The sequence below is a fragment of the Lithobates pipiens genome, unplaced genomic scaffold (genome assembly GCF_037356315.1).
Source record: "Lithobates pipiens isolate NorthernLeopardFrog02 unplaced genomic scaffold, aLitPip1_a1.2 Scaffold_19, whole genome shotgun sequence".
Lineage (NCBI taxonomy): Eukaryota > Metazoa > Chordata > Amphibia > Anura > Ranidae > Lithobates > Lithobates pipiens.
Window position 1 is genome coordinate 30,130,625 of NW_027507764.1, and position 72,089 is coordinate 30,202,713.

At 42.8% G+C, this 72,089-nt stretch overlaps 1 protein-coding gene across 1 annotated transcript; it reads right to left on the reverse strand.

Annotated features, from left to right (window-relative positions):
• Window positions 1–27,207: 27,207 nt before the first annotated feature.
• On the reverse strand, window positions 27,208–52,276 carry LOC143997980 (ribosomal protein S6 kinase alpha-6-like). The gene is made up of 7 exons (XM_077493780.1): window positions 52,102–52,276; window positions 51,351–51,553; window positions 50,403–50,966; window positions 37,840–37,904; window positions 28,925–29,100; window positions 28,174–28,376; window positions 27,208–27,789 (listed from the first exon to the last, which is right to left on the reverse strand). Exons 1-7 carry the CDS (start codon window positions 52,274–52,276, stop codon window positions 27,208–27,210), a joined length of 1,968 nt encoding a protein of 655 aa, XP_077349906.1.
• Window positions 52,277–72,089: the final 19,813 nt, after the last annotated feature.

Below are 72,089 nucleotides of genomic sequence, written 5' to 3' on the forward strand. Positions count from 1 at the left end.
AGGGATGTGAGAGCTCCTCATAAGGAGAACGGGGGTTGGGGGAGCCCCCCATAATGAGCAAAAGGATGGTGGGAGCCCCTCATGATGATGGGGGAGCCCCTCATAGTGAGGACAGGGATGGTGGGGGCCCCTCATAAGGAGCACGGTGATAGGGGGAGCCCCTCATAGTGAGGACAGGGGTGGCGGGAGCCCCTCACAATGGGCACAGCACAGGGATAGCAAGCTGCTGACTGAGGGACACTCAAAAGAAGGGAGGGACATAAGGGCAGCAAAGGGGGACCCCGAGAAGAGGATCCGGGATGCTCTGTGCAAAACCAACTGCACATAGGAGGCAAGTATAACATGTTTGTTTTTTAAAAAACAAAACAAAAAAAAACACAAGCCTTTACAATCTAAAGGTGATGGTCCTGGATCTTGCACCATCAGTGGTGCCTCTTATATTTTGTATACTAACAGGTTTCCTTTTTAAGCATCCTTCTGAGTGTATTGAGCTATTGAGTTTTATGTCCCTGTATGATGGATGAAATGGGCTTCTTATTTAAATACATTTTTCCATGTTGGTGTCTAGATATAGATAATTTACTGTGTGTGTGTGTGTGTATATATATATATATATATATATATATATATATATATATATATATAATTTTTTTTTTTATTTTTTTTTATATAGGTTGGTTAAAATGAAGAGATCTAAAGTGTTGCATTCCTCATAGAGCAAGGTCATTGGAACGCATGCACAGCAAAGGGACGGTCCACCGTGACCTCAAGATAGACAATGAATGTAATATCAAAGTGGCAGATTTTGGACTGGCAAGGCTCCAGGGGATGGAAGCGCCATCCATGTCCTGGTTCATACCCTACACGGCTCTGGAACAGTGTAACCTGAAACAAGGAAAACCATTACATCTATCCCCCAGCATTGATCTACAGTATGGGCCTTTTGGTGTCATGATTTACACATCTATGACTGGATCATTCCCTTGGAAAGGAGCAGAGGGTCATGACCCAATATAGAGGGACTTTGCATGGTGGCAAGTCCAAACAAAGTTCGGACCTTTGCACTGGAAAAGTGAAGGAAGTTTTCCTTGAAGCCAAGCAAGTTTATTTTATTTATTTTTTTTGGGACATGTTTGTTCACCCTCATTGCCTCCCAAGGTGCTTGGCCATGGACATTCTAAAATATCTTCATGTGCCATGGAAAGCAGAAAACCATACAAGGAGTACTGTAATGCATATGGCATACAGAGCAAATGATGTCCATTCCGGAGCTTCATCAAGTGCCGCCTTGTATATTCTATCTGATGAAACAACATCACTTACTATAGGAACTGAGGTAGACGTTAGCATAATCCTTTCAATCCGCTAATAGACAAGCGACAGACTTGCTGAATGCACTCTGGGGAGCTGTACAAGCCGTGTGTCCTAGTTGAAGGTAAGAATGTATAAATCTTGAATCTTGAATCCTAAACAGGAATAAAATAGTCCATCATAGAATGGGCAAAAAACCTATGACCAGTAGGATCTGAGCACAAGCTCAAACTGAACATTCGCTGTTTGGAGAAAATCTGAACTTTAAGGATGTTTGGCTGAAATTCCTGCCACCAAATGTCCCAAATCGCATTGCTTGAGGTATTGTTGGCTAAGGTCATACCTGACCAGTGGCATTAGGCTTGGTGTCTGGTGCGGTAAACATGGTGCAAAAAAAGAATCCGATCCAGGTGTCTACTTCCTAATGACCTCTCCCCTCTCCAGGCGTGGGTGCGGCTCAATATGCAAAAATTGAACAAAAAGTTACGGATGGAATGAATGAATAAGCACCTGCTATAGTGTGGTGTGAAATGCGTCAGTGGTTCTATCCTTGCTGCATGGATTTATTATAACTATAAAATAGTTTTCACTGGAGTGCAGCCATCCAGACTTTTTTGTGGTAAACATGGTGTCACACCCCCCCCCCCTGCACTAAGCAGGCTAGTGCGCCGGTGTGGCTCTCCCCCCTTAACCTGCTACAATGGTTGGAGCTGGGATGGAATCAGAGGGGGGGGTGAATGGAACCAGAATGGGATCGGCGAGGATGGATGGAGCCAGAATGGGATGGGGGGGGGTAGATGGAGCCAGAATAGAGAGCAGGAATGGGATCGGGAGGGATGGATGGAGCCGGAATGGGATTTGGGGGAGCAAATGGAGCCGGAATGGGATTGGGGGGGAATAGATGGAGCCAGAATAGAGCTGGAATGGGATCGGGGGTGGATGGAGTAGGAATGGGTTTGGGGTGTTGGATGGAGCCGGGATGTGTATGGGGGAATAGATGGAGCTGGAATTGGATCGGGGGGGGGAATAGATGGAGCAGGAATGGGATCGGGGGGCTGGATGGAGCCGGAATGGGATGGGGGGAGCAGATGGAGCCAGAATGGGATTGGGGGGGGGGGGAATAGATGGAGCCAGAATAGAGCTGGAATGGGATCGGGAGTGGATGGAGTCAGAATGGGTTTGGGGTGGTGGATGGAGCCGGGATGGGATTGGGGTGATTGATGGAGCCAGGAGATCAAATTGGGGGGGGGGGGGGGCAGAGGTGGATGGAGCTGGGAATTGGATCTTTGATCTGGGGGGGGGGGGGTGGCTGGAGAATATGTGCTAGGGGTGGCCAAGATTATAGAGTAGTTGCAGTGTGTACATTCCTAGTAGTGTAAGTGTCTGGAGGGCAAGCAACAATAGACTGGGTAGGTAAGCATTTCCGTAACTTGACCATAACTCACCATGTAGGGCCTCAGCCACTTGACCATCATTCCCTTAATACTTTTTAAACTTCTTTTTTTTTTTTTTTTAACTAGGTCACGATCTCCCATGATGTACTATTGGCAGAATGAGTGCAGATATATTGCAGTGTTTGCAGGAATGGGAGCAAATCAAGGAGACTGCTTTACAGCAAAGAATCAGATATTTTGTGGACATGCTTGCCAAATTCTAATTTCCTCTTGCCTGGTCTGAAGTTTATTGTTCCACTTGTTGGCTCCTGTTTGCCCTTACTAATTACCATGTTTTTATGACTTTTGGGACAGAACTTAGTGTTTCTCCTCTCCACTCCTCTAGGTGCACCTCCAGGTCCTGTTTTTTCTAGATTTTCCTCCTGCCGCTTACACACGATCGTAATTCCGACCAGAAAAAGACAGATGAGGGCTTTTCATCAGAAAATGCGACCGTGTGTAGGCTCCATCGGAATTTAGTTGTCCAAATTTCCGCCAGCCAAAAATTGATAGCATGTTCTCAATTTTCCCGACGGAAAAACTTTCTATTGGTAATTCCGATTGTGTGTATGCAATTCCAACACACCAAAAATCACGCATGCTTAGATTGAACTACGAGACAGAAGCTATTGTCTACTGGCTATTGAACTTCCTTTTTCTAGTCACGTCGTACGTGTTGTACGTTACCGCGTTATAAACGATTGGAATTTGATATGACCGTGTGTAGGCAAGACAGCTTGAGCCGAATTCCGTCAGGAAAACCATCAGCTTTTTCTGACGAGAATTCCGATCGTGTGTACGCGGCATCAGTCTAAATCACTGTGCAAATTACTAACAGTGAAAATTACAACATCAACCTGTGCCAAATTCAAGAAATAAAGAAAACATGACCTGGGTTTGCATCTTGAGGAGGAGAGCTGGGAAACGCTGCCCTAAAGAATTTGAGTTGTAATGTTTATCAGTTTAAAAAAAAAATCTAAAACCCCAAATTTGAAGGTGTCCACAGGGCCTTAACATTCTTATTTCCCAAATGATCCCATGCCTAAAATGTGTGTAGTTCCATATATCTATTTTTCTAAAGCCCCAAATCAGTGAGTTAATATGTGCTACCTCCCATCACTGGGTATCAATGGGAGTGTTTTGGGGGTACAACCCCTTCCTCATAACTAAAGTAGCGCTGAGGAAGGGGTTGCACCCCCAAAACTTGCCCGTTGATACCCAGTGATGGAGAATGACACATGTTGAGACACTGTGTTTTGGGGCTTTATAAAAATAGATGTTTAACTACACAATTTTAGGCATGGGTTCATAGGTGGCACTTATTTGGTAGGCCTCTACGTGTATGTGGCTTCAAATTTTGGCTTTTAGAGGGGTGAGATCACCCAATCTGAGGAAGGCAACATTCACAGTCTTGGGATATGTCTCGGTTGCCCTTCACTTTACACTGTACAACAGTTCACCTTATTTACACTCCATGTTTTTATCCCCATTTATTTTTCACTAACCCATAGTCACTTTATTTATCATTAACGGTCACATCAAAAATTATTTTGGGTTTTCCCCACCATTTGGTTACACTTTGGACATAAGGGGTCTGCGTCTCCTTTTGGGGGTTTCGGCTTGTGTGTTCCTTTTTGGCTATGGGGCATATGATCACCTCAGCTCCCGGGATGGACCACTCCTACAGCTCCGGTTCTGTTCCTGCTGCATGCAGTCGCATTTTACTGGCATGTAAGTACTCAGGGTGGATGACATTGTTGTGTCCTGTCCTGTTGTACTTACGTCAATATTAGAATTAATTTTGTACGCTATACCTTTTCTATAGATACTCTCTACACATCCACCCCTGATGAAGTGTTCCTACACAGAAACGCGTCAGGCTATGATGGTTGTAGATATGTGCCCCACTAGGAATATCTGGATATGTTACACTTTTAATCATTTTAATTATGAATTAGGCTGCCAGCATGAATGTGAATTGATTGTCATATGATTGCCATGTGCTTATGTATATGTTTGTGAACATGATACTAGTTTTATACCGATGTACAAATGATATTTATTTATGAATTTTTCACATGAAATGTATCTACTACTGATAATGCTATATAATGTATATGTACAGATATGATAATGGTTACTCATGGAATTTATTATTATGTATTGACAAATTCTTACTCCTACAATAAAATTTCTCTGTCTTGATCTACAAGAGTCAACCGCCTCATTTTAAAGTCCCAATTTCCCCTCTCTGTCTCCATTGAGCCCAGGATGGAGGAGCATTATATGCTCATCCCAATTCCCTCCATATATTGCAACTCGAACTTTGTAAGCTACTGAGTTTTGGATGTGTATCTAATGGTTTAGAACATGCCTGTTTAGCCACAAAAAGGAAAAATAATGCAAAACAACCATGTTATACACCAAGATGTTGGTTTGTCTTAAAACGCACATGTGACTGTGCTTTGAGTAAAATGTTTTTTTTTTTTTTTTTTTTTTTAACTAAACAATGTGTGGCTTATTTCATTGTACAATACCAGTGTATTTCTTAAGTTGTTAGTTTGTCACTGTAACTATGTGTTCAGATAACCCTCTCCACTTCCATGAGAGCTGTTTGCATAAATAATCAGTGATACTTTGTCCAGCCCCCTCCTTACTTACACTATTGGCAGCCCAGTGGACAGGTAAGAAGTGTCATAATCTAAAGCTGGATACACACTGTCCAAATTGCAGCACATTATGCCATTGTGATATAACCAATCAATATAATAGGAGACAAACTTAAGAAGTTTTAATTTGTAGATAATGAGGTAAGCCCTTGCACTACATGGTTTGGGGGAATATATACAGACATTTGAACACAAGAGGGCTAATTTGTATGGGTTTTGCACTCTGCTTGAACTTGAGGACACCAATAACATTTGTACATATTCTAGGGGTTGTTTATGGTAAGCCCCAAAATGTAGCTGACAAAAAACATTAAGTTACCAGGCTAGGTGTGTATGGGCCCAGGATAGCATGCTGGGGAGGTTATTGAAAGAAAATATGCATGTAGGCCAAAAGGACCAGGAAAAGCATACCGCATGTACGTGGACATTCACAGCATATTGCAATATTGATAATTATGTAATCGATAAATGAATCTAATACATTAGCAAACATAAATATATTAGAATTTGATCTGAAAGGTAAGAACTTACCCTAATATAGTCCTTCTGCAGGACTTGAATTATGGCTGAGCAGGTCTCTGGAATAATGACTCCCAGACCCTGGGGGAAGATCCCAGTAGTAAACTGGAGGTCCTGGAGACTTCTCCCCATTGCCAAGTACCGCAAGGTGGTTATGAGCCTTTGCTCTGGAGTGATGAAAAGCCTAATGCATGTGTCCTGTCCCTTAATATAGGGGGTCACCAATGCCAAGAGGTGGTGAAAGCAGGAGTCTGTCATCCAGAGAATTCCAAGTCATACGGATTATTCTCCTGGAGTTTCCACAGCAATGACTTAATTGGTCATGATTAAGCAACCAATTTTTGGTCCACGAACTCCTCCTTGTCATGGGAGGGATGCCTAACGCAGTCATCCAGCACAGAGTAAACAGATCAATTGGCTGCACTAAAGGAATCGGGCACAAAGGTAAGGGAAAATGTATATATTAAAGATAAAGACACACGTGCAAACCATGAACAAGCAAGAATGCAAATAATACACAGCAACCCTAAACGCGCACACGCACGAGAGACAAGGGGAACAGGAGGTCAGATGGAAGAAGCAAGGGGGAGCCGGGGCAGGAATCTGAGGACAAGTCTCAGGAAACAGAGTCCAGGGCAAGAAGCGGAACAGGTTTCAGGCAACGAATCAGATTAGGCTTGCAGGGAGGAATTCTGAAGCACTGAGCCTCAGTGAAGGGCGGGCTTATATACTCCCAGCAGCTCCACAACAGGTGCAGCTTGATCACTAGAATGTCCATCTGCTGGGAGACACCCACTGGTGGCCACCAGAACTGTACCCTTTGATGCCGAAAGAAACAGTGACACCAGCAGGTGATTCAAGCAATAACACTCCCCCAAGGAGTGGCCTCCGGACAATCCATTCTGCCCTTGACCTGCCAGTGGATGTAGATGTGAAAAAGTCTCCCCTGTGACTGCGGACTTCTTTGCTCTCTCTGGCCAGAGTCTCTTAACCTACTGGGAGGCGTGCCACCCGAGTCCGGCAATGGGACATGCACCCCACCACCAGGATCTAGAAGTTTAGAAATGAAAACCGGCAGGGCAGCGGGCTCCGGGTCATCGGGCTGGGCAGCGGGCTCCGGGTCATCGGGTTGGGTAGAAAGCACCGGGTCATCAGGCTGAGCATGAAGGGTTCGTGTCATCAGGCTGGGCAGCAAGCTCCGGGTCTTCAGGCTGGGCAGCAAGCTCCGGGTCATTGGGTTGGGTAGTAGACAGGAAAACATTAGGCTGGTCAGCGGGCAAAGGCACTTCAGGCTGGTCAGCGGGCAAAGGCACTTCAGGCTGGTCAGCGGGCAAAGGCACTTCAAGCTGGTCAGCGGGCAAAGGCACGTCAAGCTGGGCAGCGGGCAAAGGCACGTCAAGCTGGGCAGCGGGCAAAGGCACGTCAAGCTGGGCAGCGGGCAAAGGCACGTCAAGCTGGGCAGCGGGCAAAGGCACTTCAAGCTGGGCAGCAGGCTCCGGGTCATCGGGCTGGGCAGCGAGCACTGGGTCATCAGGCTGGGCAGCGAGCACTGGGTCATCAGGCTGGGCAGCAGGCTCTTGGGTCATCGGGCTGGGCAGCGGGCACCGGGTCATCGGGCTGGGCAGCGGGCACCGGGTCATCGGGCTGGGCAGCGGGCACCGGGTCATCGGCCTGAGCAGCGGGCTCCGGGTCATCAGCCTGAGCAGCGGGCTCCGGGTCTTTAGGCTGGGCAGCAAGCTCTGGGTCATCGAGTTGGGTAGTAGACAGGAAAACATTTGGCTGGTCAGCGGGAAAAGGCACTTCAGGCTGGTCAGCGGGAAAAGGCACTTCAAGCTGGGCAGCAGGCAAAGGCACTTCAAGCTGGGAAGCGGGCTCCGGGTCATTGGTTGGGGAGTGGGCTCTGGGTCATCGGGCTGGGCACCGGGTCATCGGGCTGGGCAGCAGGCTTCAGGTCATCAGGTTGGGCAGCGAGCTCCGGGTCGTCAGGCTGGGCAGCAAGCTCCGGGTCGTCAGGCTGGGCAGCAAGCTCCGGGTCTTCAGGCTGGGCAGCAAGCTCCGGGTCGTCAGGCTGGGCAGCAAGCTCCGGGTCGTCAGGCTGGGCAGCAAGCTCTGGGTCATCGGGTTGGGTAGAAGACAGGAAAACATCACGCTGGGCAGCGGGCAAAGGTGCTTCAAGCTGGGCAGCGGGCAAAGGTACTTCAAGCTGGGCAGCGGGCAAAGGCACGTCAAGCTGGGCAGCGGGCAAAGACACGTCAAGCTGGGCAGCGGGCAAAGGCACGTCAAGCTGGGCAGCGGGCAAAGGCACGTCAAGCTGGGCAGCGGGCAAAGGCACGTCAAGCTGGGCAGCGGGCAAAGGCACGTCAAGCTGGGCAGCGGGCAAAGGCACTTCAAGCTGGGCAGCAGGCTCAGGGTCATTGGTTGGGGAGTGGGCTCCGGGTCATCGGGCTGGGCAGCAGGCTCTTGGGTCATCAGGCTGGGCAGCAGGCACCGGGTCATCGGGCTGGGCAGCAGGCACCGGGTCATCGGGCTGGGCAGCGGGCATCGGGTCTTCAGGCTGGGCAGCGGGCACCGGGTCATCGGCCTGAGCAGCGGGCTCCGGGTCATCGGCCTGAGCAGCGGGCTCCGGGTCTTCGAGTTGGGTAGTAGACAGGAAAACATCAGGCTGGTCAGCAGGCAAAGGCACTTCAGGCTGGTCAGCGGGAAAAGGCACTTCAAGCTGGGCAGCAGGCAAAGGCACTTCAAGCTGGGCAGTGGGCAAAGGCACTTCAAGCTGGGCAGCGGGCAAAGGCACTTCAAGCTGGGAAGCGGGCTCTGGGTCATTGGTTGGGGAGTGGGCTCTGGGTCATCAGGCTGGGCAGCGGGCACCGGGTCATCGGGCTGGGCAGCGGGCACCGGGTCATCGGGCTGGGCAGCGAGCACTGGGTCATCGGGCTGGGCAGCGAGCACCGGGTCATCGGGCTGGGCAGCGAGCACCGGATCATCGAGCTGGGCAGCGAGCACCGGGTCGTCGGGCTGGGAAGCGAGCACCGGGTCGTCGGGCTGGGCAGCAAGCACCAGGTCATCAGGCTGAGCATGAAGGGTTTGTGTCATCAGGCTGGGCAGCAGGCTTCAGGTCAACAGGTTGGGCAGCGAGCTCCGGGTCTTAAGGCTGGGCAGCAAGCTCCGGGTCGTCAGGCTGGGCAGCAAGCTCCGGGTCGTCAGGCTGGGCAGCAAGCTCCGGGTCGTCAGGCTGGGCAGCAAGCTCCGGGTCGTCAGGCTGGGCAGCAAGCTCCGGGTCGTCAAGCTGGGCAGCAAGCTCCGGGTCTTCAAGCTGGGCAGCAAGCTCCGGGTCTTCAGGCTGGGCAGCAAGCTCCGGGTCTTCAGGCTGGGCAGCAAGCTCTGGGTCTTCAAGCTGGGCAGCAAGCTCCGGGTCTTCAGGCTGGGCAGCAAGCTCTGGGTCATCGGGTTGGGTAGAAGACAGGAAAACATCACGCTGGTCAGCAGGCAAAGGCGCTTCAAGCTGGGCAGCGGGCAAAGGCACTTCAAGCTGGGCAGAGGGCTCTGGGTCATTGGCTGGGGAGCAGGCTCTGGGTCATCAGGCTGGGCAGCGGGCTCTGGGTCATCAGGCTGGGCAGCAGGCACCGGGTCATTCAGGCTGGGCAGCAGGCACCGGGTCATTCAGGCTGGGCAGCAGGCACCGGGTCATTCAGGCTGGGCAGCAGGCTCCGGGTCATTCAGGCTGAGCAGCAGGCACCGGGTCAATCAGGCTGAGCAGCAGGCTCTGGGTCATCAGGCTGTGCAGCAAGCACCGCGCCATCAGGCTGGGCAGCAAGCACTGGGTCATCAGGTTGGGCAGAAAGCACCAGGTCATCAGGCTGAGCATGAAGGGTTCGCATCATCAGGCTGGGCAGCAGGCTCCGGGTCATCAGGCTGGGCAGCGAGCTCCGGGTCATCAGGCTGGGTAGCAGGCTCTGGGTCATCGGGTTGGGTAGTAGAGAGGAAAACTTCAAGCTGGGCAGCGGGCAAAGGCACTTCAAGCTGGGCAGAGGGCTCCGGGTCATCAGACTGGGGAGCGGGCTCCGGGTCATCAGGCTGGGGAGCTGGCTCCGGGTCATCAGGCTGGGGAGCGGGCTCCGGGTCATCAGGCTGGGGAGCGGGCTCCGGGTCATCAGGCTGGGGAGCGGGCTCCGGGTCATCAGGCTGGGGAGCGGGCTCCGGGTCATCAGGCTGGGGAGCGGGCTCCGGGTCATCAGGCTGGGGAGCGGGTCATCAGGCTGGGCAGCGGGCTCTGGATCATCAGGCTGGGCAGCGGGCTCTGGATCATCAAGCTGGGCAGCGGGCTCTGGATCATCAGGCTGGGCAGCAGACTCCGGGTCATCAGGCTGGGCAGCAAGCGCCGGGTCATCAGCCTGGGCAGCAAGCACCAGGTCATCAGGCTGAGCATGAAGGGTTCGTGTCATCAGGCTGGGCAGCAGGCTTCGGGTCATTCAGGCTGGGCAGCAGGCTCTGGGTCATCAGGCTGGGCAGCAGGCTCTGGGTCATCATGCTGGGCAGCAGGCTCTGGGTCATCAGGCTGTGCAGCAGGCTCTGGGTCATCATGCTGGGCAGCAGGCTCCGGGTCATCAGGCTGTGCAGCAAGCACCGCGTCATTAGGCTGGGCAGCAAGCACTGAGTCATCAGGTTGGGCAGAAAGCACCGGGTCATCAGGCTGAGCATGAAGGGTTCGTATCATCAGGCTGGGCAGCAGGCTCCGGGTCATCGGGCTGGGCAGCGAGCTCCGGGTCATCGGGCTGGGCAGCGAGCTCCGGGTCATCGGGCTGGGCAGCGAGCTCCGGGTCATCGGGCTGGGCAGCGAGCTCCGGGTCATCAGGCTGGGTAGCAGGCTCTGGGTCATCGGGTTGGGTAGTAGACAGGAAAATTCAAGCTGGGCAACAGGCAAAGACACTTCAAGCTGGGCAGCGGGCAAAGGTACTTCAAGCTGGGCATAGTGCTCCGGGTCATTGGTTGGGGAGTGGGCTCCGGGTCATCAGGCTGGGCTGCGGGCTCCGGGTCATCAGGCTGGGCAGCGGGCTCCGGGTCATCAGGCTGGGCAGCGGGCTCCGGGTCATCAGGCTGGGCAGCGGGCTCCGGGTCATCAGGCTGGGCAGCGGGCTCCGGGTCATCAGGCTGGGCATCGGGCTCCGGGTCATCAGGCTGGGCAGCGGGCTCTGGGTCATCAGGCTGGGCAGCGGGCTCTGGGTCATCAGGTTGGGCAGCAGGCTCCGGGTCATTCGGGCTGAGCAGCAGGCTCTGGGTCATCAGGCTGAGCAGCAGGCTCTGGGTCATCAGGCTGGGCAGCAGGCTCTGGGTCATCAGGCTGTGCAGAAAGCACCGGGTCATCAGGCTGGGCAGCAAGCACTGGGTCATCGGGCTGAGCATGAAGGGTTCGCATCATCAGCCTGGGCAGCAGGCTTTAGGTCATCAGGCTGGGCAGCGGACTCTGGGTCATCAGGTTGGGTAGTAGACAGGAAAACATCAGGCTGGTCAGCAGGCAAAGGCATTTCAAGCTGGTCAGTGGGCAAAGGCACATCAAGCTGGGTAGCGGGCAAATGCACTTTAAGCTGGGCAGCGGGTAAAGGGACTTCCAGCTGGGCAGCGGGCAAAGGCACTTCAAGCAGGGCAGCGGGCAGAGGCAGGCCAAGCTGGGCAGTGGACAGAGGCACGTCAAGCTTGGCAGCGGGCAGAGACACATCAGGCTGGGCAGCAGGCAGAGGCACATCAGGCTGGGCAGCAGAGAGGGACACATCAGGCTGGGCACCAGACAGGAACACATCAACCTGGAAAGCAGACTGGGTCATCAGGCTGAGCATGAAGGGTTCGCATCATCAGCCTGGGCAGCAGGCTTCAGGTCATCAGGCTGGGCAGCAAGCTCCGAGTCATCAGGCTGGGCAGCGGGCTCTGGGTCATCAGCCTGGGCAGCGGGCTCTGGGTCATCAGCCTGGGCAGCGGGCTCTGGGTCATCAGCCTGGGCAGCAGGCTCCAGGTCATCAGGCTGGGCAGCGAGCTCCGGGTCATCAGGCTGGGCAGCAGGCTCTGGGTCATCGGGTTGGGTAGTAGACAGGAAAACATCAGGCTGGTCAGAAGGCAAAGGCATTTCAAGCTGGTCAGTGGGCAAAGGCACATCAAGCTGGGTAGTGGGCAAGGGCACTTCAAGCTGGGCAGCGGGTAAAGGTACTTCCAGCTGGGCAGCGGGCAAAGGCACTTCAAGCTGGGCAGCGGGCAGAGGCAGGCCAAGCTGGGCAGTGGACAGAGGCACGTCAAGCTTGGCAGCGGGCAGCGGCACATCAGGCTGGGCAGCAGGCAGAGGCACATCAGGCTGGGCAGCAGAGAGGAACACATCAGGCTGGGCACCAGACAGGAACACATCAACCTGGGAAGCAGACAGGAACACAGCAGGCTGGGCAGCAGACAGGAACACAGCAGGGTGGGCAGAAGACAGAGGCTCATCAGGCTGGGCAGCAGACACTGGCACAATAGGCTGAACAGCAGGCATTGGAACATCAGGCAGGAGTGGATTAACTGGTGTGGAGGCAGGAGTGGGTGATGACAGAATGGTATGGATTGGGAAAAACTTCTGCTTCTTTTTGGTTTTATCAACTGAAGATTTGTATGTGGGTACAGGGCTGTAGGTAATGGATGCAGCTGGTAAAAGCGAAGAGTGGAAGGATGGTAAAACCAGAGGGAGAAGATTTTGAAGGGAGATTTAGTGGAATTGATGGAGGCAGCCGAGAAGAAGCAGAGGGGTTAAAGGCTGGGTAGGTACAGCAGGAGGAAACAGGGTACTGGTACTTCATTGGTAGCAGGGTGTATTGGTCAGAAACTGTGGTTGTTGTGGATAATAAAGAGGAAGACATCCCAGCAGGCTGGTATCTGGACAAAGAAATGGGTGGTTGGGAGCTGACAGAGGCTGAGTACAACAAGCTTGACCAGGCCTGTAATAATGGTTGCACAAAATCAGGTTTGCACACTGTTTGTCTGACCTGGAGCGTGCCCATCGGTCCCGGGAACTCTATGTTCACTGGCGGCCCGCGATTGCGGTGTGGAGAGGTAGAGCGGGTAGATGCCGATGTATACAAGGCATTTCCCTGTTTTGCCTAGGGACATGACAGAGATCTACTGCTCCCTGTCATCAGTGTCATGTCAGTGGTAGCCCATCCCCCACCACAGTTAGAATCACTCCCTAGGACACACTTAACCCCTTCATCTCCCCCTAGTGGTTAACCCCTTTCCCTGTCGAGGTCATTTACACAGTAATCAGTGCATTTTTATAGCACTGATCGCTGTATACATGACAATGGTCCCAAAATACTGTAAAAAGTGTCCGATGTGTCCGCCATAATGTCGCAGTCATGAAAAAAATCACAGATCACCGCCATTACTAGTAAAAAAATAATAATAATAAAAATGCCATAAAACTATCCCCTATTTTGTAAATGCTATAACTTTTGTGCAAACCAATCAATATACGCTTATTGCAAATTTTTTATTTTATTTTTTCTATTTTTATTTTTTTTTTACCAAAAATATGTAGAGGAATACATAGGGGCCTATTTTTGGGGTATATTTATTATAGCAAAAAGTAAAAAATATTTTTATATATACGTTTTTATATATATAAGTATTTATATAAGTGACCGCACGAAAAATAATAACCCGGTCTTTGAATATACTGTTTGATATAAATAAATTTATAGCTCTAAATATGTGACTATAATTGACTTTGAGTGCCTCTTACATATGATATTTTATTTTTCTTTACCTCTTTTTTTTTTTTTCATCTGGATAATACATGTAGATGTATTTTCATGTCTAATAATTTATCCTGTATGTATTCGGAATACCTGAATACTATTGTTCTGTTCTCGTTTCAAAGTTTCAATAAACTTTATTGTGAAAAAAAAATTGTCGCTCTTTTTTTGTTTGTAGTGCAAAAAATAAAAAACGCAGAGGTGATGAAATACCACCAAAAGAAAGCTCTATTTGTGGGGGGAAAAAAGGACATCAATTTTTTTTGGGGTACCGCGCAATTGTCAGTTAATCAGCTGTGCACCTGCAGGGCTCTGAGGAAAGCTGCTGGGTCTGCATCCCTTTAGACATAATTTCCTATTGGAAGTATCTGACAAAAAACAATGAAATTTTTGCTGCAGGGGATGCTGGAAATCTGACTCCTATCTTAGTGCAGATTTCTGGGAAAATCAGTGAGCCAATCACACGAGCAGGAAATGATTCTGGGGGGCGCTCTGTACACATCCTGTGTTCAGAACACCTCCAGGTGGCCATATTGCATTTACGGAAAATGACAGAGCTGCAGATTAAAGAAGGAAAGGTCATTTTTTAATAACATTCAATTACAATATGACTTGTGTGGCAATTGTATATGCTAGGTTATTTTTTTCTTTATTTGCTGATTTTTTTTTTTTTTCCCACTTGCCTACCGCATATTTACTGCGGCGGGTCGGCACTATTGCACAAAATCACATACCTATATGTCATTTCGTGCAATAGCCACTGGGGGGGGGTGTGATCGCATTGTCGATAGGACACTGGGGTACCAGTCAGCGGGTCAGCCGGCCACCTGCAATCATTCCCGCGAGAGGCAGAACAGCGATCTGCCTATGTAAACAAGGTAGATCGTGGTTCTGGCGGGGGAAAAGATAGAGATCCTGTGTTCCTGCTAAGCAGGAACACCGATCTCTGTCTTCACCCAGCCAGAGCAACACTCCCACAGTTGGCAAACACCTGCTAGGCACACCTTTAACCCTTTGATCGCCCCTGTTAACCCCTTTCCTGCCAGTGTCGGTACAGTAACAGTGCATATTTTTTAGCATTGATCACTGTATTAGACACGTGCACTGCCAAACAATTTGTTAATTTTTGTTTCATTTGTTTTTTTTTTTTTTTTTTTTTTCGGTTTATTCGTTCTGATCGCAATTAGAAAATTCGAAAGAAAATTCGAAATGACTGACTAATAATAACTAACTATTAAATTGTAGCTACTGGAATTTCCTTTCAAATTTGTCTGTTAGTGAAAGTAACAAATATGAATTAATCTGAAGGTACAAAATATCCGAAATAACAAATGCCACATCTAAACAAATGGAATGGAACAAATCATTATTATTTTTTATTCTGATTTTATTAATAAATAATAAAGTTTTAATTATTATTATTATTTTGTTACGTTCCATTCATTTAGATACGGCATTCGTCATTTTGGATAATTCGTAACTTCGGATAAATGGTGTTCCATTCACAAACAGCAAAATTTGAAAGGAAATTACATCTATAATTTAATAGTTGGTATAAGTTAAGTTTTATTATTAGTTTTAGTTATTTCAGATTTACGAATTAACGAATATTCAGAACAATTCGTTAAACGGGTTTTCCTTAATTCGGATATTTCCGAATGAACTAATTTGTCGAAATTCCATAAACTAATATGGAACAAAACAAATTGCACATGCCTACTGTAATTATGTTACTGGTTTCCAAAAAATGTGTCGGGTATTCGATTTGTCTGCCGCAATCCTGCTATCAGGAGCCCCCAGCATAGTCCCTGCTTACACCAGGCGCCCCCAGCAGAGTCCCTGCTTACGCCAGGCGCTCCCAGCGGAGTCCCTGCTTACGCCAGGCGCCCCAAGCGGAGTCCCTGCTTACGCCAGGCGCCCCCAGCGGAGTCCCTCCTTGCATCACAGGTGTATTTACATATTTCTATGATTGATATTGAATTTCTTTATCAAGTTGTTTTTTCCGTTTGGCTTATATGAATCCATCTGTTACTAATTAATTCATTGTAATTACATGTGTCATCTATTTTGTTTTTTAACCACTTGGTTCCCACACTACGTCTATTGACGTCATGGGCTTTCAGTGGTTATATCTAAATGATGCCTGAGGCCACAGACATCATTCAGATATTGCCGTTTTCAGCCGGCGATTCCCTGCACCATAAGAATGATTATAGAGGCTGTTCCACCGCTTGATTGTTCTTACGGGCGGCGGGAGGGGACGCCCCCCCTCCCGCCACCCTCCGGTGCTTCTACCGACTCACCGTTTCCATCGGTGAGTCGGTCACAGGATCCGCCGGCCCCAGCAAGTAATCGTAGAGATTTCCGGTGGACTAGATTGTCCCCGGAGTCTCTATGATCGTTCGGAGGCCGGGCGCGATGTTATGACGTCATGCCCGGCCTCGGTATTCAAATTAACGTCGCTGATCTGGGTAGGAAGCCAGGATCTTTTTTTTTTTTTTTTTTTTTTTTTATTCTTCCCAGCCTAGAGGTGAGATATGGGGTCTTATTGACCCCACATATCTCACTGTAAATCTGTCCGATCATGCCATATTCCTATTACAAGGGATGTTTACATTCCTTGTAATAGGAATAAAAGTCATCAATGTTTGTGTAAAACTAAAAGAATAAAAATAAAATTAACAATAAAAAAATTTAAAGCGCCCCTGTCCCCGTGAGCTCGCACACAGAAGCGAACGCATACGTAAGTCCCGCCCACATATGAAAACGGTGTTCAAAGCACACATGTGAGGTATCGCCGTGAACGTTAGAGCGAGAGCAATCATTCTAGCCCCAGACCTCCTCTGTAACCCAAAATATGTAACCAGTAAAAAATTTTAAGCGTCGCCTATGGGAATTTTAAATACCAAAGTTTGGCGCCATTCCATGAGCACGTGCAATTTTGAAGCGCGACATGTTGGTTATCTATTTACTCGGCGTATCCTCCTCTTTCACATTATGCAAAAAAATTGGGCTAACTTTACTGTTTTTTTTTTTTTTTAAGCATGAAAAAAAACGTGTTCGAAAAATTGCTGTGCAAATACCGTGCGAGATAAAAAGTTGCAACGAGCGCCATTGTATTCTCTAGGGTCTTTGCTAAAAAAACATATATAATGTTTGGGGGTTCTATGTAATTTTCTAGCAAAAAATTAGGAATTTTACATGTAGGAGAGAAATGTCAGAATTGGCCTGGATGCGAAGTGGTTAAAACAATCTTGTGCTCGTCTATATATGTGTTAGGGTCCAGGTGTGGGAGCCCGACTTGTAGGAGGAGACCTCTCTTACAGCGCTGGTTCAGGAGCCGCTGGAATGGGAACAGCGGTCTCGAGAGCACAGTGGGTAGGAGGGCCTGCTGGATAGGACCGCTGGAGCTGGTAGTAGAGCGGAGATCCCTCTGGAAGGCTGAGGAATGCAGGCAGTAGCTTCAGAAGCCGAGGACTGGACTGGCAGCAGGCTGGAGAAGAGTCAGACGGTCCGGGTCAATAGGTCAGCAGACTGGTGGTAACAGGAGGCAAAAGAGGTGTCGGTAAACTGGCAGAGGTTGGCAACGGAATCGCAGGCAGAAGAGGTATCGAGGTCAGGCAGGCCGGGTTGGGATTGGAGAAGGCAGAGAAGTCAGGCAGGCCGGGTCGGTAACGGTAGCAGGTAATCAGGTTCAGAATCAGGTATTCAAGTAATCGGGTTCAGGATCAGGTATTCAGATACACGGAAGCTGAGACGAAACAGCGCCGCACCGGCGCACTTGAGGAACCTTTAAACGTTCAATGGCGGGAAGTAGCGCACGCACGCCACTCACGACCACGTGAACGAGCACGCACACGAACACCACTCACGAACGTGCACACTAACGCGCAAACGAACGCGCATGCGAACGCGTACGCGAACGCGCAGAAAACACGCGCCGACGCCTGTGTGCACGCAGCTGTACCTGTCCATTGCTGGTAAGTTCCTGACATTGCCCCCTCCCAAGGGGCAGCCTCCGGATGCCCAACAGGTTCTTCTTTTCTGGATGGGCAGACAAGTATGCATGAATTAACCGCCTGGCATGGATATTGCTGTTAGGTTCCCAGGAATTGTTCTCCGGCCCAAACCCTTTCTATTTGATCAGAAATTGAATACGTCCCTGTCTTCTTCTGCAATCGAGGATGGCCTCCACCTCGTACTCCTCGTTTCCATCCACTAAGATGGGCTCAGGAGGTCTAGTTCCTCTATCAGGAAAGGGGTCAGGGGTGGCAGGTCTCAGCAGTGACACGTGAAACACGGTGAATTCTAAGCGACTCAGGCAGGGTTAGCTCATAGGAAACTTCATTAATTTTTCTCTTAACCGGAAATGGTCCCATAAATTTAGGTGCAAGTTTCCTGGAGGGACAAGCCATTTTAATGTTATTGGTAGAAAGCCATACCTGGTCGCCAGGTTGTAGGATCAGCTCCCCTCTTCTTCTCCGGTCAAAGGCTCTTTTACTGTCTGCCTGGGCCTTGGCCACTGCTTCCTGCAACACCCGGTTATTGTGGCTGAGGAAGTCCACTGTCTTCTGGACCGCTGGAACTGAGGTTTCTGGAAGAAAATCAGGAAAAAAGGTTAAATGAAAGCCATAATTGGCGAAAAAAGGGGACTGACCGGTGGCCGAATGACAAGCATTATTGTAGGCAAATTCTGCCAAAGGCAGCAGGGACACCCAATCATTCTGTACGAATGATGTGAAACACCTAATGTACTGTTCAAGAGTCTGGTTGGTCCTTTCTGTCTGCCCATTAGTTTGGGGATGATAGGCCGAGGACAGTGCCAGCTCAATTTTCAGGATCTCACACAGGGCCCTCCAGAAGCGTGAGGTGAACTGCACTCCTCTGTCGGAGACTATATTAGCTGGGATCCCGTGTAGCCTTACAATCTCCTTAATGAACACGTGGGCAGTCTCCACAGCAGATGGGGTCCCTTTTAAGGGTAAGAAGTGGGCCATTTTGGATAGCCGGTCTACGACCACAAAAATAGTTGAACACCCCTCAGAACATGGAAGCTCGACAATAAAGTCCATACTAATCATTCTCCAGGGTCTGTCGGGTACAGGTAGGGGTTTCAGCAGTCCCCAAGCCCGGTTCCTGGGTGTCTTGTTCTGGATACAGACGGGGCAAGAGCTGATGTACTTTTCGCAAAAGTCCTTCAAATTGGGCCACCAGAACGTGCGTTGTACAAGATCAAGGGTCTTACGGACCCCAAAGTGGCCTGCCAGTGGGTGGTCATGAAGAAGGGACAACACCTTAACTCGGACATTCTTGGGGACAAAGATTTGACTTCCCCTCCAGAACAAGCCATCTCTGGACATTAAGGTGATCCCGGGGGGTTTTGAGGAGTCAGAGGATGCTTCTTTGATCAGAGAGAGAAGGTCAGGCTGTAAAAGTAAAAAATTTCCGGCAGGCAGGATGGTGTCAGGAACAGATGAGTCCTTGGGATTGTCATACATCCGTGACAGCGCATCTGGTTTCACGTTCTTCGATCCGGGCCGGTACGTGATGTGAAAGGAGAAACGTGAAAAGAACAGGGCCCAGCGGGCTTGTCGGGGTCTCAGTCGCTTGGCAGACCTTAGGTACTCTAGGTTCTTGTGGTCGGTATATATTAGTACCGGGTGAGCAGCGCCCTCCAATAGGTATCTCCACTCCTCCAAGGCGGCCTTAATGGCGAGCAATTCTCGGTCGCCTACGTCATAATTCTTCTCTGCGGAAGAGAGTTTCCTGGAGAAGAACCCCACGGGATGCATTAGGTCCTTGTTGCCTTGACGTTGGGAGATGACCGCTCCTACGGCCACTTCAGAGGCGTCTACTTCAAGGATGAAGGGTAGAGACGGGTCCGGATGGCTGAGAATTGGGGCGGACGTGAAAAGTCTCTTAAGTTTTTCGAAAGCACTCTGGGCCTCCTGAGTCCAGCAGAAGCGGGAGTTTTGCCTGGTCAGTTGCGTGATGGGCGCAATTATAGCTGAAAAGTCTCTTATGAACTTCCTATAAAAGTTCGCAAAACCGATGAAGCGTTGTACACCCTTCTTATCCAGAGGCGCTGGCCAATCTAGTACAGCAGACACTTTTTGGGGATCCATCCTGATGCCCGTTGGGGAGATCACTAGTCCCAGGAATCGGATGCTCTGTAACTCAAATTCGCATTTCTCAGCCTTTGCGTAGAGTCGATGCTGACGAAGGCGGTCTAGGACCTTGCGGACATGTTCCCGATGCTGATCAAGAGAGCTAGAAAATATTAAAATGTCGTCCAGGTAGACAATCACGAACACATCGAGAAAATCCTTGAACACGTCATTGATTAGGTGTTGAAACGTGGCCGGGGCGTTGCAGAGCCCAAAGGGCATTACTAAATATTCATAATGACCAAATCGGGTCCGGAAGGCTGTTTTCCATTCATGCCCGGCCTGGATGCGAACTAGGTTATACGCTCCCCTTAGGTCCAACTTGGTGAATATTTTAGCGGATCTCAGTCTCTGGAAGAGTTCGGGTATCAAGGGTAAGGGGTAGCGGTTCTTAACCGTAATCTTGTTTAAGTCTCTATAGTCCACGCATGGTCGGAGGGACTGATCTTTCTTAGTGACAAAAAAGATTCCAGCTCCTGCTGGGGAAGTTGAAGGACGGATGAACCCCTTCTCAAGGTTCTCGTCCAAGTAGGTCTTCAGTGCCCCCTGCTCCTTTTCTGATAGAGGGAATATGCGTCCGAAAGGAATCTCGGCCCCAGGGAGTAATTCGATCGGACAATCATAGGGACGATGAGGAGGTAGAGTGTCTGCTCCCTTTTTACTGAACACATCAATAAAGTCATGGTAGTGCTTGGGTACAGTCTGAAGTAGGTCTTGATCAGAGTCTACACAAAAAAGGGTGACAGAAGGCTTGGTGGAGTCTGTTAGGCAGTGCTTCAAACAATAGGAAGAAGGGAACGTGACTTCTCTAGTAACCCAATTGATGTAGGGGTTGTGGGCTTGGAGCCAGGGTATGCCCAGAATGATCGGGAACATTGGGGAGGAGATGACATCAAGCGTCAGGAATTCCTTGTGCTGAGAAGAGATGGTGACAGGCAGAGGAAGAGTCTCTTGAGTTACCTTCCCAGAATTGATGCTAGACCCATCAGCCAGAAAAACCGAGAGTTCATGAGCCTTGCCTCGTAACGAGATGCCCTGTTGGCCCGCAAAGGTGGAGTCTATGAAGCAGCTGCATGCCCCGGAGTCAATGATAGCGTTGACTGTCACCGTCCTTCCTTGGAGCTGTAGTGAGAGAGGAACAGCAAGGTGGGTTGAATTGGCAGACAATGCAGAGAGACTGGTAGAGGCAGAGGGTAGACACTTACTTAGCTTGACAGGGCAGTTAGAGACATAGTGACCCGGACCACCGCAGTAGAGGCAGAGATTCTGCTGCCGGCGACGTGCACGCTCTTCTGGGAGTAGAGCGGGGCGCATTAGTCCCAATTGCATGGGCTCGGAGGTGTCAGGAGCCGTACAGGGCGGAATAGGGCTGGACGGAGGTACATAACGGGAAGCAGGCATTGGGGCTTTCGCTGTCATCCAGACTGGACGGGCTTTCTGGGCGGAGCGCTCTGATCTTCGCTCCCGGAGACGACGATCAATCTGGATTGCCAAGGCGATCAGGGCCTCCAGAGTTTCTGGTATGCCGACTCGAGCCAGTTCGTCCTTAAGCCCCTCGGATAACCCCATGCGGAATTGATGCCTCAAAGCCGCATCATTCCATTCCGTGTCTGCGCTCCAGCGTCGAAAGTCCGTGACGTAATCCTCGGCCGGTCTGCGGCCCTGCTGGAGCGCAAACAGAGCAGACTCAGCCGTGGCAGTCCTTTGGGGGTCCTCGTAAAGCTGGGCCATGGCCTCAAAGAAGGATTGCAGAGAGAAGGCTGAGACTGAATCTGCTTCAAGTAAACGGTGGGCCCAGGTCTGCGGTTCTCCTTGTAGGAGGGAGATTACGAATCCTACTTTCGTAGCTTCCAGGGAGAAAGTCCGTGGTTGCAGGGCAAAATAGAGTTGACAGGCGTTCCGAAAAGCCCGAAATTTGGTTCGGTCCCCAGAGAACCTTTCAGGGATGGGTACCCTTGGTTCAGGTGGAAGCATGACAACGGATGGTGAGGCAACGGGCTGTACTGGTGGGGAGGAAGGAGCAGGAACCGTGTGACCAGTATCAGTAAGGTTCTGGACCTGTCCTTCAAGCCTGGCGTAGCCATCCTGCAGCGATTTTACCGCTTGGGTAAGGGCCGACAGATGCGTGCAGATCTCCTTCATAGGAGAGGTCTCTCCTGCGGGCTCAGTCATGGCTGTTTCGTACTGTTAGGGTCCAGGTGTGGGAGCCCGACTTGTAGGAGGAGACCTCTCTTACAGCGCTGGTTCAGGAGCCGCTGGAATGGGAACAGCGGTCTCGAGAGCACAGTGGGTAGGAGGGCCTGCTGGATAGGACCGCTGGAGCTGGTAGTAGAGCGGAGATCCCTCTGGAAGGCTGAGGAATGCAGGCAGTAGCTTCAGAAGCCGAGGACTGGACTGGCAGCAGGCTGGAGAAGAGTCAGACGGTCCGGGTCAATAGGTCAGCAGACTGGTGGTAACAGGAGGCAAAAGAGGTGTCGGTAAACTGGCAGAGGTTGGCAACGGAATCGCAGGCAGAAGAGGTATCGAGGTCAGGCAGGCCGGGTTGGGATTGGAGAAGGCAGAGAAGTCAGGCAGGCCGGGTCGGTAACGGTAGCAGGTAATCAGGTTCAGAATCAGGTATTCAAGTAATCGGGTTCAGGATCAGGTATTCAGATACACGGAAGCTGAGACGAAACAGCGCCGCACCGGCGCACTTGAGGAACCTTTAAACGTTCAATGGCGGGAAGTAGCGCACGCACGCCACTCACGACCACGTGAACGAGCATGCGCACGAACACCACTCACGAACGTGCACACTAACGCGCAAACGAACGCGCATGCGAACACGTACGCGAACGCGTACGCGAACGCGCAGAAAACACGCGCCGACGCCTGTGTGCACGCAGCTGTACCTGTCCATTGCTGGTAAGTTCCTGACAATATGTCTCATTTCCCGCAAAGACCAATAGAACTGAGGAAACAATGGGTATTGTGAAACGTGTCTTCTGATTGGTCGTTAAGTCACTTCCGGTCTACGGAGCTTGCGTTCCACGCTGAGGCGCACTTCCGGTTTCCGGCTTCTCGGAGCGCCGGACGCTGAACGCACTACAAACCACTACAACCACCGTATTCGCAAGGCGGCAAATTTAAAAACAATTGCAGAGGTTGTACTGCCATACCCCTTCTTCTCTTGGGCTCACAAGCGATGTATCATCTCCGCTTCTCCGTGGACCAGTGGCTCTGGATACCTCCCCCTTTTACGTTCTAGATATGCCTGATTACAACCAGCTTTTTGTGAGTAGCCATTTGACTGTGTGATTTTATTATATTAAACATTTTTTATACATACTGCACTTAGTTTTGGCGCACTTCTCCTTTCTTCACAGGTGTAAGGAGGGCCTGGTATGGACGGGGGGAACCCATGCCATTTTTTTTTCTTAATTCTGTCATAGGGCTCCCCTTAAAAACTTTAATACACTATATTATACATTGCACTATATACCCTGCACTGTATTATATATATATACTACACTGGGCCACTATATACTCTGAACTGTGTGAAGTGTGTGTGTATATGTGTGTGTGTGAATAGAATAGAAGAGGGTGTGGCCGCCTACACTTAGGTTCAGGGATACTGACAGCATGTATCGCTGGAAGGAGAGGATGGGCTGAGACCTGAGTGGCAGGAAACCCCATGTGAGAGAACTGACCAATGGTTGTTTCATATGGTCAAAAGGGAGGTCTCTCATAAAAAAAGGGGTGGTCACATGCTCTAAGGAGGTTCGGGGAGCTCGGAGTGTCAGAGTTAGGTGGCTCGAGGCCAGGGAGTTCAGAGATTCCAGAGCCGAATAGCCGGAGGTGATTCCAGGGAGGCCAGGGAGGCCGAAGTTCTGGCCCCTGGAGGCGAAGTCAGTATGTAGCGCAGGAGGAATACCGGACGTCCCAAGAGGGGAAGTGGCGGGCAGCGCTGGAGGAGGAAGTAGGAGCTAAGCGGAGGAAAAAAACTGGCAATCGACTTTCTGTGAGTAGAACATGGACTGTTGATTGGGAGAGAGCAACGGGAGTGCAAACCCGGTGGAGCTAATCAGGAACTTCATACTGTGTATCCAAGGGTCCACAGTATCAAGCACTTTCCAGGACTAAGGGGAGTTTGGCAATACAAGTCATGGAAATAGGCAGCATGGCCTGTGACTTTGAGTTCAACACCCACAGCGTTATTAAGAGTAATGCTTATCTCTCCTTATTGGGAATGTTGCTTTAGAGAGAGAAGTGGAACCAGGAAAGGATCGCTATAAGGACCTTAATTAATATAGCCATGACTACAGATTAATACCCCCTAACCTGAACAATTGGGGTCGGATGGGACATCTCATATACCCTACTGAATAGCCCACTTATACCCAGAATTAAGAATTATAAATCCGGAATCTTGACTGTGTGGTGTCATGTAATTGCATGGGGGGATCGGAAGCGGGTCAGTCTGGCAAAAGATAATGAACAAACTCAGCAGCCCCCATGGGGGTACCGCTACATCCGGTTCAAGAAGCCTTCTTTCAACAAGCAAAAAAACCCTTATCAAAGGCAAAAACATCAGAGGATCTGCAACCAACACAATTCACAGCACAATTCCAAATCCTGCTCAGAGACCCTTTTTTAGGTTCTTCCCTCACTCAACAACCTAAGGTATCCTATCGCAAAGCAAAAAATATAAAGAGTGAAATAGCACCTAGCAGAATTTGAAATGTTCCATCCACTCCGGTTTCACATATTCCCCTAATTCCATTAGTGGGAATGTATCAATGAAAGAAAAAATGATGTCTCACTTGTAAATGTGTTGGTCACGGTCATAAAAACTTCACCATCAAAAGGTAAAACATATAATATCAAAGAATTTCACAATTGTTCTAGGGAGTATGTAGTGTACTGCCTGACCTGCTCATGTGGTCAGGGCCATACGCACTTTACGCTTTGGGGAACATAGGCGCTTTATAGAGAAAGGCTGAGACAAACATAGTGAAGGAACTTCTAAAATCCACTATGGGCTTCAGAGTCTGGGGTATAGAGGCCATCTCTAGAGGTCTTCCTGCTGCAGAACGTTTTAAACGCTTATCTCAGAAGGAAACCTACTGGATATATTCTTTGGACACTCTCTCGCCGGGGGGACTTGATGAAGAAATCGAGACTCATTCTTTACTGTACTTAGCGTTCCACCATTTTAAATTGCCAACCCCCCCCCACCACCCCTTTGTTGCCTGTTTTTTTCTATTCCATTGTTCACTAACTTTCTTATACTTTAACAGTGCAGGTTTTATGCACTCAATGCATTTTCTATCATCAAATTAATAAACTTCATTTGTTTTTTTTTATTTATTATTAATAATGTTTTTTGTTTGTTTTGTTTTTTAATAGATTATTTCAATATTTTCTTCCCGATTTTTATCGCAGCATAAATTCACATTTATTAATTTTTTTTGTACTAAATAAGTGTTTTTTAAACTCCATTCCCCTTTTTTTCTCCAACTTTTTTGTAAAAATGCGGGTCCGCTGGCTGTTATGGCTCCACAGCCACGGACTTCCTGCCCACATTCTCAGCTAGATGTCCCCCAATTGTATTTAAGTTGCTCTCCTCCTGAGAGCAAACAGGCCAGTAGAAGGAGCTGTGAGCCCCTTGAGCGTGTAGCCTGTATGCTCTTCACTCTGTGTCTGGATGTCCGCCGAGCATTGCTAACGTCATTTCCGTTTCCACGTTCCAGGTTGGTTAACATGGAGCTTCCCACACCATGAACAACGCAGACTAGCCGCTAATAACCAGGACTAACATCTCTACAGCAAAAGGGCTGCCAGCGGAGCTTGCACCCCAGCACCAGCACACACCCTGGATAATTTAACCCTTGATGGGCACCACCACCTTATGAACCTGCGAACCCGTAAGTCAAAAACGAACAAGTAATTATGTGACAGAACTACTACAGTTGGCGCCTCCAACCCCACCTTCTTATTCCTCTTGCCTGTCCACAGAGGTTATGGACACCCTCTGAGGGTGGCTGCCTCCTCAGTTTTAAATAAATATCGATTAATTTAAATGAGCCATTTAAGCTAATATTGCACCATCCTATCAAGACATTACAATATTTGGAGCGCCAGAATCCTGTCCTTTCTTTCATATGGATACCTGGTCCGGATAATCAACTCACACTTCACTCACCTCACCCAGAATCCCCCATCCCCTCCACCCCCCCCATAACAGAAACTAAGGTTCAACATTAGGCTTTAGAGCTACCCCAGCTAAAATGTACAACACTCCACTTTAACATAATGTCAGGGGATTCCCCCTCACGGTACATTCATGTAGATACATTTAAAATGTGACAGAGAGTGACTTGAATATACTCCCTGGAGACCTGATAAGATAAAGAGACAAATTTTGGCTATAATTGCCCCCACCCACTCACTGTTTGTTCCCAATAGGGGTGTTTGGGCACCTCGGAGGCATGCCCGGTTTCTCTATCAGTCTGACACAGAGTCCCCCACATGTCTCACCCTACTTTCTTTTGCGTTAGACCCGAATGGTTCCTTAATCCTATGCACCACCAGGTTTCTGTGGAAATTACTAAAAGTTTTTATTATCTTGTTTATGAATGGAATCATTTCTGCATGACTATAAACTGGTCATTGTTTTTATGCTTGTACATTGAAAGCAATAAAAACGTTGAAACAAAACAAAATAACAAAAGAAAATAGTCATATGGCTGTTAAAACATAATTATGTAATATTCAATAAACTAGAGGGGAAGAAGCACAAGAGCACCACCCAATGCACAGGAGGAGTAACCACAGGATAGTAAAAGTTACTACACTGTGCAGCTGGGGGGGGGACTTGCTGATATCTGGCTCTGTAACCTAACATTATTCCATCAATGTATCGAAGGATTCCTCAGTCCACTGCAACAGAGTAATTAAGATCTTTATTTCAATAATGACAATAATATACTTACCATACACGCCTGCTATAGAACAATTGAAAAACCCACATTTTCTTACATTTGACAATGCATAGTAAAATAGAGAAGAAAAACAACAAAAAATGAAAAAATACATACATTTGTGCATATATATATCTAGCAGTTAAAGATTTACAGAAAAAAGTCTACAGTCTTCTAAAATGTCTTACCTTCACATAGGACATGAGGCTTGTACAAGTCCCAGAGTACATCCAACACATCCGTCTTGTAATTAATAGGTTACCCGAAAGCATGTTAAATGATCTCCACCTACTCCAATATTGAGGGAGATTATTTTTTGATCTAGAAGAAGACACAACACAGCACCTGATAGAGCTCCATAATGGACATCATGCACCCAGTTATGTCACACGTACTACCGTATTCCTGGATATATTCTCTGGAGGCATTTCTGCTTTCCAAGGCAGGTGGACATATTTTAAAACATCCAAAGCAGTACACCTCTCAGAGGCATTGAGGGCCAACATGTCCCAGAACATCTGCCTGGCTTCAATAGAGAATTGTCGCCACTTTCTTGGGGACAAGGTCAGATCCTTCTTCATTTGCCACCAAGCAAAGTTCTGATACATGATGTCATGACTCCCTGCTTCTTTCCAGGGGAAGGACCCTATCATAGCTGTGTATACCACTACACCAAAGGCCCAGATGTCAATGCTCGGGTGAAGCAGCAACTCTTCCCCTTGTTTTAAGGTGCATAGTTCCGGAGCGGAGTATGGTATAAACCAGGGCATAAAGGGTGCTTGAGTTCCCTGGAGCATGGTCAGTCCAAAATCTGCCAGTTTGACATTATTACATTCCATGTCCATGAGCAAAATGTTGTCCAGTTTAATGTCCCGATGGACCATTCCTCTTCTATGCATAAAGTCCAAAGCATTCGCGATCTGTGAAACACAACTCTTCACCATGTCTTCATTCAAACCAACCTGTAGAAAAAAAATACAAAATTAGTCACTAGACACCAACATGGCAAAATGTTACCCAACATATGAAACTCATCTTATCTCTTGCACAGGAAAGCAGAACATACATTAGCTGCCTACACAAGGAGTATACTTAAATAAAAACCTGCATGCAAAGTGGGAGATTCTATTAATGGTGTAAGATCCATCTTAACCCACCTTACCCCACTTAACTTTGTTCACAACTGAGCGAGTCACATACCTAAAATAACAATATTATACTCATTATATGTCCCACCAACCGACTTCACTGGGAGAGGATTCCTTAAACCTCAGAAATGCTTTAAAGGAGCAATGGATTGAATGATATTTAAAAAGTTATCATTTCTATTTTTGATACAAACTTACACTTGGCTTCACTATTGAGAGAAGACTTCCAGCTGGCGCCACCTCCTGGACAAAGACATAGTCACTGCTGGTATGGAAAACGATCTCGTGGGTTGCAATGACATTTGGATGGCTGCTGAGACTAAGAGACATCCCATATTCCATTAGGAAATTGTCCTTTGAAGTTGTCTCCTTGCTCATCAGTTTTACAGCCACCAACTCATCTGTTGGAAAGAGGGAGAAAAAAAAAAGATAATGAGTATCATAAACCCAACAATGATGAAGCTCGCTAAAAACCTACTGAATTGAGTTAAAAGTGTGTGTAAATCTAAAGCACTGACTTATTAGGATCCATAATTATCGCTTAAAAACTGGAAGTGAGGGGTTGCTTGTAAAACTTTAAAGAATGCTGCTCAAAGCATTGGAAATTTTCTGCAGCTGAACCATTCTGTTGATTCTTAGATATTGGATGTTACACTCATATCTCAGTTTAGAAGTCGAGACTCTCTAGGCATCTGCTCAAACTTTCTTGATGTTTTGCGCTAAATAGAGCTAAATCCCCAGAGGAGCCCCAGAACATCGACTATACTCTCTAAATACCATACTTGCACATTATAGTAGACTTGCTCACTGCACTTTGCCCTCCTCTAGTGATGCAAGGTCCCCTGATCACCACAGAAACTTTACCTGTTAGTTATTGTCTATTTAGATTTGTTCCACTAATTTAGAAGCACAAATGATTAAAATAAATGAATTAAGCTACAAAGGTTACCTGAACCCCGATGTTTGGCCAACAGAACCTTTCCATACGCTCCTCTCCCGAGCTCTTTAATGGGGTCAAAGTAGTCCGTCACCTCCATCATCCTCAGGTCTTCAGAGGTTTCAGCGATGAGCTCAAGGAGATTCTTTGCCGTGTTCTTGGTCACGTCCTCAATGTTAGAAGCCATTCTGGAATCACATCATCAGAAAATACTAATTAGTTTTATTTGACACGACTCTATAATAAACAGCATTAAACACAAGAGATACAACTATAATTCTAGCACTTTAAATGACCCTGTTTCGGCCACATCTGGAGTATGCTGTCCAGTTCTGGGCACCAGTCCTCAGGAAGGATGTTCTGGAACTGGAGAGAGTCCAGAGAAGGAAAACAAAGCTAATAGGGGGGCTGGAGGACCTTGGTTACAAGAAAGGACTTCAAAACAATAAACCTATTTTCCCTGGAGACGCGCTGCTTAAGAGAAAATACGATGGCAATATAAAAATATCTCAGTGGTGATTCTAGCATAGGGGAGCACTATTCATTCTCAGGTAGCTTAAGAAGACTGCATAACGGTTTCTTTATTGTCAGAGTGCTAAGGGATTGGAAATCCCTTCCACAATCTGTGGTGTCAGCGGAAAGTTTTGATAATTTATAAAAACTCTTCAATGCGCGTATTAAAGAAAGTAATATACAGGGATAAAGAAAATGGTAGTGACATATACACACACACAAAGCAACATAAGTTGAACCGGGTGGACTGGTGTCTTCATTCAACCGTACCAACTATGTAACATCCCTCTGGATTTGACCCAATATCTATTAATTGCACCCTCCCTTAGAGGGTAATGGTAGTACTGAAACTAAAGAGTTATTTTAAGTTTTAAGGAAGGTATATGCTTACAGTTCTTATCAAATACATTTTGGGCCTATAGAGATGGGCTTTTCTTCCAGCAAGTGGCTTTTGTATTCCTATACAAGTCTATGGTAACGCAAAACCCTCTTGAAGCAACCTTAAATTCAACTGGTCAACACATTCTAAGTTATTTTAAAAGGGTCTTAAATGGACATCAAACTCATTCTATTTACACAAGACCTTAATCTGATGTTGGAGATACATACAACTGTAGATAATAAATAAAATGATTTAATATACTTAAAAGAGAGAGAGGAGGGAGGCAGAAAGACAATGGGGGAAGGACCCAGAGCTCCATTTTTCAAATCCAACAAATGTCTACAACAAAGTAACAACCGGGGACTTTCTAGCATTTCACCCAGAGATATAAATTCAAAACTTATACACATATACAAATCAAATCTACAAAAATATTTCCAAATGCATTAGGCACATCATACAAAAGTTTCTGTATTGAGCATCATATGTGAATCTTTTAAACTTTTGTATGATGTGACTGATACATTTGGATTTTTTTTTTTTTTATAGTTATATTTTGAATTTTAAAAGCAATCCTACGAAGTCCCCAGTTTTACTTTGCTTTAGTAAAGTTACTAAAACCCCATAGCGAGTTGAATTTGGACAAAAAAAGAGCAGGTTAGAACATCTGAACTTTTTATTGCCATTTCCAATGTCAATATATATATACTGTAGGTGAACCTGACAAATCAATCTTCTTACAAAATATCAACGTGCAAACGCAATTTGAATTAATGGCTGCCATCAAAAATGGAAAAGGGAACTCTACTGGAAACAGTGGCATGTTTGACCCATCTGGACTGCACTGCACATATATAACATTCCCATCTACTCTCTCCACCAGATTTATCATATCAATAGATGTCGGGAAGGGGCTCGGTGATATTGTTTTGGCGTTCCTTAGATGTTAATCTTATTCTGATATTCAGTACTGTCTACCTTGTAGGACGCCAATACGATATCTGAAAGTATTCTATTTCCTGTTTTTTTTTCTAAAATTCCTTATTTCTCTTCTATCAAGAGTTATATATGTACGAACTACTGAGTAATGTATTTACTATACACATTTTTGCTCATGTATGTATTGAGTATAGCACTCTTTTATAATTCAAATAAAAATTTATAGTAAAACAAAAATGCTTTTTTTCTTTCAAACCCAACTGAAAATTGTAACAGACAACCTAAGAAGATCTGTTTCATTTTATTCCAAGACTACTTGAACAAAGAACACCTCAATGCCTACATGGGGGTGGTTATATGCTTAAAAAGGGTACTGAATATTCAATTAGTATACAGATCTCTAAAAAAAACACACACACATTTATTTCCACTTGTAAGGCATTAAAGGGCAAGTGAAATAAAGAAGAATAATTTAAATTCAGAGAACATTAAAAACCCCTTTTCTCTATAACTTTCTGGTAAGACATCTATACTGTTTGGGTTGAGATTAGGAAAAATAAAACTTGCATGTACAAAAAGAGACGGACATACATTTGGAGTGAAATTTGGAACTTTTGATGTTGAATTGTTTAACCACTTGAAGACCAGGCCTTCTCTGTAACTTTTTGTTTCAAATTTTAAATGAGTGCTTTTTTTTTAGAAAACTATGTAGAACCCCCAAACATCAGGGAACATTAAAAAAACCTTTTCTGTATAACTTTCTGGCAAGACATCTATACTGTTTGGGTTGAGATTAGGAAAATTAAAACTTGCATCTACTGTATAAAACAAGACGGACAGAAATTGTGAAATTTGTAACTCACAAAATAAACAACATTTGAAGTTAAATTGTTTATTAACATGCAACTACTTATCTACATTCTATCAGACAATTTAATGGTTTCATTTTATTTCAAGGGAACATAAAGGAAGAACATCTGAATGCATTTATTAGGTTTTTTAAATTCTAAAAATATATATTAGAGTATGAATGTGAAGGGATGGTATGAGAGTTAAGAATGAGGAAATATATGTAAAATTTAAGATGTCAAAGTAAAACAAAATGAAAAAGCATGTAAATTAATATGTAAGAAAAATTTGCAATAAAGAGTTTTGAAAAAAAATCTACAAATAAAATATTGCAAAACAATGTGTATATTTAATCCATATGTGGATCTCCAAGCAAAAGAAAATAATTTAATCCCACTCTTAGGGCAGTAACAGTCAAGTGAAATAAAGAAAAAGAAAAGATTTAAATTTAGGGAACATTAAAAACTTTGTCCGGGGTGAAATTAGGAAAACACTTGCAAGTACAAAAAGGACAGACAACTTTTGATGGTGAACATGCAGTTGCTAATATACAACCCAACAGACAATTTAAGATGGAACCGTTTAATGTTATTTCAAGGGAACATGAAGAAAGAACATCTGAATATAATGCACGAGGCTGGTTGGATTCTAAAAACGAAATATTGCAAAAATAATGTGGATATTCAATCAATATATATGGATCTCTAATCAAAAGAAAATAATCAAATCCCACTCGTAGGGCCACAACAGGCAAAGTGAAAATAAAGTAAAATAATTTAAATAATTTACATTTAGGGAACATTAAAAAAAAAGAGTTTTCTTTTTCTTTTTAACTTTCTGCTAAGATTTCTGTATTGTTAGGTTGTCATTGTATGGTGAAAGACGAAAAAAACGTTTGATTTTGAATTGCGTTTAACGTGCAACTGCTAATCTACTATCTAACAGACAACCCAAAATGGAGCTGTTTAGTTTTATTTCAAGAGTACATAAAGATAGAAAATCTGAATGTAATGTATGCGGTTGGTTGGGTTCTAAAATCAAAATACAAAAATAAATTTGTAGGGCACAACATGCAAAGTGAAAATAAAGTAAAATAATTTAAATAACTTACATTTAGGGAACATTAAAAACAAAAAAAGCTTTCTTTTTTTCTTTTTAACTTTCTGCTAAGATTTTTGTATTGTTAGGTTGTCATTGAAACGTATGGTGAAAGACGAAAAGACTTTTGATTTTGAATTGCGTTTAACATGCATCTGCTAATCGACCATCTAACGGACAACCTAAGAAGGAGCTGTTTAATTTTATTTCAAGGGTACATGAAGATAGAAAATCTGAATGTAATGTATGAGGTTGGTTGGGTTCTAAAATCAAAATATTGAAAAATAATGTGGATATTCAATGAATCTATGGATCTCTGAACAGAAGAAAATAATCAAATCCCATATGTAGGACCACAACAGGCAAAGTGAAAAAAAAGGGAAAAATAATTGAAATCGTTTTAATTCAGGGAACAATAGAAACAAAAGGTTTTAGTTTTTTTTTCTACTTAACTATTTGCTAAGACATCTGTATTGTTAGTATGTCATTGTAAAATATGGCGAAAGAGAAAATGAGGAAAAAATACTTGCTATGTCCAAAAAAAAAAAGAGACAGACAGAATTGGCAAAATTACAGGAATGGCAAAAATTAGAACAACCTATGAGGAAACTGTTTAATTTACTTTCAACGGTACATGAAGAATGAACATCTGAATGTAAAGCATGAGGTTGAAATATTTTTAAAATAAAATATTGTAAAATAATGTGGATATTCAGTCAATATACCCATCTCTAAAATAAAAGGCCCTTTAGAACATTAAAAAGTTTTATTACTATTCCATTTCCTGCTAAATACATCTCCTTAAATCAGAAAAAAATCCCAGCATTTTAAAGCATTCATCTATCAGGTCTATGGATCTTTGGGGTTCTGTATGACTTACCTTAAACAATGAAGGTATAGATGTCTCCAAGTTGGTCTTCACTGAGGAAGTCTATATGGTCTTCTCCAAGGCGATTCCGGTGGGAAGTGGTCAATGGAGAAAATAAATCACTTTTGCTACAAGCAAAATGAGATTCACTGAGTAAGGACTGGAGGTCTATATGTGTGTCTGGTATATATGTGAGAAGAAAACTGAATTTGCTAATTGTCGGGAGATTCTGATTGGCTAACACACAGGAGCTACTCATAAACATATGACTGGAGACTTTGGATTGAGCTCTAAAAGGGTGTGGCCAATAGGTCCATAAGAATGGGGTTTGTTTATACTGTGCCAGTGTGTTGAGGGCGGGAAAGTTACCTTGAAACTAATTTCAAATGATTTAATTAAGGAAACCAGTTTCTAGATGCTTTGATTTCTAAAGGTAATGTATAAAATGTCTTGGTATTCTAACCAATAGTATATTTTATATAATGGATCATTATTTGCAATATATACTATGCAATTGAGTGTTTTATTTAATAAAATAATAATAAAATAAATATACATACAGCATATATAGTATACAGTAATATATATACACACACACACACATGCATACATAATATATATATATATATATATATATATATATATATATATATATACACACACACACCATACCTTATAAACACAAGTAGACTGGCCCAGTTAAACCATGGTAAAAATTTTTTCTAAAGGTCATATAAAATATCTATGTAATTTGAATATACACCCATACCTGCATCCAGGTACAAATCATAATTATAAAATCTCAAAATTCGACATTAAACTCTATCCAACTATGAAGTGGGTAATATACCGTATATCAATTGACTTCCTAAACCATGTTGGGATATCTAGGTGTAAATGGGTCCTGGAACTTACTGGTTACTTTTCAAAGTCTTAAACAAAGATGTTCAAAACTCTCTAAGAGACTCTTGTGGTGTTCATGAATTGTATACAAGCAGTGGGTGGACATGGGGAAATTTGCTCATCCACACAGTTAGTATGAGAAGTCTCTACTGTTTTGTTTTTTTTGCCAATGATATTTAGAGAAATTAGTTCTTCAGTAAATATTTCATAAATAATTAGTGGAAAGGAGCACACATGTGGTTGTACCATCTGTGGGGCTTGATTGAGCTACTAAAAAATGGCCTCCAATAAAGGGAGATACATGGGAAGCAGTCAATGGCAGTTTTTTTTTAAGCTTTCTGTGCATGAATAATATGTTCTAGGGTATATAGCTTTTTATATGTGATCAGTGAATCAGATAGAGGTTTGCATTTTTTTGTTTTGTTATTAAAAGTTTAGATTGCCTTTTGAAGGTATTAATTTAACACATTTAATCTCACTTGTAGGGCATTAAAAGGCAAGTGAAATAAAGAAAAATAATTTAAATTCAGGAAATATTAAAATCTTTTTTCTCTATAACGTTCTGGTAAGACATCTGTACGGTTTGGGTTAAGATTGGGAAAAAAAAAACTTGCATGTACAAAAAAGACGGACAGAAATGGTGAAATTTGGAACTCAGAAAATTAAACAACATTTGATGTTAAATTGTTTATTAACATGCAACTGCTAATCTACATTCTATCAGACAACTTAATGGTTTAATTTTATTTCAAGGGAACATAAAGGAAGAACATCTGAATGCATTTATTGGGTTGGTTAAAAAAAAATATTGCAAAACAATGTGGATATTTAATCCATATATGGATCTCTAAGCAAAAGGAAATAATTTAATCCCACTCGTAGGGCAGTAACAGGCAAGTGAAATAAAGAAAAAAATGATTTCAATTCAGGGAACATTAAAAACGTTGTCCAGGGCGAAATTAGGAAAACACTTGCAAGTACAAAAAAAAAAAAAAGACAGACAACTTTTGATGGTGAACATGCAGTTGCTAATATACAATCCAGCAGACAAATTAAGATGGAACCGTTTAATGTTATTTCAAGGGTACATGCATATATAATATAATGCATGAGGCTGGTTGGATTCTTAAAAACAAAATAGTGCAAAAAATAATGTGGATCTTTAATCGATATATATGGATCTCTAATCAAAAGAAAATAATCTAATCCCACTTATAGGGCCACAACAGGCAAAGTGAAAAAAAAGGAAAAATAATTTAAATAATTTACAGGGAATATTAAAAACCAAAAAAACCAAACGTTTTAGTTTTTTTCTTTTTAACTTTCTGCTAAGATTTCTGTATTGTTAGGTTGTCATTGTATGGTGAAAGACGAAAAAAACTTTTGATTTTGAATTGCATTTAACATGCAACTGCTAATCTACTATCTAACAGACAACCTAAGATGGAGCTTTTTAATTTTATTTCAAGAGTACATGAAAATAGAAAATTAGAATGTAATGTATGAGGTTGGTTGAGTTCTAAAATCAAAATATTGCAAAATAATGTGGATATTCAATGAATCTATGGATCTCTGAACAAAAGAAGGAAATCTAAACCCATATGTAGGACCACAACAGGCAAGTGAAAAAAAGAAAAAATAATTTAAATCATTTTCATTCAGGGAACATTAAAAACAAAACGTTTTAGTTTTTTTTCTACTTGACTTTATGCTAAGAGATCTGTATTGTTAGGTTGTCTTTGTAAAATATGGTGAAAGAGAAAATGAGGAAAAATACTTGCTATGTCCAAAAAAGACAGACAGGAATAGCAAAATTACAGGAAGGGCAAAAATTAGAACAACCTACGAGGAAACTGTTTAATTTACTTTTGATGGTACATGAAGAATGAACATCTCAATGTAAAGCATGAAGTTGAAATATTTTTTTAAATAAAATGTTGTAAAATAATGTGGATATTCAGTCAATATATCCATCTCTAAAATAAAAGGCCCTTTAGAACATTTAAAACCTTTTACTATTCCATTTCCTGCTAAATACATCTCCTCAAATCAGATAAATCCCAGCATTTTAAAGCATAAAACTATCAGGTCTATGGATCTTTGGGGTTCTGTATGACTTACCTTAAACAATGAAGGTATAGATGTCTCCAAGTTGGTCTTCACTGAGGAAGTCTATATGGTCTTCTCCAAAGCGATTCTGGTGGGAAGTGGTCAATGGAGAAAAGAAATCACTTTTGCTACAAGCAAAATGAGATTCACTGAGTAAGGACTGGAGGTCTATATGTGTGTCTGGTATATATGTGAGAAGAAAACTGAAATTGCTAATTGATAGGAGATTCCGATTGGCTAACACACCAGGAGCTATTCATTAACATATGACTGGAGACTTTGGATTGAGCTCTAGAAGGGTGTGGCCAATAGGTCCATAAGAATGGGGTTTGTTTATACTAAGCCAGTGTGTTGAGGGCAGGAAAGTTACCCTGAAACTAATTTCAAATTATTTAATTAGGGAAACCAGTTTCTAGATGCTGAGCTTTCTAAAGGTAATGTATAAAATGTCTTAGTATTCGAATCAATAGTATATTTTATATAATGGATCATTATTTGCAATATATATTCTACAATTGAGTAAAACACATTTATTCCCACTTGTAGGGCATTAAATAAAGAAAAATAATTTAAATTCAGGGAATATTAAAACCCCTTTCTCTATAACTTTCTGGTAAGACATTATACTGTTTGGGTTGAGATTAGGAAAAAATAAAACTTGTATGTACAAAAAAGACGGACAGGAATGGTAAAATTTTGGAACGCTTTTTGTTGTTGAATTGTTTAACCAGGCCTTCTCTGTAACTATATGTTTCAAATTTTAAATCAGTATTTTTTCCTAGAAAATTACTTAGAACCGCCCAAACATCAGGAAACATTTAAAAAAAATTATAACTTTCTGGTAAGACATCTGTATGGTTAGGGTTGAAATTAGGAAATAAAAAGTACAAAAAAGATGGAGAATTGAGAATGGAGAATTTTGGAACTCATAAAATAAACAAAGTTTGATGTTGAATTGTTTGTTAACATGCAACTATTAATCTACATTCTATCAGAACAATTTAACCGTTTAATTTTATTTCCAGGGAACATGAAAGAAAATGTGAATGCATTTACGGTATTAGGTTGGGTAAATTCTAAAAATAAAATATTGCAAAACAATGTGGATATCTAATCAATATATGGATCTCTAAGCAGTAGTATATTTTATATAATGGATGCAATATATATTATGCAATTGAGTATTTTATTTAATAAAATAATAACATTAAAAAAATATATACGCATACACACATAATTATATATAATATATATATATCACCATACCTTATAAACACAAGTTCATGATGATTTAATTCATTAAGGAAACCAGTTTCTAGATGCTGAGATTTCTAAAGGAAATGTATAAAATGTCTTAGTGTTGTTACATATAGTTACATAGTTAGTCAGGTTGAAAAAAGACACAAGTCCATCCAGTTCAACCTTAAAAACAAATAAATAAAATAAAAAATTATCGTACAATCCAGATACCCAATTTTATGCCCACAATTGATCCAGAGGAAGGCGAAAAAAAAAACCCAGCAGAGCATGCTCCAATTTACTACAGCAGGGGAAAAAAAATTCCTTCCTGATCCCCCAATAGGCGATCGGATTTTCCCTGGATCAACTTTACCTATGTTAGTACCTAGTTATATTATGTACCATCAGGAAAGTATCCAAGCCTTTCTTAAAGCAATCTACTGAACTGGCCAGAACCACCTCTGGTGGGAGTCTATTCCACATTTTCACTGCTCTAACTGTGAAGAAACCTTTCCGTACTTGAAGCTGAAATCTCTTTTCCTCTAGACGTAAAGAGTGCCCCCGTGTCCTCTGGGTTGACCGTACAGAGAACAACTCAACACCAAGTTCACTATATGGACCCCTAATATATTTGAACATGTTAATCATATCCCCCCTTAATCTCCTCTTCTCAAGAGTGAATAAATTTAGTTCCTCTAATCTCTCCTCATAGCTGAGTTCCTCCATGCCTCTTATCAGTTTGGTTGCCCTTCTCTGCACTTTCTCCAGTTCCCCGATATCCTTTTTGAGAACTGGTGCCCAAAACTGAACGGCATATTCCAGGTGAGGTCTTACTAATGATTTGAACAGGGGCAAAATTATATCTCTTTCTCTGGAGTCCATACCTCTCTTAATACAAGAAAGGACTTTGCTCGCTTTGCAAACAGCAGCTTGGCATTGCATGTTGTTATTGAGCTTATGGTCTACCAAAATCCCCAGATCCTTCTCCACTATGGATTCCCCCAGTTGTACTCCCCCTAGCATGTATGATGCATGCATATTCTTAGGCCCCAAGTGCATAACTTTACATTTATCAACATTAAACCTCATCTGCCACATAGTCGCCCAATTAGACAGAGCATTGAGGTCGGCTTGTAAATTGGAGACATCCTGTAAAGACGTTATTCCACTGCATATCTTGGTGTCATCTGCAAAGACAGAAATATTACTTTTGATGCCAGACCCAATATCATTTATAAAGATGTTAAAAAGTAAGGGTCCCAACACTGAACCTTGGGGTACACCACTGATAACCTTAGACCATTCAGAGTAAGAGTCATTAACCACGACTCTTTGAATTCTGTCTTCTAGCCAATTTTCTATCCATTTACAAACTGATATTTCCAAAACTGTAGACTTTACCTTACACATGAGCTGTGTGTGCGGAACTGTATCGAATGCTGTAACCAATAGTATATTTTATATAATGGATCACTATTTGCAATATATATTATGGAATCAAGTATTTTATTTAATACAAATTAAAAATAAATATTCATACACTTTTTTATAATTTATATTGCAAATAGTGATCCATTACATAAAATATACTATTGGTTAAAATACTAAGACATTTTATACATTTCCTTTAGAAATCTCAACATCTAGAAACTGGTTTCCTTAATGAATTAAATCATCATGAACTTGTGTTTATAAGGTATGGTGATATATATATATATATATATATATATATATATATATATATATATATATATATTTATTTATTTTCCTACTTAACTTTCTGCTAAGACATCTGTATTGTTAGGTTGTCATTGTAAAATATGGTGAAAGTGAAAATTATATATTATAATTATTAGTATTATTATAATAAGGTATGGCTATATATATAACCATACCTTATAAACACAAGGAGACTGGCACAGTTAAACCATGGTAAAAGAGTTTTTCTACAGATCATATAAAATATCTGTCTATGTAAATTAAATATACATTCATACCTGCATCCAGGTACAAATCATAAATATAAAATCTCAAAATTCGACATTAAACGCTATCTACCTGCTAAAACTATAAAGTGGGTAACATGTTTCTAGGGTATATAGCTTTTTATGTGATCAGTGAATGAGATGGAGGTTTGCATTTTTTTTTGTTTTGTTATTAAAAGTCTAGATTGCCTTTTGAGTTATACTTTAAGCAATGTCATTGTCCAGTAAAGTCTGTATTTGTAGGGAATAAATTAGATTCATCTATTAATATGGGTTTATATGAGATATGGGCCTAAGTATGGATGTGTGAAGAACTTTTTTTTACAAGACCAACAACTGTCTCTCTCGAAAGACAAAGGTTTTCTTGTTACTTCCTTGATTATTATGCGAAAGCCAAATGTTGCGCATCATAATTAGGGTCACCCTTTGTCTTCAGACGCAGGTGAATAGGTAGAAGAGTCAGGTAATAGGCAGTGTTGTCCCCATGACGTCAGGCTTCCTTGATATGCTAATAGACCAACTGACGGGCAAATGTTTAGAATCACGTGGGGCGTCTTGTAGTGTCTGAGTCGGTGTAATTTTAGAAGATAACGCTTAACAAACTTATATTTGCTAGAGATGTCATGACATGGAGCTTGTTACAGGTGTTCAGGTTGGAAAGAACTTTGGAAATCGTGATTACAGGACAGAGAAGCATAGTGGAATGACATGAGCTCTAAATTAAAAAAAGATAGGGAAAAGTAGGGCTAAAATAGAATACATGAAACAAATTGTTACACAGCATTTTCAAATACTCAAAACTAGGGTGTTATAAGAATCATTGTTGGCCCCCCAGGGTTAAATCTGTCATACTACGATGCTGTGGATTGGTTTTATTATTATTATTATTATTCACGATTTATATAGCGCCAACAGTTTACGCAGCGCTTTACAATGTATAGGGGAGACAACACAATTACAGTACAATACAAAAGGTACAGGAGGGCCCGGCTCGTAGAGCTTACATTCTAAAGGGAGGAGGTGGTTTTTATGGTTTGTGTTCATAGAAGGTAGATGTTGTGTATGTTGTTTTTGATAATGGCTACATTATTGTTGCCTTTTTTTTATTTTTTATACCAGCCACTTCTTGTTTAGTGGTTACATTTCAATAAAAGATTGTATTTTAATGTACGCGTGTGTATTGACATTTGTTGAGAGATCGTCCACCTTAAAAATCTTTCAATCCAATTTTTTTCTTTTTTCTTGGCTTTGAGGATGTATAAATTACCCGTTAGTATATTTGGGATATGGTGGCTAAAAAAATATTGCACCCCTGGCATTGTAGTAATGATATATAGAGGTTGGAATCAGAGGCTCAGATTTAGTGTTTTCTGATGTTACCAGATTAAGCCCAAAAATAATGTCATCACAGGATGGAGCATCATTACAGGAAGACTAAAGTAAGGAGATGGGCAGCTATATGGCAGATGAGGTTCTATATTAAGAAATGTAAAGTTATGCACTTGGGTGCCAAAAATACTCATGCATATTTGAAGGGACCCCTTCAGGGATGCAAAAAGATTGACGGTACTTGTAGATCACAGACTTGGCATGCAATGCCAACCGACAGCTAACAAAGCCAGAATTCTACTCTCATGCAGTAAAAAGGACACACATTCCAGAGATAAATCAATAATTCTACCCCCTGTACAAAACACTGATTTACCCTCAATATGCATTCCAGTTTTGGTCACCAATCCTCAGAAAAGAGGTTGTTGAATTAGAAAGAGTTCAGCGAAGGGCAACAAAATGAATAAGGGGGGGGTGGAGGGGCCTAACTTTGGGAGATGGAGCAGCTCAGTTATGGGAGATGGAGGAGCTCAGCTGTGGGGGATGGAGGAGCTCAGCAATGGGGGATGGAGGAGCTCAGCCATAAGGGGATAGAGAAGATCAGCTATGAGGGATGTAGAGGATCAGCTATGGGAGATGGAGAAGCTCAGCTGTGGGGGTAAGAGAAGATCAGCTATGGGAAATGAAGGAGCTCAGCTATGTGAATGGAGAAGCTCAGTTATTGGGGATGGAGGAGCTCAGCTATAGGGGGACAAAGAAGATAATCTATGAAGGATGGAGGAGATCAGCGATGGAGAATGGAGGAGATCAACTTTAGAGGATGGAGGAACTCAGCTATGGGAGATGGAGGAGCTCAGCAATGGGGATGGAGGAGATCAGCAATGTGAGATGAAGGAGCTCAGCTATGGGGAATGGAGGAGCTCAGCAATGGGGGATGGAGGAGCTCAGCAATGGGGATGGAGGAGCTCAGCAATGTGAGATGAAGGAGCTCAGCTATGGGGAATGGAGGAGCTTAGCCATAAGGGGATGGAGAAGATCAGCTATGGGACATGGAGAAGATCAGCTATGGGAGATGGAGAGGATCATCTATGGGGGATGGAGGAGCTCAGCAATGGGAGATGAAGGAGCTCAACTATGGGGAATGGAGGAGATCAGCTATGAGGGATGGAGAGGATCAGCTATGAGGGATGGAGAGGATCAGCTATGGGAGATGAAGGAGCTCAGCTATGGGGAATGGAGGAGCTCAGCCATAAGGGGATAGAGAAGATCAGCTATGAGGGATGTAGAGGATCAGCTATTGGAGATGGAGAAGCTCAGCTGTGGGGGTAAGAGAAGATCAGCTATGGGAAATGAAGGAGCTCAGCTATGTGAATGGAGAAGCTCAGTTATTGGGGATGGAGGAGCTCAGCTATAGGGGGACAAAGAAGATAATCTATGAAGGATGGAGGAGATCAGCGATGGAGAATGGAGGAGACCAACTTTAGAGGATGGAGGAACTCAGCTATGGGAGATGGAGGAGCTCAGCTATGGGGGTGTTCTGCCTAGGGACATGACAGGGATCACCACTCCTTGTCATCGGGAGCAGTGATCGCTGTCATGTCAGTGGTAGTCCATCCCCCTCCACAGTTAGAATCACCCCCTAGGACACACTTAACCCCGCCATCGCCCCCTAGTGGTTAACCCCTTTCCCTGTCAGTGTCATTTACACAGTAATCTGTGCATTTTTATACCACTGATCGCTGTATAAATGACAATGGTCCCAAAATAGTGTCAAAAGTGTCCGATGTGTCCGCTATAATGTCGCAGTTATGATAAAAATCGCAGATCGCCGCCATTACTAATAACAAAAAAAAATAATAAAAATGCCATAAATCTATCCCCTATTTTGTAAATGCTATAACTTTTGTGCAAACCAATCAATATACGCTTATTGCTTATTTTTTTTGTTTTCCATTTTTTTTTTTTACCAAAAATATGTAGAATACATATGGCATATGGGCCTATTTTTGGGGTATATTTATTATAGCAAAAAGTAAAAAAAAAATTGTTTTTTTTTTTCAAAATTGTCGCACTTTTTTTGTTTATAATGCAAAAAATAAAAACCACAGAGGTGATCAAATACCACCAAAAGAAAGCACTATTTGTGGGGGAAATAAGGACATCAATTTTTTTTGGGGTACAGCATTGCACGACCGCGCAATTGTCAGTTAATCAGCTGTGCACTTGCAGGGCTCTGAAGAAAGCTGCTTGGTCTGCATCCCTTTAGACATAATTTCCTATTGGAAGTATCTAACAAAAAAAAATGAAATTTTTGCTGCAGGGGATGCTGGAAATCTGACTCCTAACTTAGTGCAGACTTCTGGGAAAATCAGTGAGTCAATCACATGAGCAGGGAATGATTCTGGGGGGCGCTCTGTACACATCCTGTGTTCAGAACACCTCCAGGTGGCCATATTGCATTTACGGAAAATGACAGAGCTGCAGATTAAAGAAGGAAAGGTCATTTTTAATAACATTCAATTACAATATGACTTGTGTGGCAATTGTATATGCTAGGTTATTTTGTTCTTTATTTGCTATTTTTTTTTCTCACTTGCCTACCGCATATATACTGCGGCGGGTCGGCACTATTGCACAAAATCACGTACCTATATGTCATTTTGTGCAATAGCCACTGGGGGGTGTGATCGCGTGTCGATTGGACACGAGGGTACCAGTTAGCGGGTCCGCCGGCCACCCTCAATCATTCCCGCGAGAGGCAGAACAGCGATCTGCCTATGTAAACAAGGCAGATTGTGGTTCTGACGGGGGAAAAGGTAGAGATCCTGTGTTTCTGCTAAGCAGGAACACCGATCTCTGTCTTCACCCAGCCAGAGCAACACTCCCACAGTTAGCAAACACCTGCTAAGCACACCTTTAACCCTTTGATCGCTCCTGTTAACCCCTTCCCTGCCAGTGTCGGTACAGTAACAGTGCATATTTTTTAGCATTGATCACTGTAATAGACACGTGCACTGCCAAACAATTTGTTTTTTTGCTTCATTTGTTTTTTTGTTTTGTTTTTTCGGGTCATTCGGTCTGATCACAATTCGAAAATTCGCAAGAAAATTCGAAATGACTAACTAATAATAACTAACTATTAAATTGTAGCTACTGGAATTTCCTTTCAAATTTGGCTGTTAGTGAAAGTAAAAAATATGAATTAACCCGAAGGTACAAAATATCCAAAATAACAAATGCCACATCTAAACAAATGTAATGGAACAAATTATTAATAATTAATAACGCTTTTATTATGATATTATTAATAAATAATAACGTTTTTATTAGTATTATTTTGTTACGTTCCATTCATTTAGATACGGCATTCGTCATTTTGGATAATTCGTAACTTCGGATAAATGGTGTTCCATTCACAAACAGCCAAATTTGAAAGGAAATGACAATATCTATAATTTAATAGTTGGTATAAGTTAAGTTTTATTATTAGTTTTAGTTATTTCAGATTTACGAATTAACAAATATTCAGAACAATTCGTTAAACGGGTTTTCCTTAATTCGGATATTTCCGAATGAACGGATTTGTCGAAATTCCATAAACGAATATGGAACAAAACAAATTGCACATGCCTACTGTAATAATGTCACTGGTTTCCAAAAAAAGTGTCGGGTATTCGATTTGTCTGTCGCAATCCTGCTATCAGGTGCCCCCAGCAGAGTCCCTGCTTAGGCCAGGCACCCCCAGCGGAGTCCCTGCTTACGCCAGGCGCCCCCAGCTGAGTCCCTGCTTACGCCAGGCGCCCCCAGCTGAGTCCCTGCTTACGCCAGGCGCCCCCAGCTGAGTCCCTGCTTACGCCAGGCGCCCCCAGCTGAGTCCCTGCTTACGCCAGGCGCCCCAGCGGAGTCCCTCCTTGCATCACAGGTGTATTTACATATTTATATGATTATTGATATTGAATTTCTTTATCAATTTGTTTTTTCCGTTTGGCTTATATGAATCCATCTGCCCCCAGCAGAGTCCCTGCTTACACCAGGCTCCCCCAGCGGAGTCCCTGCTTACACCAGGCGCCCCCAGCGGAGTACCTGCTTACACCAGACGCCCCCAGCGGAGTCCCTGCTTACACCAGGCGCCCCCAGCGGAGTCCCTGCTTACACCAGGCGCCCCCAGCGGAGTCCCTGCTTACACCAGGCGCCCCCAGCGGAGTGCCTGCTTACACCAGGCGCCCCCAGCAGAGTCCCTGCTTACACCAAGCACCCCCAGCGGAGTCCCTGCTTACACCGGATGCCCCCAGGGGAGTCCCTGCTTACACCAGGCGCCCCCTAGCGGAGTCCCTGCGCGGAGTCCCTGCTTACACCAGGCACCCCCAGCGGAGTCCCTGCTTACACCAGGTGCCCCCAGCGGAGTCCCTGCTTACACCCGGCGCCCCAGCAGAGTCCCTACTTACACCAGGTGCCCCCAGCGGAGTCCCTGCTTACACCAGCGGAGTCCCTCCTTGCATCACAGGTGTATTTACATATTTATATGATTATTGATATTGAATTTCTTTATCAAGTCGTTTTTTTCCATTTGGCTTATATGAATCCATCTGTTACCAATTAATTCATTGTAATTACATGTGTCATCTATTTAGTTTTTTTAAATAATCTCGTGCTCGTCTATATATGTCTCATTTCCCGCAAAGACCGATAGAACTGAGGAAACAATGGATATTGTGAAACGCGTTTTCTGATTGGTCGTTACGTCACTTACGATCTACGGAGCTTGCATTCCATGCTGAGGTGCACTTCCGGTTTCCGGCTTCTCGGAGCGCCGGACACTGAACGCACTACAAACCACTACAACCACGGTATTCGCAAGGTGGCGAATTTAAAAACAATTGCAGAGGTTGTACTGCCCTACCCCTTCTTCTCTTGGGCTCACCAGCGATGTATCATCTCCGCTTCTCCTTGGACCAGTGGCTCTGGATACCTCCCCCTTTTACGTTCTAGATATGCCTGATTACAACCAGCTTTTTGTGAGTAGCCATTTGACTGTGTGATCTTATTATATTAAACGTTTTTTATATATACTGCACTTAGTTTTGGCGCACTTCTCCTTTCTTCACAGGTGTAAGGAGGGCCTGGTATGGACGGGGGGAACCCATGCCGTTTTTTTTCTTAATTCTGACATTGGGCTCACCTTAATAACTTTAATACACTATATTATACATTGCACTATATACCCTGCACTGTATCCTATATATATACACTACACTGGGCCACTATGAACTGTGTGTGTGTATGTATGTGTATATGAGTGTGTGTGTATATATATATGTATATATATCTATATATATATATATATATATGGGTGTGTAGCGCCCTCTACTTTTAGGTAGGTGCTTAGTGGTGTTTTTGGCAGCGTAGGATATAGAGACAGGCAAATTTAACCAGAGCTGTGTCCTTTTACTAGGCCTGGTTGTGGTTTCAGGGTTGGGAGTGTAAGAATAGAAGGGGTTTGGTCACCTTAGGCTCAGGGATACCGTCTCTGCAGACAGCATGTATCGCTGGAAGGAGAGGATGGGCTGAGACCTGAGTGGCAGGAAACCCCATGTGAGAGAACTGACCAATGGTTGTTTCATATGGTCAAAAGGGAGGTCTCTCATAAAAAAGGGGGGGGGGTCACATGCTCTAAGGAGGTTTGGGGAGCTCGGAGTGTCAGAGTTAGGAGGCTAGAGGCCCGGGAGTTCAGAGATTCCAGAACCGTATAGCCGGAGGTGATTCCAGGGAGGCCGAAGTTCTGGCCCCTGGAGGCAAAGTCAGCATGTAGCGCAGGAGGAATACCGGACGTCCCATGCGGGGATGTGCCGAGCAGTGCTGGCGGAGGAGGAGGAGGAAGTAGGAGCTAAACAGAGGAAGAAAACTGGGAATCGACTTTCTGTGAGTAGAAAATGGACTGTTGATTGGGAGAGAGCAATGGGAGTGCAAACCCGGTGGAGCTAATCAGGAACTTCATACTGTGTATCCAAGGGACCACAGTATCAAGCACTTTCCAGGACTAAGGCAATACAAGTCATGGAAATAAGCAGCCTGGCCTGTGACTTTGAGTTCAACACCCACAGCGTTATTCAGAGTAATGCTTATTTCTCCTTATTGGGAATGTTGCTTTAGAGAGAGAAGTGGAACCAGGAAAGGATCGCTATAAGGGCCTTAATTAATATAGCCATGACTACAGATTAATACCCTCTAACCTGAACAATTGGGGTCGGATGGGGCATCTTATATACCCTACTGAATAGCCCACTTATACCCAGAATTAAGAATTATAAATCCGGAATCTTGACTGTGTGGTGTCATGTAATTGCATGGGGGGATCGGAAGCGGGTCAGTCTAGCAAAAGATAATGAACAAACTCAGCAGCCCCCATGGGGGTACCGCTACATCTGTTTCAAGAAGCCTTCTTTCAACAAGCAAAAAAACCCTTATTAAATCAAAAACATCAGAGGATCTGCAACCAACACAATTCACAGCACAATTCCAAATCCTGTTCAGAGACCCTTTTTTAGGTTCTTCCCTCACTCAACAACCTAAGGTATCCTATCGCAGAGCAAAAAATATAATGAGTAAAATAGCACCTAGCAGAATTTGAAATGTTCCATCCACTCCGGTTTCACATAGTTCCCTAATTCCATTAATGGGAATGTATCAATGAAAGAAAAAAATGATGTCTCACTTGTAAATTTGTTGGTCACGGTCATAAAAACTTCACCATCAAAAGGTAAAACATATAATATCAAAGAATTTCACAATTGTTCTAGTGAGTATGTAGTGTACTGCCTGACCTGCCCATGTGGTCAGGGCCATACGCACTTTACGCTTTGGGGAACATAGGCGCTTTATAGAGAGAGGCTGAGACAAACATTGTGAAGGAACATCTAAAATCCACTATGGGCTTCAGAGTCTGGGTTATAGAGGCCATCTCTAGAGGTCTTCCTGCTGCAGAACGTTTTAAACGCTTATCTCAGCAGGAAACCTACTGGATATATTCTTTGGACACACTCTCGCCGGGGGGACTTGATGAAGAAATAGAGACTCATTCTTTACTGTACTTAGCGTTCCACCATTTTAAATTGCCAACCCCCCCCCCCCCCCACCACCCCTTTGTTGCCTGTTTTTTTCTATTCCATTGTTCACTAACTTTCTTATACTTTAACAGTGCAGGTTTTATGCACTCAATGCATTTTCTATCATCAAATTAATAAACTTAATTTGTTTTTTTTAATTTATTATTAATAATGTTTTTTGTTTGTTTTGTTTTTTTAATAGATTATTTCAATATTTTCTTCCCAATTTTTATCGCAGCATAAATTCACATTTATTAATTTTTTTTGTACTAAATAAGTGATTTTTAAACTCCATTCCCCTTTTTTCTCCAACTTTTTTGTAAAAATGCGGGTCCGCTGGCTGTTATGGCTCCACAGCCACGGACTTCCTGCCCACATTCTCAGCTAGATGTCCCCCAATTGTATTTAAGTTGCTCTCCTCCTGAGAGCAAACAGGCCAGTAGAAGGAGCTGTGAGCCCCTTGAGCGTGTAGCCTGTATGCTCTTCACTCTGTGTCTGGATGTCCGCCGAGCATTGCTAACGTCATTTCCGTTTCCACGTTCCAGGTTGGTTAACATGGAGCTTCCCACACCATGAACAACGCAGACTAGCCGCTAATAACCAGGACTAACATCTCTACAGCAAAAGGGCTGCCAGCGGAGCTTGCACCCCAGCACCAGCACACCCCCTGGATAATTTAACCCTTGATGGGCACCACCACCTTATGAACCTGCGAACCCGTAAGTCAAAAACGAACAAGTAATTATGTGACAGAACTACTACAGTTGGCGCCTCCAACCCCACCTTCTTATTCCTCTTGCCTGTCCACAGAGGTTATGGACACCCTCTGAGGATGGCTGCCTCCTCAGTTTTAAATAAATATTGATTAATTTAAATGAGCCATTTAAGCTAATATTGCACCATCCTATCAAGACATTACAATATTTGGAGCGCCAGAATCCTGTCCTTTCTTTCATATGGATACCTGGTCCGGATAATCAACTCACACTTCACTCACCTCACCCAGAATCCCCCATCCCCTCCACCCCCCCCATAACAGAAACTAAGGTTCAACATTAGGCTTTAGAGCTACCCCAGCTAAAATGTACAACACTCCACTTTAACATAATGTCAGGGGATTCCCCCTCACGGTACATTCATGTAGATACATTTAAAATGTGACAGAGAGTGACTTGAATATACTCCCTGGAGACCTGATAAGATAAAGAGACACATTTTGGCTATAATTGCCCCCACCCACTCACTGTTTGTTCCCAATAGGGGTGTTTGGGCACCTCGGAGGCATGCCCGGTTTCTCTATCAGTCTGACACAGAGTCCCCCACATGTCTCACCCTACTTTCTTTTGCGTTAGACCCGAATGGTTCCTTAATCCTATGCACCACCAGGTTTCTGTGGAAATTACTAAACGTTTTATTATCTTGTTTATGAATGGAATCATTTCTGCATGACTATAAACTGGTCATTGTTTTTATGCTTGTACATTGAAAGCAATAAAAACGTTGAAACAAAACAAAATAACAAAAAAAAATAGTCATATGGCTGTTAAAACATAATTATGTAATATTCAATAAACTAGAGGGGAAGAAGCACAAGAGCACCACCCAATGCACAGGAGGAGTAACCACAGGATAGTAAAAGTTACTACACTGTGCAGCTGGGGGGGGGGACTTGCTGATATCTGGCTCTGTAACCTAACATTATTCCATCAATGTATCGAAGGATTCCTCAGTCCACTGCAACAGAGTAATTAAGATCTTTATTTCAATAATGACAATAATATACTTACCATACACGCCTGCTATAGAACAATTGAAAAACCCACATTTTCTTACATTTGACAATGCATAGTAAAATAGAGAAGAAAAACAACAAAAAATGAAAAAATACATACATTTGTGCATATATATATCTAGCAGTTAAAGATTTACAGAAAAAAGTCTACAGTCTTCTAAAATGTCTTACCTTCACATAGGACATGAGGCTTGTACAAGTCCCAGAGTACATCCAACACATCCGTCTTGTAATTAATAGGTTACCCGAAAGCATGTTAAATGATCTCCACCTACTCCAATATTGAGGGAGATTATTTTTTGATCTAGAAGAAGACACAACACAGCACCTGATAGAGCTCCATAATGGACATCATGCACCCAGTTATGTCACACGTACTACCGTATTCCTGGATATATTCTCTGGAGGCATTTCTGCTTTCCAAGGCAGGTGGACATATTTTAAAACATCCAAAGCAGAACACCTCTCAGAGGCATTGAGGGCCAACATGTCCCAGAACATCTGCCTGGCTTCAATAGAGAATTGTCGCCACTTTCTTGGGGACAAGGTCAGATCCTTCTTCATTTGCCACCAAGCAAAGTTCTGATACATGATGTCATGACTCCCTGCTTCTTTCCAGGGGAAGGACCCTATCATAGCTGTGTATACCACTACACCAAAGGCCCAGATGTCAATGCTCGGGTGAAGCAGCAACTCTTCCCCTTGTTTTAAGGTGCATAGTTCCGGAGCGGAGTATGGTATAAACCAGGGCATAAAGGGTGCTTGAGTTCCCTGGAGCATTGTCAGTCCAAAATCTGCCAGTTTGACATTATTACATTCCATGTCCATGAGCAAAATGTTGTCCAGTTTAATGTCCCGATGGACCATTCCTCTTCTATGCATAAAGTCCAAAGCATTCGCGATCTGTGGAACACAACTCTTCACCATGTCTTCATTCAAACCAACCTGTAGAAAAAAAATACAAAATTAGTCACTAGACACCAACATGGCAAAATGTTACCCAACATATGAAACTCATCTTATCTCTTGCACAGGAAAGCAGAACATACATTAGCTGCCTACACAAGGAGTATACTTAAATAAAAACCTGCATGCAAAGTGGGAGATTCTATTAATGGTGTAAGATCCATCTTAACCCACCTTACCCCACTTAACTTTGTTCACAACTGAGCGAGTCACATACCTAAAATAACAATATTATACTCATTATATGTCCCACCAACCGACTTCACTGGGAGAGGATTCCTTAAACCTCAGAAATGCTTTAAAGGAGCAATGGATTGAATGATATTTAAAAAGTTATCATTTCTATTTTTGATACAAACTTACACTTGGCTTCACTATTGAGAGAAGACTTCCAGCTGGCGCCACCTCCTGGACAAAGACATAGTCACTGCTGGTATGGAAAACGATCTCGTGGGTTGCAATGACATTTGGATGGCTGCTGAGACTAAGAGACATCCCATATTCCATTAGGAAATTGTCCTTTGAAGTTGTCTCCTTGCTCATCAGTTTTACAGCCACCAACTCATCTGTTGGAAAGAGGGAGAAAAAAAAAAGATAATGAGTATCATAAACCCAACAATGATGAAGCTCGCTAAAAACCTACTGAATTGAGTTAAAAGTGTGTGTAAATCTAAAGCACTGACTTATTAGGATCCATAATTATCGCTTAAAAACTGGAAGTGAGGGGTTGCTTGTAAAACTTTAAAGAATGCTGCTCAAAGCATTGGAAATTTTCTGCAGCTGAACCATTCTGTTGATTCTTAGATATTGGATGTTACACTCATATCTCAGTTTAGAAGTCGAGACTCTCTAGGCATCTGCTCAAACTTTCTTGATGTTTTGCGCTAAATAGAGCTAAATCCCCAGAGGAGCCCCAGAACATCGACTATACTCTCTAAATACCATACTTGCACATTATAGTAGACTTGCTCACTGCACTTTGCCCTCCTCTAGTGATGCAAGGTCCCCTGATCACCACAGAAACTTTACCTGTTAGTTATTGTCTATTTAGATTTGTTCCACTAATTTAGAAGCACAAATGATTAAAATAAATGAATTAAGCTACAAAGGTTACCTGAACCCCGATGTTTGGCCAACAGAACCTTTCCATACGCTCCTCTCCCGAGCTCTTTAATGGGGTCAAAGTAGTCCGTCACCTCCATCATCCTCAGGTCTTCAGAGGTTTCAGCGATGAGCTCAAGGAGATTCTTTGCCGTGTTCTTGGTCACGTCCTCAATGTTAGAAGCCATTCTGGAATCACAACATCAGAAAATACTAATTAGTTTTATTTGACACGACTCTATAATAAACAGCATTAAACACAAGAGATACAACTATAATTCTAGCACTTTAAATGACCCTGTTTCGGCCACATCTGGAGTATGCTGTCCAGTTCTGGGCACCAGTCCTCAGGAAGGATGTTCTGGAACTGGAGAGAGTCCAGAGAAGGAAAACAAAGCTAATAGGGGGGCTGGAGGACCTTGGTTACAAGAAAGGACTTCAAAACAATAAACCTATTTTCCCTGGAGACGCGCTGCTTAAGAGAAAATACGATGGCAATATAAAAATATCTCAGTGGTGATTCTAGCATAGGGGAGCACTATTCATTCTCAGGTAGCTTAAGAAGACTGCATAACGGTTTCTTTATTGTCAGAGTGCTAAGGGATTGGAAATCCCTTCCACAATCTGTGGTGTCAGCGGAAAGTTTTGATAATTTATTAAAACTCTTCAATGCGCGTATTAAAGAAAGTAATATACAGGGATAAAGAAAATGGTAGTGACATATACACACACACAAAGCAACATAAGTTGAACCGGGTGGACTGGTGTCTTCATTCAACCGTACCAACTATGTAACATCCCTCTGGATTTGACCCAATATCTATTAATTGCACCCTCCCTTAGAGGGTAATGGTAGTACTGAAACTAAAGAGTTATTTTAAGTTTTAAGGAAGGTATATGCTTACAGTTCTTATCAAATACATTTTGGGCCTATAGAGATGGGCTTTTCTTCCAGCAAGTGGCTTTTGTATTCCTATACAAGTCTATGGTAACGCAAAACCCTCTTGAAGCAACCTTAAATTCAACTGGTCAACACATTCTAAGTTATTTTAAAAGGGTCTTAAATGGACATCAAACTCATTCTATTTACACAAGACCTTAATCTGATGTTGGAGATACATACAACTGTAGATAATAAATAAAATGATTTAATATACTTAAAAGAGAGAGAGGAGGGAGGCAGAAAGACAATGGGGGAAGGACCCAGAGCTCCATTTTTCAAATCCAACAAATGTCTACAACAAAGTAACAACCGGGGACTTTCTAGCATTTCACCCAGAGATATAAATTCAAAACTTATACACATATACAAATCAAATCTACAAAAATATTTCCAAATGCATTAGGCACATCATACAAAAGTTTCTGTATTGAGCATCATATGTGAATCTTTTAAACTTTTGTATGATGTGACTGATACATTTGGATTTTTTTTTTTTTATAGTTATATTTTGAATTTTAAAAGCAATTCTACGAAGTCCCCAGTTTTACTTTGCTTTAGTAAAGTTACTAAAACCCCATAGCGAGTTGAATTTGGACAAAAAAATAGCAGGTTAGAACATCTGAACTTTTTATTGCCATTTCCAATGTCAATATATATATACTGTAGGTGAACCTGACAAATCAATCTTCTTACAAAATATCAACGTGCAAACGCAATTTGAATTAATGGCTGCCATCAAAAATGGAAAAGGGAACTCTACTGGAAACAGTGGCATGTTTGACCCATCTGGACTGCACTGCACATATATAACATTCCCATCTACTCTCTCCACCAGATTTATCATATCAATAGATGTCGGGAAGGGGCTCAGTGATATTGTTTTGGCGTTCCCTAGATGTTAATCTTATTCTGATATTTAGTACTGTCTACCTTGTATGACGCCAATATGATATCTGAAAGTATTCTATTTCCTGTTTTTGCTTTCTAAAATTCCTTATTGCCCTTCTATCAAGAGTTATGTATGTACGAACTACTGAGTAATGTATTTACTATACACATTTTTGCTCATGTATGTATTGAGTATAGCACTCTTTTATAATTCAAATAAAAATTTATAGTAAAACAAAAATGCTTTTTTCTTTCAAACCCAACTGAAAATTGTAACAGACAACCTAAGAAGATCTGTTTCATTTTATTCCAAGAATACTTGAACAAAGGACACCTCAATGCCTACATGGGGGGTGGTTATATGCTTAAAAAGGGCACTCAATATTCAATTAGTATACAGATCTCTAAAAAAAACACACACATTTAATTCCACTTGTAAGGCATTAAAGGGCAAGTGAAATAAAGAAGAAGAATTTAAATTCAGAGAACATTAAAAACCCTTTTTCTCTATAACTTTCTGGTAAGACATCTATACTGTTTGGGTTGAGATTAGGAAAAATAAAACTTGCATGTACAAAAAAAGACGGACAGAAATTGTGAAATTTGTAACTCACAAAATAAACAACATTTGAAGTTAAATTGTTTATTAACGTGCAACTACTTATCTACATTCTATCAGACAATTTAATGGTTTCATTTTATTTCAAGGGAACATAAAGGAAGAACATCTGAAAGCATTTATGAGGTTTTTTAAATTCTAAAAATATATAGTATAGAGTATGAATGTGAAGGGATGGTATGAGAGTTAAGAATGAGGAAATATATGTAAAATTTAAGATGTCAAAGTAAAACAAAATGAAAAAGTATGTAAATTAATATGTAAGAAAAATTTGCAATAAAGAGTTTTGAAAAAAAAAATCTAAAAATAAAATATTGCAAAACAATGTGTATATTTAATCCATATGTGGATCTCTAAGCAAAAGAAAATAATTTAATCCCACGCGTAGAGCAGTAACAGGCAAGTGAAATAAAGAAAAAAAAATGATTTAAATTCTGGGAACATTAAAAACTTTGTCCAGGCTGAAATTAAGAAAACACTTGCAAGTACAAAAAAGACAGACAACGTTTGATGGTGAACATGCAGTTGCTAATATACAACACAGCAGACAATTTAAGATGGAACGTTTAATGTTATTTCAAGGGAACATAAAGAAAGAACATCTGGATATAATGCACGAGGCTGGTTGGATTCTAAAAATTAAATATTGCAAAAATAATGTGGATATTCAATCAATATATATGGATCTCTAATTAAAAGAAAATAATCAAATCCCACTTGTAGGGCCACAACAGGCAAAGTGAAAAAAAAGTAAAATCATTTAAATAATTTACATTTAGGGAACATTAAAAACAAAAGTTTGCTTTTTCTTTTTAACTTTCTGCTAAGATTTCTGTATTGTTAGGTTATCATTGTAACATATGGTGAAAGACGGAAAAAACTTTTGATTTTGAATTGCGTTTAACATGCAACTGCTAATCTACTATCTAACAGACAACCCAAAATGGAGCTGTTTAATTTTATTTCAAGGGTACATAAAGATAGAAAATCTGAATGTAATGTATGAGGTTGGTTGGGTTCTAAAATCAAAATATTGCAAAATAATGTGGATATTCAATAAATCTATGGATCTCTGAACAAAAGAAAATAATCAAATCCCATATGTAGGACCACAACAGGCAAAGTGAAAAAAAAAGAAAAATAATTGAAATCGTTTTAATGTAGGGAACAATAAAAACAAAAAGTTTTAGTTTTTTTTTCCTACTTAACTTTTTGCTAAGACATCTGTATTGTTAGGTTGTCATTGTAAAATATGGTGAAAGTGAAAACGAGGAGATTAGGAAAATACTTGCTATGTCCAAAAAAAAAAAGACAGACAGGAATGGCAAATATTAGAACAACCTAAGATGAAATGGTTTAATTTACTTTTGACGGTACATGAAGAATGAACATATGAATGTAAAGCATGAAGCTGAAATATTTTTAAAAATAAAGTATTGTAAAATAATGTGGATATTCAGTCAATATATCCATCTCTAAAATAAAAGGCCCTTTAGAACATTAAACGGTTTTACTATTCCATTTCCTGCTAAATACATCTCCTCAAATCAGAGAAAAATCCCAGCATTTTAAAGCATAAAACTATCCGGTCTACAAATCTTTGGGGTTCTGTATGACTTACCTTAAACAATGAAGGTATTGATGTCTCCAAGTTGGTCTTCACTGAGGAAGTCTATATGGTCTTCTCCAAAGCGATTCTGGTGGGAAGTGGTCAATGGAGAAAATAAATCACTTTTGCTACAAGCAAAATGAGATTCACTGAATAAGGACTGGAGGTCTATATGTGTGTCTGGTATATATGTGAGAAGAAAACTGAATTTGCTAATTGATGGGAGATTCTGATTGGCTAACACACCAGGAGCTATTCATTAACATATGACTGGAGACTTTGGATTGAGCTCTAGAAGGGTGTGGCCAATAGGTCCATAAGAATGGGGTTTGTTTATACTGTGCCAGTGTGTTGAGGGCGGGAAAGTTACCCTGAAACTAATTTCAAATGATTTAATTAAGGAACCCGTTTCTAGAAGCTGAGATTTCTAAAGGTAATGTATAAAATGTCTTGGTATTCTAACCAATAGTATATTTTATATAATAGATCATTATTTGCCATATATACTATGCAATTGAGTGTTTTATTTCATAAAATAATAATAAAATAAAGATACATACGGTATATATAGTATACAGTAATATACACACACACACACATGCATACATAATTTTATATATATATATATATGTATATATATATACACACCATAGCTTATAAACACAAGTAGACTGGCCCAGTAAAACCATGTTAAAAAGTTTTTCTACAGATCATATAAAATATCTATGTAATTTGAATATACACCCATACCTGCATCCAGGTACAAATCATAATTATAAAATCTCAAAATTTGACATTAAACTCTATCCAACTATGAAGTGGGTAATATACTGTATATCAATTGGCTTCCTAAACCATGTTGGGATATCTAGGTGTAAATGGGTCCTGGAACTTGTTACTTTTCAAAGTCTTAAACAAAGATGTTCAAAACTCTCTAAGAGACTCTTGTGGTATCCATGAATTGTATACAAGCAGTGGGTGGACATGGTGAAATTTGCTCATCCACACAGTTAGTATGAGAAGTCTCTACTGTTTTTTTTTTTTTGCCAATGATATTTAGAGAAATTAGTTCTTCAGTAAATATTTCACAAATAATTAGTGGAAAGGAGCACACATGTGGTTGTACCATCTGTGGGGCTCGATTGAGCTAATAAAAAATGGCCTCCAATAAAGGGAGATACAGGGGAAGCAGTCGATGGCAGTTTTTTTTAAGCTTTCTGTGCATGAATAATATGTTCTAGGGTATATAGCTTTTTATATGTGATCAGTGAATCAGATAGAGGTTTGTATTTTTTTGTTTTGTTATTAAAAGTTTAAATTGCCTTTTGGAGGTATTAATTTAACACATTTAATCTCACTTGTAGGGCATTAAAGGGCAAGTGAAATAAAGAAAAATAATTTAAATTCAGGAAATATTAAAATCTTTTTTCTCTATAATGTTCTGGTAAGACATCTGTACTGTTTGGGTTATTAGGAAAAAAAAAACTTGCATGTACAAAAAAGATGGACAGAAATGGTGAAATTTGGAACTCAGAAAATTAAACAACATTTGATGTTAAATTGTTTATTAACATGCAACTGCTAATCTACATTCTATCAGACAACTTAATGGTTTGATTTTATTTCAAAGGAACATGAAGAAAGAACATCTGAATGCATTTATTGGGTTGATTAAATTAAAAAAAAAAAAATTATTGCAAAACAATGTGGATATTTAATCCATATGTGGATCTCTAAGCAAAAGGAAATAATTTAATCCCACTCGTAGGGCAGTAACAGGCAAGTGAAATAAAGAAAAAATTATTTCAATTCAGGGAACATTAAAAACGTTGTCCAGGGTGAAATTAGGAAAACACTTGCAAGTACAAAAAAAAAAGAGAGACAGACAACTTTTGATGGTGAACATGCAGTTGCTAATATACAATCCAGCAGACAATTTAAGATGGAACCGTTTAATGTTATTTCAAGGGTACATGCATATATAATATAATGCATGATGCTGGTTGGATTCTTAAAAACAAAATTGTGCAAAAAATAATGTGGATCTTTAATCAATATATATGGATCTCTAATCAAAAGAAAATAATCTAATCCCACTTGTAGGGCCACAACAGGCAAAGTGAAAAAAAAAGGAAATATAATTTAAATAATTTACAGGGAATATTAAAAACCAAAAAACCAAACATTTTAGTTTTTTTCTTTTTAACTCTCTGCTGAGATTTCTGTATTGTTAGGTTGTCATTGTATGGTGAAAGACGAAAATACTTTTGATTTTGAATTGCGTTTAACATGCAACTGCTAATCTACTATCTAACAGACAACCTAAGATGGAGCTTTTTAATTTAATTTCAAGAGTACATGAAGATAGAAAATCAGAATGTAATGTATGAGGTTGGTTGAGTTCCAAAATCAAAATATTGTAAAATAATGTGGATATTCAATGAATCTATTGATCTCCGAACAAAAGAAGAAAATCTAATCCCATATGTAGGACTACAACAGGCAAGTGAAAAAAATAAAAAAAATAATTTAAATCATTTTCATTCAGGGAACATTAAAAACAAAACGTTTTAGTTTTTTTTCTACTTAACTTTCTGCTAAGAGATCTGTATTGTTAGGTTGTCTTTGTAAAATATGGTAAAAGAGAAAATGAGGAAAAATACTTGCTATGCCCAAAAAAGACAGACAGGAATAGCAAAATTACAGGAAGGGCAAAAATTAGAACAACCTACGAGGAAACTGTTTAATTTACTTTTGATGTTACATGAAGAATGAACATCTGAATGTAAAGCATGAAGTTGAAATATTTTTTTTAAATAAAATGTTGTAAAATAATGTGGATATTCAGTCAATATATCCATCTCTAAAATAAAAGGCCCTTTAGAACATTTAAAACGTTTTACTATTCCATTTCCTGCTAAATACATCTCCTCAAATCAGATAAATCCCAGCATTTTAAAGCATAAAACTATCAAGTCTACAGATCTTTGGGGTTCTGTATGACTTACCTTAAACAATGAAGGTATAGATGTCTCCAAGTTGGTCTTCACTGAGGAAGTCTATATGGTCTTCTCCAAAGCGATTCCGGTGGGAAGTGGTCAATGGAGAAAATAAATCACTTTTGCTACAAGCAAAATGAGATTCACTGAATAAGGACTGGAGGTCTATATGTGTGTCTGGTATATATGTGAGAAGAAAACTGAATTTGCTAATTGAGAGGAGATTCTGATTGGCTAACACAGAGGAGCTATTCATTAACATATGACTGGAGACTTTGGATTGAGCTCTAGAAGGGTGTGGCCAATAGGTCCATAAGAATGGGGTTTGTTTATACTGTGCCAGTGTGTTGAGGGCAGGAAAGTTACCCTGAAACTAATTTCAAATGATTTAATTAAGGAAACCAGTTTCTAGATGCTGAGCTTTCTAAAGGTAATGTATAAAATGTCTTGGTATTCTAACCAATAGTATATTTTATATAATGGATCATTATTTGCAATATCTCTTCTACAATTGAGTAAAACACATTTAATCCCACTTGTAGGGCATTAAAGGGCAAGTGAGATAAAGAAAACTAATTTAAATTCAGGGAACATTAAAACCCCTTTCTCTATAACTTTCTGGTAAGACATTATACTGTTTGGGTTGAGATTAGGAAAAAATAAAACTTGTATGTACAAAAAAGACGGACAGGAATGGTAACATTTTGGAACTCTTTTTGTTGTTGAATTGTTTAACCAGGCCTTCTCTGTAACTTTTTGTTTCAAATTTTAAATCAGTATTTTTTCCTAGAAAAATACTTAGAACCGCCCAAACATTAGGAAACATTTAAAAAAAATGTTTCTGTATAACTTTCTGGTAAGACATCTGTATGGTTAGGGTTGAAATTAGGAAATAAAAAGTACCGTATTTTTCGGACTATAAGGCGCACGTAAAAGCCTAAATTTTCTCACAAAATCGACCGTGCGCCTTATAATCCGGTGCGCCTTATATATGACCTGTTGACATCGCTGGAGTTCTTTGGTTAATGCACCCGGAATGATGGCAAGCACCGAATTAGTTTTCTTCACTTGGGCTTTAACAGTATCTGTCAGATGGGCGCGCATGGAGTCACAGATCAATAGGGATGGAGATTCGTGGAAAAAGCCACCCGGTCTCTTGACGTAAACCTTCGGACTATAAGGCGCACGTAAAAGCCTAAATGTTCTCACAAAATCGACCGTGCGCCTTATAGTCCGATGCGCCTTATATATGGAAATATCCATTTTATCAGCCGGTCGTTGCTAGTGCGCCTTATAATCCGGTGCGCCTTATAGTCCGAAAAATACGGTACAAAAAAGACGGAGAATTGAGAATGGAGAATTTTGGAACTCATAAAATAAACAAAGTTTGATGTTGAATTGTTTGTTAACATGCAACTATTAATCTACATTCTATCAGACAATTTAACGGTTTAATTTTATTTCCAGGGAACATGAAAGAAAATGTGAATGCATCTACGGTATTAGGTTGGTTAAATTCTAAAAATAAAATATTGCAAAACAATGTGGATATCTAATCAATATATGGATCTCTAAGCAGTAGTATATTTTCTACAATTGATGCAATATATATTATGCAATTGAGTATTTTATTTAATAAAATAAAAACATAAAAAAAATATACACATACATATATATATATATATATATATATATAGAAAGGCCAGTATGGTGGCCTGAAATTATGGGAGGAGCCCGGTGGTGTATATAACCTGCCGTCCGCCCATCTTCCTTGTCGGTTCCGGTGCGCGATATCTGACACGTCAGATATCAAGGGCCGACTATCCAGATCAGACGCAGCGAGCCTGTTCGGCGGTTCCCGCGTTTTCGTCTTCAATTCGACAATCCCGTCTCGTCCATCAGCGTCCGTAGGTTCGTCGTCGCTGTACCCATCGAATTTGTCGCTCGGGCCGGCTGTCGCAGGTAGGGCTTCGGCACCCTCTTTTATTACGTTTTCGATGTACCATTATTTTGCTTGTACGCACAAGCCGCTCTGTTCTGTCATATCGAATGTTTCGGTGGCCTCGTACACTTGTCACTGTATGCTACTTTCGACGTAGGCGTTGTCATCATTCGACACGTTCGATTACGCCACGACAGGCGATTCATTCGCAGCTACGGCATTCGAAACCGTTCGACTGCCGTGCATTTCTATTGTAGCGGTCGAATCGTTCGACCCACAGCCGACTGCTTGTTACGACAAGGCAATCAGTCCGCACGTGTCGCTGCTCTGCTCCAGTTCGAATGTGTCTCTTCATTTCTTGCAATTATGTTATGTGTCTCATTTCACCTCGTTCAAACATTTCAGTCCCAGTCATTTCTGCTGCTCCAATATCATTTCTGTCACTAGTCGCGCTCCGTCGCGAATCCTGTCGCACCGCTGGTGCACCGATTCGCTTTGAAGTGCCCCAGGGTTCGGCCTCATTTCTGTACATGCTCCAGAGACGGAATCACTTGCAGGTTCACGCTCGGTCCCTGATTCTTGTCTTTGTCATGGCATATCATTTCTGTCACTTATTACGCTCCAATTCGAATCCTGTCGCATTCCTCTATGCACCGATTCGTCCTGGTGCGCCCAGCTGCTACGCCTCATTTCAGTACATGCTCCAAAGACGGGATTCATTTGTTAGGTGCATGGGCTCGTCTTCTGATTCCAGTCTTTGTCATGGGTTTCATTTCATTTCACCTATCACGTTCCGGTACGAATAGTCATGTTCATGGACCAATTCGTCTCGGCGTGCCCCAGGAATGGCCTCATTTCAGTACATGCGCCAGAGACGGATTCATTATTTGCTACCATCGGTCCACTCGTTGAATCTTGTCTCTGTCATGGGATATCATTTCTGTCACTTATTACACTCCAATTCGAATCCTGTCGCATGTTACTATGCACCGATTCGTTCTGGCGTGCCCAGCTGCTACGCCTCATTTCAGTACATGCGCCAGAGACGGATTCATTATTTGCTACCATCAGTCCAGTCGTTGAATCTTGTCTCTGTCATGGGATATCATTTCTGTCACTTATTACACTCCGATTCGAATCTCGTTGCATTTATTTGATGCACCAATTCGTTCCGGTGTGCCCAGCTGCTACGCCTCATTTCAGTACATGCTCCAAAGACGGGATTCATTTGTTAGGTGCTTGGGCTCGTCGTCTGATTCCAGTCTTTGTCATGGGTTTCATTTCATTTCACCTATCACGTTCCGGTACGAATAGTCATGTTCATGGACCAAATTCGTTCCGGCGTGCCCCAGGAATGGCCTCATTTCAGTACATGCTCCAGGTTCCGCTTCGTGCTCGGTCGCAAGTTTGTGGCATGGCGATTCGGATCTCTGTCATGGCAGATTCACTCATTTCACGGTCACGTGTTACTTCCCGCTTCTAGTCCAGTTGGTTTTTCAACGTTGGATTCTTATCGGGGGGCCTTGCTCATCAGCCTCATTTCACTAAAAAAAAAAAAAAAAAAAAAAAAAAAAAAAAAAGGAGGGGAAGGAAAAAAAAAAAAAAAAGGGAAAAAAAAAAAAGGGGGGGGGGGGGGGCGATTCAGGGGGGTGGGAAAGAGGAAAATTTATTTCCTTCCTTGGTGTCGTTTATCTCGTGTGTGACGTCTCACTTCCACTGTTAGCTAGCCTTCGTCAGGTGGGAGTCTCAAACAAACTTCACCTTCATCTCCTCAGGTCAGTCGAGTTCAGTAGGTCCAGCCTGCACCTGGTCAGACGGTGCCTTCTTAGGTAAGCATAATCATCTAGCGGGAAATGCCCTTCAGCAAAGCTGCCTTCTTTGAAACAGGTATTTCTTTAGGAGTCTCCAACCAGTTGTAATCCATCTCACCCCTTATAGGTCCGTATTAGGAGAAAGAATCGCATCAGAGGGCTTGTGGCCTCGTCAGACCCAATTTCCGCCACCATGTCCCAGGCCGGCAGCGAGGACCTCACGGCTCCATTGTCTCCATCCGGTTCAGAGAATGGCAGCCAAAGGGCCTTCAGAGCTTGGACCATTCCCAGGCTAACAGCCGAGCTAAGACGCAGGGGTGTCCCCTTCCCAGCAACAGCCAGAAAGGCAGAGCTTTTCCGGCTCCTGTTTCCTCCTCCCGCGGCGGTGGAGGCTTCTACTCAGCAGGCCTCCTTAGGCTCCATCGCCTCTTCTATCTCCCAGCTCCACACCCTGGTGTCATCTATCACGACCTCGATGACAGATCTGCAGGGCCGAGTAGCCCTCCTCGAGACCCAACCCTCTGTCTCTCCGCCTGTACCAGCGTCCCTACCAGTTGTGAGCCCTCCTGCAGGTATCCCCGGAGCTGCACCGATAGTGTTCCCATCGCATATGGTGTCAGCAAACATCAGGAAGGACATTTTAGAGGGAAAGGACGTCAATTTGGCTTCCTTGCTGATCTCAATTCATGAGCTGGCAGAGAATAAAGCCTATACTTGGGGGGACGTATCAGTGGTCCTCAAAGCTAAGGACTCCAGATTAGATAGGAAGCTCTCAGTTACTGAGTTTACCTTAGCTTTCGGCATGATGAGGGACATCATTTGCTCGGCCTCCCCTGGCAGGAGGGAGGAGCTGGATCGGTACCTCCATGTGGTAGTTGACCTGGGCTACAAATACGGCGGATCTTCTTTTTATGACTACCACCGATCCTTCTCCGCTAAAGCAGCCGCCAGGCTTTCCCAGTTCCAGACCCCTACGGATTGGAGCACAATGGACACAGAACTGTTCTGCCGCCACTTCGCGGGGCTTCGGTCCCCTCTGTGTACAATCTGCCAGTCAGCAACACATACTGCGGCCTGGTGCGCTACCTCAGTGGCAGCCCCGCCCTTCGTCGGCCCATCTACCTCGGGGGCCGCTCAGGGCCTGCAAGTGCCAGCTCGCCCGCCACAGACCGATAAGCTAGGGCGCCCAGTTAAAACCATGGGCGGTGCTTCGATCTGCAATAATTATAACAGTGGGTCGTGTAATTTCAGCCAGTGTAGGCTGCTCCATGTGTGCACCCAATGTCATAGAGCTCACCCCCGGCTCATGTGTGAGATCAAGCAGCTCAAAAGGTCCTGACTAAGCCGGCTCAATGTGTCGTGGCTTAGCGTCTACCTATCCAGCCACCCTACCCCCTCACTGTCCACCTTCCTCGTCCAGGGCTTCACGGAAGGCTTTCACACTGGACTCATCTCTCTCCCTCACGTCACACACGAGTGCCAGAACCTCCGCTCAGCAGCCACGGATGAGCTTGCCATCGACCAACTGCTGCAATCTGAACTAGATCAGGACTTTGTCATCGGCCCTTTCATACAGCCCCCATTCGTCACCTGGCGAGTCAGCCCTATTGGGCTTGTCAAGGGCAAGTTCTCTAATAAACTCAGATTGGTTCATGATTTGTCAGCGCCTCATTCCTCTACGGTCCCCAGTCTCAATTCCCTTATTCCCTCTGAGGAGTTCTCCCTTAAATATGCATCAGTAGACATGGCCATCCAGGCCATTCTTAAGACAGGTACAGGTACCTGGCTCTCCAAGGCCGACATCTCAAATGCTTTTAAACTTCTTCCTATCCATCCTTCCCTCTGGTGCTGGCATGGAATCAAGTGGAGGCAGCAGTACTACTTTGCCACTAAGCTCACGTTCGGGTCCAAGAGTAGTCCTTGGCTCTTCGACACCTTCGCACAGGCTCTTGCTTGGATCTTGTTACATGTAGCCCAGTGTCGGGAAGTCATTCATTATCTGGATGACTTCCTGCGGATAGAGCCGCCCGGCTCTCCCCCACAAGATCTGGCTAAGTTGAGGGGAGTCTTCGGTAACCTTAATGTCCCCATTGCGGAGCACAAGGTGGAGGGTCCGTCGCAGGCTATCACCTTTCTCGGGGTCAGCCTAGACACTAACACCATGCAGGCCAGCCTTCCCCCGGATAAACTGACCCGCATCAGGACGGTCCTGAGGGACTTTACTCATGCCAGGACTTGTACCAAGAGACAGCTCCAGTCCCTCCTTGGTATGCTCAATTTTGCTATGCGCATCATCCCCCAGGGGCGCTCGTTCGTGTCACGCCTGCTGGCCTTATTATCCCACTCTCAGGACCCGGAGCAAGTACTCAACCTGGATTCCGCGGCTATTGCAGACCTAGCCATGTGGGAGGAATTCCTGTCCTCCTGGAACGGAGTGTCCCTGTTCGTCCCCTCCGTGTCCGCCCTGTCACCTCGGGTGGTGACCGACGCAGCGGCCTCCACGGGCTTTGCGGCTATTTTTGGCAACCTCTGGCTCGCAGCCCCCTGGCCTCCACAGATACTGGCTATTCCTGGCTTCATTGAGACGTCCTCCCTGTTTGAGCTATATCCCATTGTAGCCGCTGCACACACCTGGGGCCGCAGCTGGTCAGGCCAGACGGTGGTCTTTTCTACAGATAACCTGGCCACTGCGGAGATTGTCAATAAAGGCAGGTCCAGATCTCTACAGATTATGTCCTTCCTGCGGCGACTGACCCAGCTCTCATTATTGTTTCAGTTCAACCTTCATTGTTCTTTTGTCCCCGGCAAATTTAATCAGGCGGCGGATGCCCTCTCCCGCTTTAACTTTGTTTCGTTTTTTGATCAGGTACCCGGAGCCGGACCAACTTCTGCAGCTATCCCGGACTGGTCTCAACTGACATTGGATTAGCCCCGCACTTGTCAGCAGCGACTCAACTTATTGATCACTCCCTCTCAGACAATACCCGCAAGGCCTATCAGTCGGCCTGGAGGGCCTTTACTCGCTTCATATCGTCCCACAATACAGAGACCTCCCGGGTCAAGCAAGTCCTTGCCTTCCTTTCCTACTGCCATTCGGACTTGGCATTATCGTTCAACACAATCCGATTGTACTTGGCCGGGGTACAACACTTCACGTCCCTCCAGGACCCTACTAAGCCCTCCTTATTCACCTGTCACGCCGTCCGGGCACTCATGCGCGGCATTCAGAAACGTCGGCCGGTTTCCAGCATCAAACGGCTGCCTATCACGGGCGAAGTATTCAGGGACATGTCAGACATTCTGGCCTCCTCACCTTTCGGTCTCCATGTCAGTGTCGTCCTGCAAGCAGCCATACACCTGGCCTTCTACGGCTTCTTGCGGCCAGGCGAATTTACCTGCAGTAGCCCCTCGGCACGTATGCTGTGCAAACACCATCTAGTAAGGTTTGAGGACCATTTCATCCTACATTTAGCGGTCTCAAAGACACAGCAGCTTGGCCCAGGTACGGACATACATCTCTATAAGACCCACAACCGCTGGTGTCCGGTCGCTGTCCTCACCCGCTTGCTGACCCTTTTGGCCGATCAACCAGGGACTGGCCCACTTCTCCCCTTTCACTCCAAACCTCTCAACGCAGCCCAGTTCATGGAGCATGTCAGGATACTCCTGAGCATCCTTCACCTCAATCCTGCGCACTACTCGGGACATTCGTTTCGCATCGGGGCAGCTTCAACAGCCTCCCGCCAAGGGGTCCCGGTCCACGTCATCAAAAAGTTGGGTAGATGGAAGTCCTCCTGTTTTGCCCGTTATGTACCCAATCCGCAAGTTGAGATGGCTCAGGCCTTTGTCAAACTTACCCAGTAACAATCTTGGTTCAATAAAATGCATCCCCTACCTGAGTGTTTTGCCCCCTTATTTTGGTATACCGTACGTTAGACCAGGGCACACTTTCAGGTCCATTTCAGGTAGCGAGTTTATGTTGTCCTTGTCTATCATCCTTGTCCGTATCGGTCAGAGGGCTCTTCACCATAAATAGAAAGGCCAGTATGGTGGCCTGAAATTATGGGAGGAGCCCGGTGGTGTATATAACCTGCCGTCCGCCCATCTTCCTTGTCGGTTCCGGTGCGCGATACCCGCCCACCCGTCCCCTTTTATCAGGCCTTCACTCTAGCATACTCCTCATATGAGTACTCATTTCACCCATTTCATATTCATTTCATTTTAGGGTATGCCCCCTTATTTTGGTATACCGTACGTTAGACCAGGGCACACTTTCAGGTCCATTTCAGGTAGCGAGTTTATGTTGTCCTTGTCTATCATCCTTGTCCGTATCGGTCAGAGGGCTCTTCACCATAAATATATATATATATATATATATGTATATATAACACCATACCTTATAAAACACAAGTTTATGATGATTTGATTCCTTAAGGAAACCAGTTTATAGATGCTGAGATTTCTAAAGGAAATGTATAAAATGTCTTAGTATTTTAACCAATAGTATGTTTTATATCATGGATCACTATTTGCAATATATATTATGGAATTGAGTATTTTATTTAATAAATAAAATAATACAAATTAAAAATAAATATTCAGTTTTTTATAATATATATATATATATATATAATTTTTATTTATTTATTTATTTTTTTCTACTTAACTTTTTGCTAAGACATCTGTATTATTAGGTTATCATTGTAAAATATGGTGAAAGTGAAAAATATATATTATTATTATTATTATAATAAGGTATGGTTATATATATATAACCATACCTTATAAACACAAGTAGACTGGCACAGTTAAACCAAGGTAAAATAGTTTTTCTACAGATCATATAAAATATCTGTCTATGTAAATTAAATATACACTCATACCTGCATCCAGATACAAATCATAAATATAAAATATCCAAATTCTACATCAAACACTATCCACCTCCAGAAACTATGAAGTGGGTAATATGTTTCTAGGGTATATAGCTTTTTATGTGATCAGTGAATGAGATAGAGGTTTTTTTTTATTTTTTGTTTTGTTATTAAAAGTTTAGATTGCCTTTTGAGTTATACTTTAAGCAATGTCATTGTCCAGTAAAGTCTATATTTGTAAGGAATAAATGAGATGCATCTATTAATATGGGTTTATATGAGATATGGGCCTCAGTATGGATGTGTGAAGAACTTTTTTTTACAAGACCAACAACTGTGTCTCTCGAAAGACAAAGGTTTTCTTGTTAGTTCCTTGATTATTATGCGAAAGCCAAATGTTGCGCATCATAATTAGGGTCACCCTTTGTCTTCAGACGCAGGTGAATAGGTAGAAGAGTCAGGTAATAGGCAGTGTTGTCCCCATGACGTCAGGCTTCCTTGATATGCTAATAGACCAACTGACGGGCAAATGTTTAGAATCACGTGGGGCGTCTTGTAGTGTCTGAGTCGGTGTAATTTTAGAAGATAACGCTTCACAAACTTATATTTGCTAGAGATGTCATGACATGGAGCTTATTACAGGTGTTCAGGTTGGAAAGAACTTTGGAAATCGTGATTACAGGACAGAGAAGCATAGTGGAATGACATGAGCTCTAAATTAAAAAAAGATAGGGAAAAGTAGGGCTAAAATAGAATACATGAAACAAATTGTTACACAGCATTTTCGAATACTCAAAATTAGGGTGTTACAAGAATCATTGTTGGCCCCCAGGGTTAAATCTGTCACACTACGATGCTGTGGATTGGTTTTATTATTATTATTATTCACAATTTATATAGCGCCAACAGTTTACGCAGCGCTTTGCAATGTATAGGGGAGACAACACAATTACAGTACAATACAAAAGGTACAGGAGGGCCCGGCTCGTAGAGCTTACATTCTAAAGGGAGGGTGTGGTTTTTATGGTTTGTGTTCATAGAAGGTAGATGTTGTGTATGTTGTTTTTGATAATGGCTACATTATTGTTGCCTTTTTTAAAAAAAAATTTATACCAGTCACTTCTTGTTTAGTGGTTACATTTCAATAAAAGATTGTATTTTAATGTACGCGTGTGTAGTGACATTTGTTGAGAGATTGTCCACCTTAAAAATCTTCCATTTTTTTTTCGTGGCTTCGAGGATGTATAAATTACCCGTTAGTATATTTGGGATATGGTGGTTAGAAAAATATTGCACCCCTGGCATTGTAGTAATGATATATAGAGGTTGGAATCAGAGGCTCAGATTTAGTGTTTTCTGATGTTACCAGATTAAGCCCGAAAATAATGTCATCACAGGATGGAGCATCATTACAGGAAGACTAAAGTAAGGAGATGGGCAGCTATATGGCAGATGAGGTTCTATATTAAGAAATGTAAAGTTATGCACTTGGGTGCCAAAAATACACATGCATATTTGAAGGGACTCCCTTGAGAGAGGGATGCAAAAAAAGATCTGTGGTATTTGTAGATCACAGACTTGGCATGCAATGCCAACCGATAGCTAACAAAGCCAGAATTCTACTCTCATGCAGTAAAAAGGACATACATAAATCAATAATTCTACCCCCTGTACAAAACACTGATTTACCCTCAATATGCATTCCAGTTTAGGTCACCAATCCTCAAAAAAGATTTTGTTGAATTAGAAAGAGTTCAGCGAAGAGCAACAAAATTTAATAAGGGGGGTGGAGGGGCTCAGCTATGGGAGATGAAGGAACTCAGTTATGGGAGATGGAGGAGCTCAGCTGTGGGGGATGGAGGAGCTCAGCGATGGGGGATGGAGGAGCTCAACGATGGGGGATGGAGGAGCTCAGCAATGGGGATGGAGGAGCTCAGCTATGGGGGATGGAGGAGTGCAGCAATGTGAGATGAAGGAGTTCAGTTATGGGGAATGGAGAAGATCAGCTATGAGGGATGGAGAGGATCAGCTATGAGGGATGGAGAGGATCAGCTATGGGAGATGAAGGAGCTCAGCTATGGGGAATGCAGGAGCTCAGCCATAAGGGGATGGAGAAGATCAGCTATGAGGGATGTAGAGGATCAGCTATGGGAGATGGAGAAGCTCAGCTGTGGGGGTAAGAGAAGATCAGCTTTGGGAAATGAAGGAGCTCAGCTATGTGAATGGAGAAGCTCAGTTATTGGGGATGGAGGAGCTCAGCTATAGGGGGACGAAGAAGATAATCTATGGAGGATGGAGGAGATCAGCGATGGGGAATGGAGGAGATCAACTTTAGGGTATGGAGGAACTCAGCTATGGGAGATGGAGGAGCTCAGCTATGGGGGGTGAAGGAGCTCAGTGATGGGTGGTGAAGGAGCTCAGCGATGGGTGGTGAAGGAGCTCAGCGATGGGTGGTGAAGGAGCTCAGCGATGGGTGGTGAAGGAGCTCAGCGATGGGTGGTGAAGGAGCTCAGCTATGGGTGGTGAAGGAGCTCAGCTATGGGGGATGGAGGAGCTCAGCTATGGGAGGTGGAGAAGCTCAGCTATGGGAGGTGGAGAAGCTCAGCTATGGAAGGTGGAGAAGCTCAGACATGGGGGATGGAGGAGCTTAGCTATGGGGATATTGATGCTCATCTATGGGGGATGGAGGAGATCAGCTATGAGGATTGATGGCATAAATTACAGTTATTCACTTATGAGAAGAGGCGCTTAAGAGGAGATATGAGTAATTATGATAAATTATTTACTTTAAGGTCCCAGAAGAGGACACTTGGCCATAATTTGAGGTTAGAAGGAAGGATGTTTAGCCTTAGAGCAGTGGTTCTCAACTCCTTTCCTCAGGACACACTAATGGGCCAGGTTTGCAAGATAACTGAAATATATCACAGGTGATATCATTTGCTGCTCAGTGATTGCAATATTCTAGTCTGCATCTCCCAAAGATAATACTTAAAATCTGACCTGTTAGTGGGTCCTGAGGACAGGTGTTGAGAACCACTGCCTTAGGCCGGGCGGATTGTCTGCCCAACTAAGTTCGTCAGACAATCCGACAGACAGTCCGTCCAACTTTTGAATGAACGGACTTGACCACACACGATGAACAGACAGTCCGCTGAAAGCTTGCGCGATGACGTGTACAGCACGTACGACGGGACTAGAAATACGACGTTCAATACACTGCAATGCAACCTTCGGCGTGTAAATCCTTTCTGAGCATGCGCCATACTTAGTCCTTCCAACTTGCCTACACACGAGCGGACTGTCCGCTGAAACCAAGTTTGGACGGACAAAATTACGGAAATTCCGAAAGACTTAGTCCGTCAGACTGTCCGCTGAAAAAGTCCGCTGAAGCCCATACACGAGCGGATTGTCCGCTGAAACACGTTTTAGCGGACTAAGTTGGGCAGACAATCCGCCCGTATGTACGCGGCCTTAGAGTGAAGAAAGGATTCTTTACTTTTATAGCAGTAAAAATGTGAAGCTTTCTCTCCAGGAAGTGATACTGGCTGAGAGTAATGACAACTTAAAAAAACAAACGTCTAGATGCCTTCTTCAGGATAAATATAGAGGGCTATGGAAACTGTAAGAGAATAAACGTCACACACATTAGTTGAACTGAATGGAGCTGGTCTTTTTTTTCAACCTTACAAACAATGTTAAATATAAATCTGAATACCAGGGAGAGATCTCAATTAATATTGGATACCCATTACATCAAAGGGTCTTGGGTTACCATCCAATCACTTTCATGAGACAGATATGATTGTGGGCTTTAGACCAATAGGTAGAGTTTTCAATGATAAGAATGGAAGAGAGAGACCTGATCTAGAGATAGAGACCAGCGAATGTTTCATCTCCTCAGAGTGCTAATATTGGATATGCTTGTTGTGTTAGTTATCTGTCCAACTTATTATAGAGTGATTGTACAGTCTAAGCTATTCACTGTACTGTCATTTTTTTGTACAATATACTATTTTTCACCTGCAGTTTATGATGTGAGTTTCATTGCTGACCTTCCCCTACTGAACGGTGAAAAGTAATTAATGATAATATTAATAGTACTATTTGTTTAATCATTCCCATTTTCTTACTACCCCGCTAAGACTATCAGTTGAATTGGTTGTGGTAGTTATTAGCATAACCCTGCCAATATTTACTGTTCCTATTGTCCACCTGGGTTGAGGGGGGTCACCTCCGCTATTGTAAGTTGTGTTCACACATTGCTATTGTTCTCCGTATCTTCTCTGTCCATTGTCTGTTGGGTGTGTAGGCTCCGA

What these genes read in the sequence shown, in the direction of transcription:
- LOC143997980 (XM_077493780.1), bottom strand. Translation starts at nt 52,276, where the DNA reads ATGGCTTCTAACATTGAGGACGTGACCAAGAACACGGCAAAGAATCTC. An exon ending in GGCCAAACATCGGGGTTCAG is followed by an intron (nt 51,554 to 52,101) that starts GTAACCTTTGTA and finishes TCTTTCCAACAG; the next exon opens with ATGAGTTGGTGGCTGTAAAA. An exon ending in TCTCAATAGTGAAGCCAAGT is followed by an intron (nt 27,790 to 28,173) that starts GTAAGTTTGTAT and finishes TTTTTTCTACAG; the next exon opens with GTTGGTTTGAATGAAGACAT.